Source organism: Anser brachyrhynchus, assembly GCF_964034855.1.
Source record: "Anser brachyrhynchus genome assembly, chromosome: Z".
NCBI lineage: Eukaryota > Metazoa > Chordata > Aves > Anseriformes > Anatidae > Anser > Anser brachyrhynchus.
Genome location: NC_137697.1, coordinates 52,002,312 through 52,073,902, shown reverse-complemented (window position 1 = coordinate 52,073,902; position 71,591 = coordinate 52,002,312). Strand labels below are relative to the sequence as shown.

At 49.0% G+C, this 71,591-nt stretch overlaps 1 long non-coding RNA gene across 1 annotated transcript; it reads left to right on the top strand.

The window, feature by feature from the left end:
• The first annotated feature begins 26,320 nt into the window (after positions 1-26,320).
• Positions 26,321-55,975, top strand: LOC308185594. Its single transcript, XR_013943493.1, has 3 exons — positions 26,321-27,839; positions 39,199-39,417; positions 50,778-55,975. It is a non-coding gene; the product is annotated as an uncharacterized lncRNA (long non-coding RNA).
• The last annotated feature ends 15,616 nt before the right edge of the window (positions 55,976-71,591 follow it).

Here is a 71,591-nt window from a genome sequence, read left to right as displayed (position 1 = left end):
CTGGGGATGTGTCCAGTGAGTCCAGTGAGTGCACTGGCACCACTGGGGATGCCCTGCAGTGAGTCCAGAGAGTGCACTGGCAGCACTGGGGATGCAGTGCAGTGAGTCCAGAGAGTGCACTGGCACCACTGGGGATGCAGTTCGGTGAGTCCAGAGAGTGCACTGGCACCACTGGAGATGCAGTGCTGTGACTCCAGAGAGTGCACTGGCACCACTGGGGATGCAGTGCAGTGAGTCCAGAGAGTGCACTGGCACCACTGGGGATGCAGTACAGTGAGTCCAGAGAGTGCACTGGCACCACTGGGGATGCAGTGCAGTGAGTCCAGAGAGTGCACTGGCACCACTGGGGATGCACTTCAGTGACTCCAGAGAGTGCACTGGCACCACTGGGGATGCAGTACAGTGAGTCCAAACACTTCACTGGCACCACTGGGGATGCAGTGCAGTGAGTCCAGAGAGTGCACTGGCACCACTGGGGATGCAGTGCAGTGAGTCCAGAGAGTGCACTGGCACCACTGGGGATGCAGTGCACTGAGTCCAGAGAGTGCACTGGCACCACTGGGGATGCAGTGCAGTGAGTCCAGAGAGTGCACTGGCACCACTGGGGATGCACTGCAGTGAGTCCAGTGAGTGTACTGGCACCACTGGGGCTGCACTGCAGTGAGCGCAGAGAGTGCACTGGCACCACTGAGAATGCACTTCAGTGAGTCCAGAGAGTGCACTGGCACCACTGGGGATGCAGTGCAGTGAGTCCAGAGAGTTCACTGGCACCACTGGCGATGTACTGCAGTGAGTCCAGAGAGAACACTGGCACCACTGGGGATGCAGTGCACTGAGTCCAGAGAGTGCACTGGCACCACTGGTGATGCACTGCAGTGAGTCCAGAGATTGCACTGGCAGCACTGGGGATGCAGTACAGTGAGTCCACAGAGTGCACTGGCACCACTGGGGATGCAGTACAGTGAGTCCAGAGAGTGCACTGGCACCACTGGGGATGCAGTGCAGTGAGTCCAGAGACTTCACTGGCACCACTGGGAATGCAGTGCAGTGAGTCCAGTGAGTGTACTGGCACCACTGGGGCTGCACTGCAGTGAGCGCAGAGAGTGCACTGGCACCACTGAGAATGCACTTCAGTGAGTCCAGAGAGTGCACTGGCACCACTGGGGATGCAGTGCAGTGAGTCCAGAGAGTTCACTGGCACCACTGGCGATGTACTGCAGTGAGTCCAGAGAGAGCACTGGCACCACTGGGGATGCAGTGCAGTGAGTCCAGAGAGTGCACTGGCACCATTGGTGATGCACTGCAGTGAGTCCAGAGATTGCACTGGCAGCACTGGGGATGCAGTACAGTGAGTCCACAGAGTGCACTGGCACCACTGGGGATGCAGTACAGTGAGTCCAGAGAGTGCACTGGCACCACTGGGGATGCAGTGCAGTGAGTCCAGAGACTTCACTGGCACCACTGGGAATGCAGTGCAGTGAGTCCAGAGAGTGCACTGGCACCACTGGGGATGCAGTGCAGTGAGTCCAGAGAGTGCACTGGCAGCACTGGGTATGCAGTGCAGTGAGTCCAGAGAGTGCACTGGCACCACTGGGGATGCACTGCAGTGAGTCCAGAGAGTACACTGGCACCACTGGGGATGCAGTACAGTGAGTCCAGAGAGTGCACTGGCACCACTGGGGATGCACTGCAGTGAGTCCAGAGAGTGCACTGGCACCACTGGGGATGCAGTACAGTGAGTCCAGAGATTGCACTGGCACCACTGGGGATGCAGTGCAGTGAGTCCAGAGAGTGCACTGGCACCACTGGGGATGCCCTGCAGTGAGTCCAGAGAGTGCACTGGCAGCACTGGCGATGCAGTCCAGTGAGTCCAGTGAATGCACTGGCACCACTGGGGATGCTGTGCAGTGAGTGCAGAGAGTGCACTGGCACCACCTGTGATGCAGTACAGTGTGTCCAGTGAGTGCACTGGCACCACTGGGGATGCAGTGCTGTGACTCCGGAGAGCACACTGGCACCACTGGTGATGCCGTGCAGTTAGTCCAGTGAGTACACTGGCACCACTGGGGATGCAGTGCAGTGAGTCCAGAGAGTGCACTGGCACCACTGGGGATGCAGTGCAGTGAGTCCAGAGAGTGCAATGGAACCACTGGGGATGTGTCCAGTGAGTCCAGTGAGTGCACTGGCACCACTGGGGATGCAGTGCAGTCAGTCCAGTGAGTGCACTGGCACCACTGGGGGTGCAGTACAGTGAGTCCAGAGAGTGCACTGGCACCACTGGGGATGCCCTGCAGTGCGTCCAGAGAGTGCACTGGCACCACTGGGGATGCAGTGCAGTGAGTCCAGAGAGTGCACTGACACCACTGGGGATGTAGTGCAGTGAGTCCAGAGAGTGCACTGGCACCACTGGGGATGCAGTGCTGTGACTCCAGAGAGTGCACTGGCACCACTGGTGATGCACTGCAGTGAGTCCAGAGATTGCACTGGCACCACTGGGGATGCATTGCAGTGAGTCCAGAGAGTGCACTGGCACCACTGGGGATGCAGTACAGTGTGTCCAGAGAGTGCACTGGCACCACTGGGGATGCACTGCAGTGAGTCGAGAGAGTGCACTGGCACCACTGGGGATGCAGTACAGTGAGTCCAGAGAGTGCACTGGCACCACTGGGGATGCAGTGCAGTGAGTCCAGAGAGTGCACTGGCACCACTGGGGATGCACTTCAGTGACTCCAGAGAGTGCACTGGCACCACTGGGGATGCAGTGCAGTGAGTCCAAAGACCTCCATGGCACCACTGGGGATGCAGTGCAGTGAGTCCAGAGAGTGCACTGGCACCACTGGGGATGCAGTGAAGTGAGTGCAGAGAGTGCACTGGCACCACTGGGGATGCAGTGCAGTGAGTCCACAGAGTGCACTGGCACCACTGGGGATGCAGTGCAGTGACTCGAGAGAGTACACTGGCACCACTGGGGATGCAGTGCAGTGAGTCCAGAGAGTGCACTGGCACCTCTGGGGATGCAGTGCAGTGAGTCCAGTGAGTGTACTGGCACCACTGGGGATGCACTGCAGTGAGCCCAGAGAGTGCACTGGCACCACTGAGAATGCACTTCAGTGAGTCCAGAGAGTGCACTGGCACCACTGGGGATGCAGTGCAGTGAGTCCAGAGATTGCACTGGCACCACTGGGGATGCAGTACAGTGAGTCCACAGAGTGCACTGGCACCACTGGGGATGCAGTACAGTGAGTCCAGAGAGTGCACTGGCACCACTGGGGATGCACTGCAGTGAGTCCAGAGATTGCACTGGCACCACTGGGGATGCAGTGCAGTGAGTCCACAGACTTCACTGGCACCACTGGGAATGCAGTGCAGTGAGTCCAGAAGGTGCACTGGCACCACTGGGGATGCAGTGCAGTGAGTCCAGAGAGTGCACTGGCAGCACTGGGGATGCAGTGCAGTGAGTCCAGAGAGTGCACTGGCACCACTGGGGATGCACTGCAGTGAGTCCAGAGAGTACACTGGCACCACTGGGGATGCACTGCAATGAGTCCAGAGAGTGCACTGGCACCACTGGGGATGCACTGCAGTGAGTCCAGAGATTGCACTGGCACCACTGGGGATGCACTACAGTGAGTCCAGAGATTGCACTGGCACCACTGGGGATACAGTGCAGTGAGTCCAGAGAGTGCACTGGCACCACTGGGGATGCAGTGCAGTGAGTCCAGAGAGTGCACTGGCACCACTGGGGATGCAGTGCAGTGAGTCCAGAGAGTGCACTGGCAGCACTGGGGATGCAGTCCAGTGAGTCCAGTGAATGCACTGGCACCACTGGGGATGCTGTGCAGTGAGTGCAGAGTGTGCACTGGCACCACCTGTGATGCAGTACAGTGTGTCCAGTGAGTGCACTGGCACCACTGGGGATGCAGTGCTGTGACTCCGGAGAGCGCACTGGCACCACTGGGGATGCCGTGCAGTCAGTCCAGTGAGTACACTGGCACCACTGGGGATGCAGTGCAGTGAGTAGAGAGAGTGCACTGGCACCACTGGGGATGCAGTACAGTGAGTCCACAGAGTGCACTGGCACCACTGGGGATGCAGTACAGTGAGTCCAGAGAGTGCACTGGCACCACTGGGGATGCACTGCAGTGAGTCCATAGAGTGCACTGGCACGACTGGGGATGCACTACATTGAGTCCAGAGATTGCACTGGCACCACTGGGGATACAGTGCAGTGAGTCCAGAGAGTGCACTGGCACCACTGGGGATGCAGTGCAGTGAGTCCAGAGAGTGCACTGGCACCACTCGGGATGCAGTGCAGTGAGTCCAGAGAGTGCACTGGCACCACTGGGGATACAGTGCAGTGAGTCCAGAGAGTGCACTGGCACCACTGGGGATGCACTGCAGTGAGTCCAGAGAGTGCACTGGCACCACTGTGGATGCAGTGCAGTGAGTCCAGAGAGTGCACTGGCACCACTGGGGATGCAGTGCAGTGAGTGCAGAGAGTGCTCTGGCACCACTGGGGATGCAGTCCAGTGAGTCCAGTGAATGCACTGGCACCACTGGGGATGCAGTGCAGTGAGTGCAGAGAGTGCACTGGCACCACCTGTGATGCAGTACAGTGTGTCCAGTGAATGCACTGGCACCACTGGGGATGCAGTGCTGTGACTCCGGAGAGCGCACTGGCACCACTGGAAATGCAGTACAGTCAGTCCAGTGAGTAAACTGGCACCACTGGGGATGCAGTGCAGTGAGTCCAGAGAGTGCACTGGCACCACTGGGGATGCAGTGCAGTGAGTCCAGAGGGTGCACTGGCACCACTGGGGATGTGTCCAGTGAGTCCAGTGAGTGCACTGGCACCACTGGGGATGCAGTGCAGTCAGTCCAGTGAGTGCACTGTCACCACTGGGGGTGCAGTACAGTGAGTCCAGAGAGTGCACTGGCACCACTGGGGATGCCCTGCAGTGAGTCCAGAGAGTGCACTGGCACCACTGGGGATGCAGTGCAGTGAGTCCAGAGAGTGCACTGGCACCACTGTGGATGCAGTGCAGTGAGTCCAGAGAGTGCACTGGCACCACTGGGGATGCAGTGCAGTGAGTGCAGAGAGTGCTCTGGCACCACCTGTGTTGCAGTACAGTGAGTCCAGTGAGTGCACTGGCACCACTGGGGATGCAGTACAGTGAGTCCAGAGAGTGCACTGGCACCACTGGGGATGCAGTGCAGTGAGTCCAGAGAGTGCACTGGCACCACTGGGGATGCACTTCAGTGACTCCAGAGAGTGCACTGGCACCACTGGGGATGCAGTGCAGTGAGTCCAAAGACTTCACTGGCACCACTGGGGATGCAGTGCAGTGAGTCCAGAGAGTGCACTGGCACTACTGGGGATGCACTGCAGTGAGTCCATAGAGTGCACTGGCACCACTGGGGATGCAGTACAGTGAGTCCAGAGAGTGCACTGGCACCACTGGGGATGCAGTGCAGTGAGTCCAGAGAGTGCACTGGCACCACTGTGGATGCAGTGCAGTGAGTCCAGAGAGTGCACTGGCACCACTGGGGATGCAGTGCAGTTAGTCCAGAGAGTGCACTGGCACCACTGGGGATGCACTTCAGTGAGTCCAGAGAGTGCACTGACACCACTGGGGATGCTGTGCAGTGAGTGCAGAGAGTGCACTGGCACCACATGTGATGCAGTACAGTGTGTCCAGTGAGTGCACTGGCACCACTGGGGATGCAGTGCTGTGACTCCGGAGAGCGCACTGGCACCACTGGGGATGCAGTGCAGTCTGTCCAGTGAGTGCACTGGCACCACTGGGGATGCAGTGCAGTGAGTCCAGAGATTGCACTGGCACCACTGGGGATGCAGTGCTGTGACTCCAGAGAGCGCACTGGCACCACTGGGGATGCAGTGCAGTGAGTGCAGAGAGTGCACTGGCACCACTGGGGATGCAGTGCAGTGAGTGCAGAGAGTGCACTGGCACCACTGGGGATGCAGTACAGTGAGTCCAGAGAGTGCACTGGCACCACTGGGGATGCAGTGCAGTGAGTCCAGAGAGTGCACTGGCACCATTGGGGTTGCAGTACAGTGAGTCCAGAGAGTTCACTGGCACCACTGGCGATGCACTGCAGAGAGTCCAGAGAGTGCACTGGCACCACTGGGGATGCAGTGCAGTGAGTCCAGAGAGTGCACTGGCACCACTGGTGATGCACTGCAGTGAGTCCAGAGATTGCACTGGCACCACTGGTGATGGACTGCAGTGAGTCCAGAGATTGCACTGGCACCACTGGGGATGCAGTACAGTGAGTCCAGAGAGTGCACTGGCACCACTGGGGATGCAGTGCAGTGAGTCCAGAGAGTGCACTGGCACCACTGGGGATGCAGTACAGTGAGTCCAGAGAGTGCACTGGCACCACTGGGGATGCACAGCAGTGAGTCCAGAGAGTGCACTGGCACCACTGGGGATGCACTACAGTGAGTCCAGAGATTGCCCTGGCACCACTGGGGATACAGTGCAGTGAGTACAGAGAGTGCACTGGCACCACTCAGGGTGCAGTGCGGTGAGTCCAGAGAGTGCACTGGCACCACTCGGGATGCAGTGCAGTGAGTCCAGAGAGTGCACTGGCACCACTGGGGATACAGTGCAGTGAGTCCAGAGAGTGCACTGGCACCACTGGGGATGCAGTGCAGTGAGTCCAGAGAGTGCACTGGCACCACTGTGGATGCAGTGCAGTGAGTGCAGAGAGTGCACTGGCACCACTGAGGATGCAGTGCAGTGAGTCCAGAGAGTGCTCTGGCACCACTGGGGATGCAGTCCAGTGAGTCCAGTGAATGCACTGGCACCACTGGGGATGCTGTGCAGTGAGTGCAGAGAGTGCACTGGCACCACCTGTGAAGCAGTACAGTGTGTCCAGTGAGTGCATTGGTACCACTGGGGATGCAGTGCAGTCAGTCCAGTGAGTAAACTGGCACCACTGGGGATGCAGTGCAGTGAGTGCAGAGAGTGCACTGGCACCACTGGGGATGCAGTGCAGTGAGTCCAGAGAGTGCACTGGCACCACTGGTTATGTGTCCAGTGAGTCCAGTGAGTGCACTGGCACCACTGGGGATGCAGTGCAGTCAGTCCAGTGAGTGCACTGGCACCACTGGGGGTGCAGTACAGTGAGTCCAGAGAGTGCACTGGCACCACTGGGGATGCCCTGCAGTGAGTGCAGAGAGTGCACTGGCACCAATGGTGATGCAGTGCAGTGAGTCCAGAGAGTGCACTGGCACCACTGGGGATGCAGTGCTGTGACTCCAGAGAGTGCACTGGCACCACTGGGGATGCACTGCAATGAGTCCAGAGAGTGCACTGGCACCACTGGGGATGCAGTACAGTGAGTCCAGAGAGTGCACTGGCACCACTGGGGATGCAGTTCAGTGAGTCCAGAGAGTGCACTGGCACCACTGGGGATGCACTGCAGTGAGTCCAGAGAGTGCACTGGCACCACTGGGGATGCATTTCAGTGACTCCAGAGAGTGCACTGGCACCACTGGGGTTGCAGTGCAGTGAGTCCAGAGAGTGCACTGGCACCACTGGGGATGCAGTGCAGTGAGTCCAGTGAGTGTACTGGCACCACTGGGGATGCGCTGCAGTGAGCCCAGAGAGTGCACTGGCACCACTGAGAATGCACTTCAGTGAGTCCAGAGAGTGCACTGGCACCACTGGGGATGCACTGCAGTGAGTCCAGAGAGTGCACTGGCACCACTGGTGATGCAGTACAGTGAGTCCAGTGAGTGCACTGGCACCACTGGGCCTGCAGTGCAGTGAGTCCAGAGAGTGCACTGGCACCACTGGGGATGCAGTGTAGTAAGTCCAGAGAGTGCACTGGCACCACTGATGATGCAGTACAGTGAGTCCAGTGAGTGCACTGGAACCACTGGGGATGTAGTGCAGTGACTCGAGAGAGTGCACTGGCACCACTGGGGATGCAGTGCAGTGAGTCCAGAGAGTACACTGGCACCACTGGGGATGCAGTGCAGTGAGTCCAGAGAGTGCACTGGCACCACTGGGGATGCACTACAGTGAGTCCAGAGAGTTCACTGGCAGCAGTGGGGATGCAGTGCAGTGAGTCCAGAGAGTGCACAGGCACCACTGGGGATGCACTGTAGTGAGTCCAGAGAGTGCACTGGCACTACTGGGGATGCAGTGCTGTGAGTCCAGAGAGTGCACTGGCACCACTGGGGATGCAGTGCAGTGAGTCCAGAGAGTGCACTGGCACCACTGGGGATGCAGTGCAGTGAGTCCAGAGAGTGCACTGGCACCACTGGGGATGTACTGCAGTGAGTCCAGAGATTGCACTGGCACCACTGGGGATGCAGTGCAGTGAGTCCACAGAGTGCACTGGCACCACTGGGGATGCAGTGCAGTGAGTCCAGAGATTGCACTGGCACCACTGGGGATGCAGTGCAGTGAGTCCAGAGAGTGCACTGGCACCACTGGGGATGCACTGCAGTGAGTCCAGAGAGTGCACTGGCACCACTGGGGATGCAGTGCAGTGAGTCCAGAGAGTGCACTGGCACCACTGGGGATGCACTGCAGTGAGTCCAGAGAGTGCACTGGCACCACTGGGTATGCACCTCAGTGAGTCCAGAGAGTGCACTGGCACCACTGTGGATGCACTGCAGTGAGTCCAGAGAGTGCACTGGCACCACTGGGGATGCACTACAGTGAGTCCAGAGATTGCACTGGCACCACTGGGGATGCAGTGCAGTGAGTCCAGAGAGTGCACTGGCACCACTGGGGATGCACTTCAGTGAGTCCAGAGAGTGCACTGACACCACTGGGGATGCTGTGCAGTGAGTGCAGAGAGTGCACTGGCACCACATGTGATGCAGTACAGTGTGTCCCGTGAGTGCACTGGCACCACTGGGGATGCAGTGCTGTGACTCCGGAGAGCGCACTGGCACCACTGGGGATGCAGTGTAGTCTGTCCAGTGAGTGCACTGGCACCACTGGGGATGCAGTGCAGTGAGTCCAGAGATTGCACTGGCACCACTGGGGATGCAGTGCTGTGACTTCAGAGAGCGCACTGGCACCACTGGGGATGCAGTGCAGTGAGTGCAGAGAGTGCACTGGCACCACTGGGGATGCAGTGCAGTGAGTCCAGAGAGTGCACTGGCACCACTGGGGATGCACTGCAGTGAGTCCAGAGAGTGCACTGGCACCACTGGGGATGCAGTGCAGTGAGTCCAGAGAGTGCACTGGCACCACTAGGGATGCACTGCAGTGAGTCCAGAGAGTGCACTGGCACCACTGGGGATGCACTGCAGTGAGTCCAGTGAGTGCACTGGCACCACTGGGGTTGCAGTGCAGTGAGTCCAGAGAGAGCACTGGCACCACTGGGGATGCACTACAGTGAGTCCACAGAGTGCACTGGCACCACTGGGGATGCTCTGCAGTGAGTCCAGAGATTGCACTGGCACCACTGGGGATGCAGTGCAGTGAGTCCAGAGAGTGCACTGGCACCACTGGGGATGCAGTGCTGTGACTCCAGAGAGCGCACTGGCACCACTGGGGATGCAGTGCAGTGAGTGCAGAGAGTGCACTGGCACCACTGGGGATGCACTTCAGTGAGTTCAGAGAGTGCACTGGCACCACTGGGGATGGGTTTCAAGCCAACTGCATTAACCGCTCATGCTTCTTTCTTATGAGACGTTAGTAAACCAATTACATAGCCTTGTCAAGACTAAATCACAGGTAAAAATCCTGTACATCTCATGTGGCCAACCACTCCCAACTAGGATTCCAAGAACCAGGAGGTTCGGTGAAAATAGGGCTAGTGCTATTAGAGGGGTGATTATTAGGGTAAGCCCTAAGCTGTCTTTAATGGAGAAGTATGGGTGGAATGGGATTTTGTCGCAGTCTGATACGATTCCTAGTGGGTTATTTGAGCCTGATTCGTGTAGGAAGGTTAGGTGGACTAGGGTGATTCCTGCAATTAGGATGGGCAGTAGGAAGTGGATGGCGAAGAATCGGGTTAAGGTTGGATTGTCTACTGAGAATCCTCCTCAGGCTCATTCTACTAGAGTTTGCCCAATGTACGGGATGGCTGAGAATAGGTTGGTGATTACGGTGGCCCCTCAGAATGACATTTGTCCTCATGGGAGGACATACCCTACGAAGGCAGTTGCTATTAGGGTGAGTAGGAGGATTACTCCTGTGTTTCAGGTTTCTTTGTATAGGTAGGAGCCGTAGTAGAGGCCTCGTCCGATGTGTAAGTAGATGCAGATAAAGAAGAGCGAAGCACCGTTGGCGTGGAGGTTGCGGATGAGCCATCCGTACTGGACGTCTCGGCATGTGTGAGCTACTGAGGAGAAGGCGAGTGAAGTGTCTGCGGTGTAGTGTATGGCTAGTAGCAGGCCTGTTAGGATTTGTGTGGCTAAGCAGATGGCTAGAAGGGAGCCGAAGTTTCATCAGGCAGAGATGTTGGAGGGGGCGGGTAGGTCGATTAGGGAGTTGTTGATTATTTTTAGTAGGGGATGGGATTTGCGGATGTTAGGGGCCATTAGTGAGTCTGTGTGTTATTAGGATTATTACCAGGATGGAGAGGGCGAAGGATCCTAGGTAGGCCTTAATTAGCCCTGTGTGTATTGAGGTTGCGGCTTTGCTTGCGGCTACTTGTAGTTCAGCAAGGCCCTCTGGCCCTATTTTTTTGAGTCAGGAGAGGTCGATCAAGTGTAGGGCAATGTTTTGTCCCTTTTCTAGTAGGTTTTTGGAGAAGAATCGGTGTACTAGGGGGTTGAAGTACCCTAATGCAGAGGAGAAGTTTATGAGGGGGTTTGGTTTGGGGTGAGTGAGGGTGTGTGTTATGTTCGATAGTTCTAGGGCTAGGATGATTCCCAGGATTGTTATGAGGATGGCAGCGGTTTTGGTGATAAGGGGTATGGTTATTGGGGGGGTTTTGGTTGGTGTGATGAAAGAGGTAATGATTATTCCTGCTGTAATGCTGCCTAGGGCGAGTCGGGTTAGGGGGGGCGGTGATTAGTGGGTTGTTTTCGTTTATTGATACTATTGGGGGGATTCGGGTTTGTCCAGCTTGGACTAGGATGGTTATGCGGATGCTGTAGGTTGCGGTGAATGCTGTGGCTATAAGGGTTAGGAGTAGGGCTCAAGTATTTAGGTATGATGTGTTTAAGCTTTCGATGATGAGGTCTTTTGAGTAGAATCCGGCTAGGAATGGGGTTCCTATCAGCGCCAGGTTTCCGATGGTTAGGCAGGAAGTAGTGACTGGGAGTATTTTCTGTAGGCCTCCTATCTTTCGGATATCTTGTTCTCCGTTTAGGTTGTGGATGATAGACCCTGAGCATAGGAATAGTATGGCTTTAAAGAAGGCATGGGTTGAGATGTGTAGGAAGGCTAGTTGTGGGAGGTTTAGTCCGATAGTGACTATTATTAGTCCTAGTTGGCTGGATGTTGAGAAAGCAATGATTTTTTTGATGTCATTTTGGGTTAGGGCGCATGTGGCAGCGAATAGGGTTGATAGAGCACCTAGGCATAGGCAGGCGGTTAGGGCTGTCTGGTTGGTGGCTAGCAGGGGGTGCATGCGGATGAGCAGGAAGATTCCGGCTACTACTATGGTACTGGAGTGCAGTAGGGCTGATACTGGGGTGGGGCCTTCTATTGCTGCGGGCAGTCATGGGTGGAGTCCAAATTGGGCGGATTTTCCTGCGGCTGCGAGGATTAATCCTATGAGGGGGAGGATTGGGGTTTGGTGGGGGTGTACGGCTTGTTGGATCTCTCAGGTGTTGAATGTTGAAGCTAGTCATGCTATGCTCAGGATCAGTCCGATGTCTCCGATTCGGTTGTAGATTACGGCTTGTAGGGCGGCGGTGTTGGCATCTGCTCGGCCTTGTCATCAGCCGATGAGAAGGAAGGACATGATTCCTACTCCTTCCCAGCCTACGAATAGGAGGAATATGTTGTTTGCGGTTGTTAGGAGGAGTATGGCGACTAGGAATGTCAGTAGGTAGGTGAAAAATTTTGTTACGTATGGCTCTGAGGCCATGTATCATATGGCGAATTGTAGGATTGATCATGTTACAAATAGGGCGATTGGAAGAAATGTTATTGAGTATTGGTCTATTTTTAGGCTCAGGGGGATTTTAAAGTTTATAATGAATTTTCACTCCCAGTGGCAGGTGACAGATTCTACTCCCGAGTAGATGAATGCGGTTGTAGGGGCTAGGCTAATTAGGAATGCGGTTTTAACAGCGCGGGTGGTGGCTTGTGGGGTGTTTTTAAAGTTTTTAAATAGAAATGGCAGGATGATTGGGGTTAGGAGGATTGTCAGCGTGAGTAGTGTGAGGGAGTTGATTAGTAGTGTGGGGTTCACTCCTTTTACTTGGATTTGCACCAAGATGGGTGGTTCCTAAGACCAGTGGATTGCTGTTATCCTTTAAAAGTAAGGGGGCTGAGGTTTTAGGCTCAGATGTAAGAGTTAGCAGCTCTTGTTGGTTAAACCCTCCCCTCGGCAGGTAAGAAGGTTTGAACTTCTATTCTTAGAATCACAGTCTAATGTTTGGTTTAAACTATACTTGCATGAGGGGATTCCGGAGATCAGTTCGGGTTTGAGGATTAGGAGGAATATTGGGATAATGTGGAGTGTTATGAGCAGGTGTTCTCGCGTGGTTGAGTTTTGCATAGATGTGATGTGGGAGGGGATTGAGCCTCGTTGGGTCATTAGTAGTATGAATAAGGTGTAGGAGGCGGTTAGTAGTGTTGCGATTCCTGTTAGGATGATCGTGAAGGCAGATCAGTTGAATAAGGTGATTATAATGGTTAGCTCTGCTATGAGGTTTGTTGTTGGGGGTAAGGCTATGTTTGTTAGATTGGCCAGCAATCATCAGGTAGCTATGAGTGGTAGGAGAGGTTGTAGGCCTCGTGTGAGTAGTAGAATTCGGCTGTGCGTACGTTCATAGTTTGTGTTGGCTAGGCAGAATAGTATGGAGGAAGTTAGTCCATGGGAAATTATTAGGATCATTGCCCCTGAGAATGATCAGTGGGTTTGGATTATTCCTGCGGCGATAACTAGGCCTATGTGGCTAACGGATGAATAAGCGATTAGTGATTTTAGGTCTGTCTGTCGTAGGCAGATTGAGCTAGTCATTAGGGCGCCTCATAGGGCCAGGGTTAGGAAGGGGTAGTGCAGGAGGTTGGACAGTGGGCCCATAAATAGAGTGACTCGTATAATTCCGTATCCTCCTAGCTTTAGTAGTAGGGCGGCGAGGAGTATTGAGCCTGCGATGGGTGCTTCTACGTGGGCTTTTGGCAGTCAGAGGTGTAGGCCGTATAGTGGGGCTTTTACTATGAATGCTACGAGCAGTGCTAGACCTGATAGTATTCCTGTCCATGAGGTGGATAGGGTTGGGTGGGTTAGTTGTAGGGTTGGCAGGTGCAGGGTGCCAATTTTCACGTATAGGTGTATGATTGTGATTAGCAGGGGTAGAGAGCTTACTGGCGTGTAGAATAGCAGGTAGATGCCAGCGCTTAGGCGTTCTGGTTGGTTCCCCCATCGGGTGATTAAGATTAGGGTGGGAATGAGGGTTGCTTCAAATGAGATGTAAAATAGTGCTAGTTCTGTGGTGGAAAAGGCTAGTAGGATGAATGGCTGGACTGCGACTAAGGTTGAGATAAAGATTCGTTTGCGTTGTAGGGGTTCTTGTTGCAGGTGGTTTTGGCTTGCTATGATTATGAGTGGGAGTAGTCAGCAGGATAGTACTAGGAGGGGGGATGAGATTTGGTCAATTCCTGTTCAGTTGGATAAAAATTTGTAGGGGTAGTAGGTTGGGATTAATCACTGTAGGCTTAGGGCAGCGATTAGGAGGCTGTATAAGGTGGTGTTAGTCCATAGAAATTTTGGTGGAGACAGCAGGGCTGTTGGAAGAAGTATGATTGTGGGTAGGATGATTTTTAGCATTGCAGGAGGTTTAGGTTGTGTAGATGGTCGGAGCCATGTGTGCGGGTGGAGGCTACTAGGATGGCCAGGCCTGTGCCCGCCTCACACGCTGAGAAGGTTAGCATGAGAATTGGTACCATGGTGAATGAGGAGACTTGGTTTTCGATGGATCATATTGATAGGCCTACGAATATCGATAATATTATGCTTTCAAGGCATAGTAGGGCGGATACTAGGTGGGTTCGGTGGAAGGCTAGTCCTAGTCCGCTGAAAATGAAGGCTGAGTAGAAGCTTAAATGTAGGGGCGACATAAGAAAGTTACAGGGTTGGCTGTAATCTGCTGGGTCGAAACCAGCTATCTTTTTGGTTAGACTAACTTTCTGTTATTCTGCTCATTCTAGGCCCCCTTGAATTCACTCGTAGGCCAGTCCGAGTGTTAGGAGAAGGAGGATCACTACAGTTCAGGTGAGGGTCATTAGGGGGGATTGGAGTTGGACGGCTCATGGCAGGGGGAGTAGGAGGGCGATTTCTAGGTCGAATAGGACGAACAGGATGGCTACTGAGGAAGAATCGGACTGAGAATGGTAATCGAGCAGATCCAAGTGGGTCGAATCCACATTCGTACGGTGAGAGTTTCTCTGAGTCGGGGTTTATTTGGGCGAGTCAGAAGTTTAATGCGGTTAGGGCGGCGCTTAGGATTGATGATAGGGCGAATATGAACATGAGTGCGTTCATTGCTCTCCTCTGGGTTTATACCAGATTCCAGAGATTGGAAGTCAATTGTAATTAATATACTAGAAGAGCAAGATCCTCATCAGTAGATGGTTATGTAGAGGAATAGTCAGATGACGTCTACGAAGTGTCAGTATCAGGCTGCTGCCTCGAATCCGAAGTGGTGGTCTGATGTAAAGTGGAACTTGATCAGTCGGAAGAGGCAGACGGTCAGGAAGGAGGATCCGATGATTACGTGGAGTCCGTGGAATCCAGTGGCAACGAAGAAGGTAGATCCGTAGACGCTATCAGCGATTGAGAATGGGGCTTCGTGGTATTCTATTGCTTGTAGGGCTGTGAAGTAGAATCCCAGGAGGATCGTTAGGGTTAGGGCGTGGATGGCGTGTTTTCGGTTTCCTTCTGTGATGCTGTGATGGGCTCACGTTACGGTAACGTCTGAGGCTAGTAGGATGGCTGTGTTTAGTAGGGGGACTTCTATCGGGTTGAGTGGTTTAATTCCTGTTGGGGGTCATTGGCCTCCTAGTTCTGGGGTTGGGGCCAGGCTCGAGTGGAAGAACGCTCAGAAGAACCCTAAGAAGAAGAATGCTTCGGATGTGATGAAAAGGATTATGCCGTATCGTAGGCCTTTTTGGACTGTGGGAGTGTGATGGCCTTGGAAGGTGCTTTCTCGTACAATGTCTCATCATCATTGGAGTATTACTAGGAGTATTGAGATGAGGCCTAGGGTTAGTAGTATGGATGAGTTGTAGTGGAATCACATGATTAATCCTGAGGTTGTGAGTAGGGCGGCGGCTGCCCCGAAGATTGGTCAAGGGCTTGGGTCAACTATGTGGTATGAGTGTGCTTGGTGTGCCATTAGATGTTTTCTTGTAAGTATAGGCTTAGAAGGAGCACGAAGACGTAGGCCTGGATTATGGCTACTGCTACTTCTAGGATGGTTAGGAGTAGTAGGATGATTATTGTTAGGATGGATACTGCGGGAAGGGTGGGTATTAATGCAATGGAGGCTGTAGAGATGAGTTGGATGAGTAAGTGTCCTGCTGTAAGGTTGGCTGTAAGGCGGACTCCGAGGGCTAGGGGGCGGATTAGTAGGCTGGTTGTTTCGATCAGGATTAGTGCGGGGATTAGGGGTGTAGGGGTACCTTCGGGTAATAGGTGGGCTAAAGAGGCTGATGGTTGGTTTCGTAGGCCTGTTAGTAGTGTGGCGAGCCATAGTGGGAAGGCTAGGGCTATGTTCATAGATAGTTGGGTGGTTGGGGTGAATGTATATGGAAGGAGGCCTAGAAGGTTGATTGTAAGAAGTATGATTATTAGGGATGTAAATATTATGGCTCATTTGTGGCCATTTTTGTTGAGTGGGACTATTAGTTGTTTTGTGATTAGGTGAAGGAGTCATGTTTGGATAGTAGAAAGGCGGTTGTTGATTCATCGGTTGTTTGGGGACGGGAATAGTAGGGCTGGGAAGAGTAGGGATAGTAGGATTAAGGGGATGCCGAATAGATTGGGGCTGGAAAATTGGTCAAAGAAGCTTAGGTTCATGGTCAGGATCATGGTGTGGGTTTGGTAGTGAGGGAGGTCTTATTTGATGGGGGGTTGGTTGTGGTGAAGGCTAGTAGTTTTGGTTGGATGAGGAGTGCTAGGGTTAATCAGGTTATAATTATGATTGAAAATCATGGTGCGGGGTTAAGCTGTGGCATATCATTAAGGAGGGGGAAGTCCCTCTTTGGCTAGCTTAAAAGGCTAGTGCTGTTGCATAGCTTCTTAATGATTAGGATGATGATAGAAGGGACGATCAGGCCTCGAAATGTGGGAGTGGGGTTGATTCTACTACAATGGGTATGTAGCTGTGATTAGCCCCGCAAATTTCTGAGCATTGTCCGTAAAAAATCCCAGGCCGGGTGGTAATGAATGAAGTTTGGTTTAGTCGGCCTGGGATTGCGTCTGTTTTAACTCCGAGCGTTGGGACTGCTCAGGAGTGGAGTACGTCTCCTGCAGTAATGATTACGCGGATGGGGGATTCTATTGGGATAACTACGCGGCGGTCAACTTCTAGCAGTCGGAAGTGGCCGTTGGGTAAGTCTGGGGTGGGCACTATGTAGGAGTCGAATGATAGGTCTTTGAAGTCTGTGTATTCGTAGCTTCAGTATCATTGGTGGCCGATGGCTTTTAGGGTGAGGTCTGGTTCATCGATTTCGTCCATTATGTAGAGGATTTGTAGGGATGGGAGGGCGAGGAGTACCAGGACGATAGCAGGTAGGATTGTCCAGATCAGCTCTACTTCTTGGGCGTCTACAGCATTGGACGAGAGTTTTTCTGTTAGTATGTGGGCTAAAAGGTAGAGAACTAGGCTGCAGATAGCTAGGGCAACGATTAGGGCGTGGTCGTGGAATTCAACGAGTTCTTCTATGATGGGTGATGAGGCGTCTTGGAATCCTAGTTGGGAGTGGTTGGCCACATGAGATGTACAGGATTTTTACCTGTGATTTAGTCTTGACAAGGCTATGTAATTGGTTTACTAACGTCTCATAAGAAAGAAGCATGAGCGGTGAATGCAGTTGGCTTGAAACCAGCATGTGAGGGTTCGATTCCTTCCTTTCTTGTACTTGGACGAAGGCCGGTTCCTCGAAAGTATGGTATGGGGGAGGGCAGCCGTGGATTCATTCAACGTTTGTGGTAGTTAGTTCTGGTTGTAGGACTTTTCGTTTGGCCGAAAAGGCTTCTCAGATGATGAATATTAGTATGATTACGGCTACTATTGAGATTAGGGAGCCGATGGAGGAAATGGTGTTTCATAGTGTGTAGGCGTCGGGATAGTCCGAGTATCGTCGGGGTATTCCTGCTAGGCCTAGGAAGTGCTGGGGGAAGAACGTTAGGTTTACTCCTGTAAATATTACCCCGAAGTGGGCTTTTGCTCATGTTTGGTGTAGGGTAAACCCAGTGAGTAGTGGGAATCAGTGAGTAAATCCTGCTAGAATGGCAAAGACGGCGCCTATGGATAGGACGTAGTGGAAGTGGGCAACTACGTAGTACGTGTCGTGCAGGGCGATGTCTAGGGAAGAGTTTGCAAGAACGATTCCTGTTAATCCTCCGATGGTAAATAGGAAGATAAATCCTAGAGCTCATAGTATTGGGGGGGTCTCATTTGATTGTTCCTCCGTGCAGGGTGGCTAGTCAGCTAAATACTTTGATTCCGGTAGGGATGGCAATGATTATAGTGGCTGATGTAAAGTAGGCTCGGGTATCAACGTCTATTCCTACTGTAAACATGTGGTGAGCTCAGACGATGAATCCTAGGAAGCCGATGGATAGTATGGCTCAGACTATTCCCATGTAGCCGAAGGGCTCCTTTTTGCCTGAGTAGTACGTGACTACGTGTGAGATGATTCCGAAGCCCGGTAGGATCAGAATATAGACTTCTGGGTGTCCGAAGAATCAGAATAGGTGTTGGTACAGGATTGGGTCTCCTCCTCCAGCGGGGTCGAAGAATGTGGTGTTTAGGTTTCGATCAGTTAGTAATATTGTAATACCGGCGGCGAGTACGGGGAGTGATAGAAGGAGTAGGATGGCGGTAATTAGTACGGATCAGACAAATAGTGGGGTTTGGTATTGTGAGAGTGCGGGGGGTTTTATGTTGATGGCTGTGGTGATAAAGTTGATGGCCCCAAGGATGGAGGAGATACCGGCTAAGTGGAGTGAGAAGATAGCCAGGTCTACTGAAGCTCCGGCGCGGGCAAGGTTACCTGCTAGGGGAGGGTAGACAGTTCAGCCTGTGCCGGCGCCAGCTTCTACAGTGGATGGGGCTAGTAGGAGGAGGAATGATGGGGGGAGGAGTCAAAAGCTTATGTTGTTTATTCGCGGGAATGCTATGTCGGGGGCACCGATTATGAGGGGGACTAATCAGTTGCCGAATCCTCCGATCATGATGGGTATGACTATAAAGAAGCTTATTACAAAGGCGTGAGCGGTAACGATTACATTGTAAATTTGGTCGTCGCCTAGGAGAGTTCCTGGTTGTCCTAGTTCTGCGCGGATTAATAGGCTGAGTGCGGTGCCGACTATTCCTGCTCATGCCCCGAAGATGAGGTACAGGGTGCCAATATCCTTATGGTTAGTGGAAAATAGTCATCGGTTGATGAAGGTGACGGGTAAGATGGCTGAGTGTTGAAGCGTTAGGCTGTAGTCCTTTTTACAGAGGTTTAATTCCTCTTCTTATCGGCTCTGTAGTGAAATTCATGTTGAGTTGCAAGCTCATCGATGCGCACTAGGGTGCGTCAGGGTCTTTGTAGGCAGAAGCCAATTGGTTTAGGCATTTAGCTGTTAACTAGAGTTTTGTGGGATCGAAGCCCATCTGTCTAGGGAGGCTTTAGCTTAATTAAAGCGTCTGACTTGCATTCAGAAGATACAGGTTAATATTCTGTAAGTCTTAATGTGCAGAAACTAAGAGGGTTTAACTCTTATTTAAGGCTTTGAAGGCCTTCGGTTTGGGGTGTTATCCTAAGTTTCTAGACAATGGCATGTATTATTGGGGACAGGGGAAGTAAGAGGATTGATAGTGAGGCAAGGACCGCAGTAGGTGTGCTTGGGGCTTTGCTAGTGTATCATTGTTTTATGTGGTTAGAGGAGTTGGGGGGAAGGGTAATTGTTGAGTGGTATGCGAGGCGTAGGTAGAAGAAGAGGCTGAGCAGTGATAGCATGGCAATTGCCATGGCTGCTGGTGTTATTTCCTGTTTAGTTAGTTCTTGGATGATAAGTCACTTTGGTATAAAGCCTGTTAATGGGGGGAGGCCTGCTAGGGATAAAAGTACTAGTATTAGGGTGGCGTTTAGCACTGGGGTTTTTGTTCATGAGGTTGTGATCATGGATAGGTTAAGGGCTTTGATTTTGTTAAGGGCTAGGAATACGGCTGATGTTATGATTGTGTATAGGTAGAAGGTAAGTAAGGCCAATTTGGGGCTGTAAACTAGGATGATGGCGATTCAGCCTAAGTGGGAGATGGACGAGAAGGCTAGGATTTTGCGTGTTTGTGTTTGGTTCAGTCCTATTCAGCCTCCTAGTGCTGTTGAGGCTAGGGCCATGGCGGTGAGTAGAGCTGGGTCGAGGGATTTGGATGTTAGTAGGAGCAGGGTTAGTGGGGGGAATTTTATGAGGGTCGAGAGTAGCAGGGCTGTTATTAGTGGCGATCCTTGTAGTACTTCTGGGAATCAGAAGTGAAATGGCACTAGGCCCAGTTTAATAGCGATTGCTGCTGTCAGTAGTAGACAGGAGGTTGGGTGGTTTATTTGTGTGATGTCTCATTGGCCGGTGACTCAGGCATTGGTTATGCTAGAGAATAGGACCAGGGCGGAAGCAGCTGCTTGGGTTAGGAAGTATTTCGTTGCGGCTTCTACTGCTCGTGGGTGGTGGGATTTGGCAATTAGGGGAATGATGGCTAGTGCGTTGATCTCCAGTCCTGTCCAGGCCAGAACTCAGTGGTTGCTGGAAATTGTGATTGTGGTGCCCAAGATGAGGCTGAAGGTTATGATTGGGGTCGCGTAAGGGTTCATTAGTAGAGGAGGGGGTTAAACCATCATTTTCGGGGTATGGGCCCGATAGCTTGATTAGCTGACTCTACTAGAAAATAATATAAGGGAAGTATGGAGAATTTTGATTTCTCTTGTGTGGGTTCAATTCCTACTTTTCTAAGGTCAACAGGAAATGAGAGGGCTGTTATACCTCTATGTTCACTTTATCATAGTGACCCTTTGTAGTTCAGGCACATTTCCTTATGTAAGGAGGTAGGCCTGCATAGCAGATAGGTATGCTGATGTGTCAGAGGCACAGAGCTAGTGTGAGGGGTAGGAAGTTTTTTCATAGTAGGTGCATTAGTTGGTCATATCGGAATCGTGGGTATGAAGCTCGGACCCATAAGAAACCAGAAGATAGTAGGAGGACTTTTGTGGCTAGGATGACGGGGAATAGTTCTGTGGGTGGCCCTAGGGCGCTTGGGTTTAGGAATATGATGGCTGTAAGTGTATTTATTAGCATAATGTTCGCATATTCAGCTAGGAAGAATAAGGCGAAGGGTCCTGCGGCGTATTCAACGTTAAACCCTGAGACTAGCTCAGATTCACCCTCTGTGAGGTCAAAAGGAGCTCGGTTTGTCTCTGCTAGGGTGGATACGTATCATATTATTGCTAGGGGTCATGAGGAGAAAATGAAGTATAGAGGCTCCTGTGCGACGGCAAAGGAGCTGAGTGTGTAGCTTCCGCTTAGTATGATTATTGATAGCAGGATTATGGACAGTGTCACTTCGTATGAAATGGTCTGTGCTACTGCCCGTAGGGCTCCGATTAGTGCGTATTTTGAGTTCGAGGCTCAGCCTGATCATAGGACTGAGTAGACGGCTAGGCTTGACATGGCTATTAGGAAGAGAACTCCGAGGTTTAGATCTGCTAGGGGAAATGGGAGTGGTAGTGGTGCTCAAGTGGTGAGGGCTAGGACAAGGGCTAGTATTGGTATCAGAATGAATAGAAGTGGGGAAGAGGTAGAGGGTCGGATGGGCTCTTTGGTAAATAGTTTCAGTCCGTCCGCAAATGGTTGAAGTAGGCCAAAAGGCCCTACAACGTTAGGGCCTTTGCGGGATTGTATGTAGCTTAGGATTTTCCGTTCTACTAGGGTTAGGAAGGCTACGGCAATCAGGATTGGGATGATGTATAGGAGGGATATAACGAGGCAGCTTAGTGTTGTTATTTGAATCATGGGTGAAGCTAGGGAGAGGATTTGAACCTCTGGGGAAAGGGCTTAAGCCTTCTGCACTTGCCGGGCTCTGCCACTCTAGCTGGTCCTTTTCTAGGATTGAAAGTGGTGGGGGAAGGCCCTCTTCACGGTTTAGTTGGTTTCACTGCTTAGAGGGGGGGGGGGGGGCGTGCTTGTGGTATTGGCCCCACTTTCCCGGTCCTTTCGTACTGGGGAGAGTGTGTCATAGATAGAAACCAACCTGGATTGCTCCGGTCTGAACTCAGATCACGTAGGACTGTTAATCGTTGAACAAACGAACCCTTAATAGCGGCTGCACCATTAGGATGTCCTGATCCAACATCGAGGTCGTAAACCCCCCTGTCGATATGGGCTCTTGAGGGGGATTGCGCTGTTATCCCTGGGGTAGCTTGGTCCATTAATCAATTATATTGGGTCTGGTCACTGTTAGCACTTTGAGGGGTAGCTCTAGGTAAAGAGGTATGGTCTTGTTTTTGGAGGATTTGTTCTCCTCCAAGGTCGCCCCAACCGAAAAATATCGACCAGGCTCTGCGATGGTAGTGGCCCCAGTGGGGTTGATTGAGGATTCGCGGTGGTCGTTGATTTTTAAGTTCCACAGGGTCTTCTCGTCTTATGTTCACATCCCCGCTTTTGCACGGGGAGATCAGTTTCACTGATTATCTGTGAGAGACAGTTGAGACCTCGTTTAGCCATTCATACAAGTCTCGATTTATGGGACAATTGATTGCGCTACCTTTGCACGGTTAGGATACCGCGGCCGTTAAACCTAAGTCACCGGGCAGGCATCACCTTCAATACTTGTTTAATTTGCTGAAGGCTATGTTTTTGGTAAACAGTCGGGCCTTATTAATTTGCCGAGTTCCTTTCACAGATTTTAATCGCTCTTATAGGCGCTCCTGAGTCGGGTTAACAGGGTTAGTTAATACGTGGTCTTGTAGGGGTTTTTGTATCTGTCTAGGTCTGTTAATAATGTTTCTATGTAAGCTTGCGCCGTTAGAGGGGTGTGGCCCTGTACATGAGGGGCCTAGGGTGATTCCTAGGATTGTTATGAGGATGGCAGCGGTTTTGGTGATAAGGGGTATGGTTACTGGGGGGGTTTTGGTTGGTGTGATGAAAGAGGTAATGATTAATCCTGCTGTAATGCTGCCTAGGGCGAGTCGGGTTAGGGGGGCGGTGATTAGTGGGTTGTTTTCGTTTATTGATACTATTGGGGGGATTCGGGTTTGTCCAGCTTGGACTAGGATGGTTATGCGGATGCTGTAGGTTGCGGTGAATGCTGTGGCTATAAGGGTTAGGAGTAGGGCTCAAGTATTTAGGTATGATGTGTTTAAGCTTTCGATGATGAGGTCTTTTGAGTAGAATCCGGCTAGGAATGGGGTTCCTATCAGCGCCAGGTTTCCGATGGTTAGGCAGGAAGTAGTGACTGGGAGTATTTTCTGTAGGCCTCCTATCTTTCGGATATCTTGTTCTCCGTTTAGGTTGTGGATGATAGACCCTGAGCATAGGAATAGTATGGCTTTAAAGAAGGCATGGGTTGAGATGTGTAGGAAGGCTAGTTGTGGGAGGTTTAGTCCGATAGTGACTATTATTAGTCCTAGTTGGCTGGATGTTGAGAAAGCAATGATTTTTTTGATGTCATTTTGGGTTAGGGCGCATGTGGCAGCGAATAGGGTTGATAGAGCACCTAGGCATAGGCAGGCGGTTAGGGCTGTCTGGTTGGTGGCTAGCAGGGGGTGCATGCGGATGAGCAGGAAGATTCCGGCTACTACTATGGTACTGGAGTGCAGTAGGGCTGATACTGGGGTGGGGCCTTCTATTGCTGCGGGCAGTCATGGGTGGAGTCCAAATTGGGCGGATTTTCCTGCGGCTGCGAGGATTAATCCTATGAGGGGGAGGATTGGGGTTTGGTGGGGGTGTACGGCTTGTTGGATCTCTCAGGTGTTGAATGTTGAAGCTAGTCATGCTATGCTCAGGATCAGTCCGATGTCTCCGATTCGGTTGTAGATTACGGCTTGTAGGGCGGCGGTGTTGGCATCTGCTCGGCCTTGTCATCAGCCGATGAGAAGGAAGGACATGATTCCTACTCCTTCCCAGCCTACGAATAGGAGGAATATGTTGTTTGCGGTTGTTAGGAGGAGTATGGCGACTAGGAATGTCAGTAGGTAGGTGAAAAATTTTGTTACGTATGGCTCTGAGGCCATGTATCATATGGCGAATTGTAGGATTGATCATGTTACAAATAGGGCGATTGGAAGAAATGTTATTGAGTATTGGTCTATTTTTAGGCTCAGGGGGATTTTAAAGTTTATAATGAATTTTCACTCCCAGTGGCAGGTGACAGATTCTACTCCCGAGTAGATGAATGCAGTTGTAGGGGCTAGGCTAATTAGGAATGCGGTTTTAACAGCGCGGGTGGTGGCTTGTGGGGTGTTTTTAAAGTTTTTAAATAGAAATGGCAGGATGATTGGGGTTAGGAGGATTGTCAGCGTGAGTAGTGTGAGGGAGTTGATTAGTAGTGTGGGGTTCACTCCTTTTACTTGGATTTGCACCAAGATGGGTGGTTCCTAAGACCAGTGGATTGCTGTTATCCTTTAAAAGTAAGGGGGCTGAGGTTTTAGGCTCAGATGTAAGAGTTAGCAGCTCTTGTTGGTTAAACCCTCCCCTCGGCAGGTAAGAAGGTTTGAACTTCTATTCTTAGAATCACAGTCTAATGTTTGGTTTAAACTATACTTGCATGAGGGGATTCCGGAGATCAGTTCGGGTTTGAGGATTAGGAGGAATATTGGGATAATGTGGAGTGTTATGAGCAGGTGTTCTCGCGTGGTTGAGTTTTGCATAGATGTGATGTGGGAGGGGATTGAGCCTCGTTGGGTCATTAGTAGTATGAATAAGGTGTAGGAGGCGGTTAGTAGTGTTGCGATTCCTGTTAGGATGATCGTGAAGGCAGATCAGTTGAATAAGGTGATTATAATGGTTAGCTCTGCTATGAGGTTTGTTGTTGGGGGTAAGGCTATGTTTGTTAGATTGGCCAGCAATCATCAGGTAGCTATGAGTGGTAGGAGAGGTTGTAGGCCTCGTGTGAGTAGTAGAATTCGGCTGTGCGTACGTTCATAGTTTGTGTTGGCTAGGCAGAATAGTATGGAGGAAGTTAGTCCATGGGAAATTATTAGGATCATTGCCCCTGAGAATGATCAGTGGGTTTGGATTATTCCTGCGGTGATAACTAGGCCTATGTGGCTAACGGATGAATAAGCGATTAGTGATTTTAGGTCTGTCTGTCGTAGGCAGATTGAGCTAGTCATTAGGGCGCCTCATAGGGCCAGGGTTAGGAAGGGGTAGTGCAGGAGGTTGGACAGTGGGCCCATAAATAGAGTGACTCGTATAATTCCGTATCCTCCTAGCTTTAGTAGTAGGGCGGCGAGGAGTATTGAGCCTGCGATGGGTGCTTCTACGTGGGCTTTTGGCAGTCAGAGGTGTAGGCCGTATAGTGGGGCTTTTACTATGAATGCTACGAGCAGTGCTAGACCTGATAGTATTCCTGTCCATGAGGTGGATAGGGTTGGGTGGGTTAGTTGTAGGGTTGGCAGGTGCAGGGTGCCAATTTTCACGTATAGGTGTATGATTGTGATTAGCAGGGGTAGAGAGCTTACTGGCGTGTAGAATAGCAGGTAGATGCCAGCGCTTAGGCGTTCTGGTTGGTTCCCCCATCGGGTGATTAAGATTAGGGTGGGAATGAGGGTTGCTTCAAATGAGATGTAAAATAGTGCTAGTTCTGTGGTGGAAAAGGCTAGTAGGATGAATGGCTGGACTGCGACTAAGGTTGAGATAAAGATTCGTTTGCGTTGTAGGGGTTCTTGTTGCAGGTGGTTTTGGCTTGCTATGATTATGAGTGGGAGTAGTCAGCAGGATAGTACTAGGAGGGGGGATGAGATTTGGTCAATTCCTGTTCAGTTGGATAAAAATTTGTAGGGGTAGTAGGTTGGGATTAATCACTGTAGGCTTAGGGCAGCGATTAGGAGGCTGTATAAGGTGGTGTTAGTCCATAGAAATTTTGGTGGAGACAGCAGGGCTGTTGGAAGAAGTATGATTGTGGGTAGGATGATTTTTAGCATTGCAGGAGGTTTAGGTTGTGTAGATGGTCGGAGCCATGTGTGCGGGTGGAGGCTACTAGGATGGCCAGGCCTGTGCCCGCCTCACACGCTGAGAAGGTTAGCATGAGAATTGGTACCATGGTGAATGAGGAGACTTGGTTTTCGATGGATCATATTGATAGGCCTACGAATATCGATAATATTATGCTTTCAAGGCATAGTAGGGCGGATACTAGGTGGGTTCGGTGGAAGGCTAGTCCTAGTCCGCTGAAAATGAAGGCTGAGTAGAAGCTTAAATGTAGGGGCGACATAAGAAAGTTACAGGGTTGGCTGTAATCTGCTGGGTCGAAACCAGCTATCTTTTTGGTTAGACTAACTTTCTGTTATTCTGCTCATTCTAGGCCCCCTTGAATTCACTCGTAGGCCAGTCCGAGTGTTAGGAGAAGGAGGATCACTACAGTTCAGGTGAGGGTCATTAGGGGGGATTGGAGTTGGACGGCTCATGGCAGGGGGAGTAGGAGGGCGATTTCTAGGTCGAATAGGACGAACAGGATGGCTACTGAGGAAGAATCGGACTGAGAATGGTAATCGAGCAGATCCAAGTGGGTCGAATCCACATTCGTACGGTGAGAGTTTCTCTGAGTCGGGGTTTATTTGGGCGAGTCAGAAGTTTAATGCGGTTAGGGCGGCGCTTAGGATTGATGATAGGGCGAATATGAACATGAGTGCGTTCATTGCTCTCCTCTGGGTTTATACCAGATTCCAGAGATTGGAAGTCAATTGTAATTAATATACTAGAAGAGCAAGATCCTCATCAGTAGATGGTTATGTAGAGGAATAGTCAGATGACGTCTACGAAGTGTCAGTATCAGGCTGCTGCCTCGAATCCGAAGTGGTGGTCTGATGTAAAGTGGAACTTGATCAGTCGGAAGAGGCAGACGGTCAGGAAGGAGGATCCGATGATTACGTGGAGTCCGTGGAATCCAGTGGCAACGAAGAAGGTAGATCCGTAGACGCTATCGGCGATTGAGAATGGGGCTTCGTGGTATTCTATTGCTTGTAGGGCTGTGAAGTAGAATCCCAGGAGGATCGTTAGGGTTAGGGCGTGGATGGCGTGTTTTCGGTTTCCTTCTGTGATGCTGTGATGGGCTCACGTTACGGTAACGCCTGAGGCTAGTAGGATGGCTGTGTTTAGTAGGGGGACTTCTATCGGGTTGAGTGGTTTAATTCCTGTTGGGGGTCATTGGCCTCCTAGTTCTGGGGTTGGGGCCAGGCTCGAGTGGAAGAACGCTCAGAAGAACCCTAAGAAGAAGAATGCTTCGGATGTGATGAAAAGGATTATGCCGTATCGTAGGCCTTTTTGGACTGTGGGAGTGTGATGGCCTTGGAAGGTGCTTTCTCGTACAATGTCTCGTCATCATTGGAGTATTACTAGGAGTATTGAGATGAGGCCTAGGGTTAGTAGTATGGATGAGTTGTAGTGGAATCACATGATTAATCCTGAGGTTGTGAGTAGGGCGGCGGCTGCCCCGAAGATTGGTCAAGGGCTTGGGTCAACTATGTGGTATGAGTGTGCTTGGTGTGCCATTAGATGTTTTCTTGTAAGTATAGGCTTAGAAGGAGCACGAAGACGTAGGCCTGGATTATGGCTACTGCTACTTCTAGGATGGTTAGGAGTAGTAGGATGATTATTGTTAGGATGGATACTGCGGGAAGGGTGGGTATTAATGCAATGGAGGCTGTAGAGATGAGTTGGATGAGTAAGTGTCCTGCTGTAAGGTTGGCTGTAAGGCGGACTCCGAGGGCTAGGGGGCGGATTAGTAGGCTGGTTGTTTCGATCAGGATTAGTGCGGGGATTAGGGGTGTAGGGGTACCTTCGGGTAATAGGTGGGCTAAAGAGGCTGATGGTTGGTTTCGTAGGCCTGTTAGTAGTGTGGCGAGCCATAGTGGGAAGGCTAGGGCTATGTTCATAGATAGTTGGGTGGTTGGGGTGAATGTATATGGAAGGAGGCCTAGAAGGTTGATTGTAAGAAGTATGATTATTAGGGATGTAAATATTATGGCTCATTTGTGGCCATTTTTGTTGAGTGGGACTATTAGTTGTTTTGTGATTAGGTGAAGGAGTCATGTTTGGATAGTAGAAAGGCGGTTGTTGATTCATCGGTTGTTTGGGGACGGGAATAGTAGGGCTGGGAAGAGTAGGGATAGTAGGATTAAGGGGATGCCGAATAGATTGGGGCTGGAAAATTGGTCAAAGAAGCTTAGGTTCATGGTCAGGATCATGGTGTGGGTTTGGTAGTGAGGGAGGTCTTATTTGATGGGGGGTTGGTTGTGGTGAAGGCTAGTAGTTTTGGTTGGATGAGGAGTGCTAGGGTTAATCAGGTTATAATTATGATTGAAAATCATGGTGCGGGGTTAAGCTGTGGCATATCATTAAGGAGGGGGAAGTCCCTCTTTGGCTAGCTTAAAAGGCTAGTGCTGTTGCATAGCTTCTTAATGATTAGGATGATGATAGAAGGGACGATCAGGCCTCGAAATGTGGGAGTGGGGTTGATTCTACTACAATGGGTATGTAGCTGTGATTAGCCCCGCAAATTTCTGAGCATTGTCCGTAAAAAATCCCAGGCCGGGTGGTAATGAATGAAGTTTGGTTTAGTCGGCCTGGGATTGCGTCTGTTTTAACTCCGAGCGTTGGGACTGCTCAGGAGTGGAGTACGTCTCCTGCAGTAATGATTACGCGGATGGGGGATTCTATTGGGATAACTACGCGGTGGTCAACTTCTAGCAGTCGGAAGTGGCCGTTGGGTAAGTCTGGGGTGGGCACTATGTAGGAGTCGAATGATAGGTCTTTGAAGTCTGTGTATTCATAGCTTCAGTATCATTGGTGGCCGATGGCTTTTAGGGTGAGGTCTGGTTCATCGATTTCGTCCATTATGTAGAGGATTTGTAGGGATGGGAGGGCGAGGAGTACCAGGACGATAGCAGGTAGGATTGTCCAGATCAGCTCTACTTCTTGGGCGTCTACAGCATTGGACGAGATTTTTTCTGTTAGTATGTGGGCTAAAAGGTAGAGAACTAGGCTGCAGATAGCTAGGGCAACGATTAGGGCGTGGTCGTGGAATTCAACGAGTTCTTCTATGATGGGTGATGAGGCGTCTTGGAATCCTAGTTGGGAGTGGTTGGCCACATGAGATGTACAGGATTTTTACCTGTGATTTAGTCTTGACAAGGCTATGTAATTGGTTTACTAACGTCTCATAAGAAAGAAGCATGAGCGGTGAATGCAGTTGGCTTGAAACCAGCATGTGAGGGTTCGATTCCTTCCTTTCTTGTACTTGGACGAAGGCCGGTTCCTCGAAAGTATGGTATGGGGGAGGGCAGCCGTGGATTCATTCAACGTTTGTGGTAGTTAGTTCTGGTTGTAGGACTTTTCGTTTGGCCGAAAAGGCTTCTCAGATGATGAATATTAGTATGATTACGGCTACTATTGAGATTAGGGAGCCGATGGAGGAAATGGTGTTTCATAGTGTGTAGGCGTCGGGATAGTCCGAGTATCGTCGGGGTATTCCTGCTAGGCCTAGGAAGTGCTGGGGGAAGAACGTTAGGTTTACTCCTGTAAATATTACCCCGAAGTGGGCTTTTGCTCATGTTTGGTGTAGGGTAAACCCAGTGAGTAGTGGGAATCAGTGAGTAAATCCTGCTAGAATGGCAAAGACGGCGCCTATGGATAGGACGTAGTGGAAGTGGGCAACTACGTAGTACGTGTCGTGCAGGGCGATGTCTAGGGAAGAGTTTGCAAGAACGATTCCTGTTAATCCTCCGATGGTAAATAGGAAGATAAATCCTAGAGCTCATAGTATTGGGGGGGTCTCATTTGATTGTTCCTCCGTGCAGGGTGGCTAGTCAGCTAAATACTTTGATTCCGGTAGGGATGGCAATGATTATAGTGGCTGATGTAAAGTAGGCTCGGGTATCAACGTCTATTCCTACTGTAAACATGTGGTGAGCTCAGACGATGAATCCTAGGAAGCCGATGGATAGTATGGCTCAGACTATTCCCATGTAGCCGAAGGGCTCCTTTTTGCCTGAGTAGTACGTGACTACGTGTGAGATGATTCCGAAGCCCGGTAGGATCAGAATATAGACTTCTGGGTGTCCGAAGAATCAGAATAGGTGTTGGTACAGGATTGGGTCTCCTCCTCCAGCGGGGTCGAAGAATGTGGTGTTTAGGTTTCGATCAGTTAGTAATATTGTAATACCGGCGGCGAGTACGGGGAGTGATAGAAGGAGTAGGATGGCGGTAATTAGTACGGATCAGACAAATAGTGGGGTTTGGTATTGTGAGAGTGCGGGGGGTTTTATGTTGATGGCTGTGGTGATAAAGTTGATGGCCCCAAGGATGGAGGAGATACCGGCTAAGTGGAGTGAGAAGATAGCCAGGTCTACTGAAGCTCCGGCGCGGGCAAGGTTACCTGCTAGGGGAGGGTAGACAGTTCAGCCTGTGCCGGCGCCAGCTTCTACAGTGGATGGGGCTAGTAGGAGGAGGAATGATGGGGGGAGGAGTCAAAAGCTTATGTTGTTTATTCGCGGGAATGCTATGTCGGGGGCACCGATTATGAGGGGGACTAATCAGTTGCCGAATCCTCCGATCATGATGGGTATGACTATAAAGAAGCTTATTACAAAGGCGTGAGCGGTAACGATTACATTGTAAATTTGGTCGTCGCCTAGGAGAGTTCCTGGTTGTCCTAGTTCTGCGCGGATTAATAGGCTGAGTGCGGTGCCGACTATTCCTGCTCATGCCCCGAAGATGAGGTACAGGGTGCCAATATCCTTATGGTTAGTGGAAAATAGTCATCGGTTGATGAAGGTGACGGGTAAGATGGCTGAGTGTTGAAGCGTTAGGCTGTAGTCCTTTTTACAGAGGTTTAATTCCTCTTCTTATCGGCTCTGTAGTGAAATTCATGTTGAGTTGCAAGCTCATCGATGCGCACTAGGGTGCGTCAGGGTCTTTGTAGGCAGAAGCCAATTGGTTTAGGCATTTAGCTGTTAACTAGAGTTTTGTGGGATCGAAGCCCATCTGTCTAGGGAGGCTTTAGCTTAATTAAAGCGTCTGACTTGCATTCAGAAGATACAGGTTAATATTCTGTAAGTCTTAATGTGCAGAAACTAAGAGGGTTTAACTCTTATTTAAGGCTTTGAAGGCCTTCGGTTTGGGGTGTTATCCTAAGTTTCTAGACAATGGCATGTATTATTGGGGACAGGGGAAGTAAGAGGATTGATAGTGAGGCAAGGACCGCAGTAGGTGTGCTTGGGGCTTTGCTAGTGTATCATTGTTTTATGTGGTTAGAGGAGTTGGGGGGAAGGGTAATTGTTGAGTGGTATGCGAGGCGTAGGTAGAAGAAGAGGCTGAGCAGTGATAGCATGGCAATTGCCATGGCTGCTGGTGTTATTTCCTGTTTAGTTAGTTCTTGGATGATAAGTCACTTTGGTATAAAGCCTGTTAATGGGGGGAGGCCTGCTAGGGATAAAAGTACTAGTATTAGGGTGGCGTTTAGCACTGGGGTTTTTGTTCATGAGGTTGTGATCATGGATAGGTTAAGGGCTTTGATTTTGTTAAGGGCTAGGAATACGGCTGATGTTATGATTGTGTATAGGTAGAAGGTAAGTAAGGCCAATTTGGGGCTGTAAACTAGGATGATGGCGATTCAGCCTAAGTGGGAGATGGACGAGAAGGCTAGGATTTTGCGTGTTTGTGTTTGGTTCAGTCCTATTCAGCCTCCTAGTGCTGTTGAGGCTAGGGCCATGGCGGTGAGTAGAGCTGGGTCGAGGGATTTGGATGTTAGTAGGAGCAGGGTTAGTGGGGGGAATTTTATGAGGGTCGAGAGTAGCAGGGCTGTTATTAGTGGCGATCCTTGTAGTACTTCTGGGAATCAGAAGTGAAATGGCACTAGGCCCAGTTTAATAGCGATTGCTGCTGTCAGTAGTAGACAGGAGGTTGGGTGGTTTATTTGTGTGATGTCTCATTGGCCGGTGACTCAGGCATTGGTTATGCTAGAGAATAGGACCAGGGCGGAAGCAGCTGCTTGGGTTAGGAAGTATTTCGTTGCGGCTTCTACTGCTCGTGGGTGGTGGGATTTGGCAATTAGGGGAATGATGGCTAGTGCGTTGATCTCCAGTCCTGTCCAGGCCAGAACTCAGTGGTTGCTGGAAATTGTGATTGTGGTGCCCAAGATGAGGCTGAAGGTTATGATTGGGGTCGCGTAAGGGTTCATTAGTAGAGGAGGGGGTTAAACCATCATTTTCGGGGTATGGGCCCGATAGCTTGATTAGCTGACTCTACTAGAAAATAATATAAGGGAAGTATGGAGAATTTTGATTTCTCTTGTGTGGGTTCAATTCCTACTTTTCTAAGGTCAACAGGAAATGAGAGGGCTGTTATACCTCTATGTTCACTTTATCATAGTGACCCTTTGTAGTTCAGGCACATTTCCTTATGTAAGGAGGTAGGCCTGCATAGCAGATAGGTATGCTGATGTGTCAGAGGCACAGAGCTAGTGTGAGGGGTAGGAAGTTTTTTCATAGTAGGTGCATTAGTTGGTCATATCGGAATCGTGGGTATGAAGCTCGGACCCATAAGAAACCAGAAGATAGTAGGAGGACTTTTGTGGCTAGGATGACGGGGAATAGTTCTGTGGGTGGCCCTAGGGCGCTTGGGTTTAGGAATATGATGGCTGTAAGTGTATTTATTAGCATAATGTTCGCATATTCAGCTAGGAAGAATAAGGCGAAGGGTCCTGCGGCGTATTCAACGTTAAACCCTGAGACTAGCTCAGATTCACCCTCTGTGAGGTCAAAAGGAGCTCGGTTTGTCTCTGCTAGGGTGGATACGTATCATATTATTGCTAGGGGTCATGAGGAGAAAATGAAGTATAGAGGCTCCTGTGCGACGGCAAAGGAGCTGAGTGTGTAGCTTCCGCTTAGTATGATTATTGATAGCAGGATTATGGCCAGTGTCACTTCGTATGAAATGGTCTGTGCTACTGCCCGTAGGGCTCCGATTAGTGCGTATTTTGAGTTCGAGGCTCAGCCTGATCATAGGACTGAGTAGACGGCTAGGCTTGACATGGCTATTAGGAAGAGAACTCCGAGGTTTAGATCTGCTAGGGGAAATGGGAGTGGTAGTGGTGCTCAAGTGGTGAGGGCTAGGACAAGGGCTAGTATTGGTATCAGAATGAATAGAAGTGGGGAAGAGGTAGAGGGTCGGATGGGCTCTTTGGTAAATAGTTTCAGTCCGTCCGCAAATGGTTGAAGTAGGCCAAAAGGCCCTACAACGTTAGGGCCTTTGCGGGATTGTATGTAGCTTAGGATTTTCCGTTCTACTAGGGTTAGGAAGGCTACGGCAATCAGGATTGGGATGATGTATAGGAGGGATATAACGAGGCAGCTTAGTGTTGTTATTTGAATCATGGGTGAAGCTAGGGAGAGGATTTGAACCTCTGGGGAAAGGGCTTAAGCCTTCTGCACTTGCCGGGCTCTGCCACTCTAGCTGGTCCTTTTCTAGGATTGAAAGTGGTGGGGGAAGGCCCTCTTCACGGTTTAGTTGGTTTCACTGCTTAGAGGGGGGGGGGGGGCGTGCTTGTGGTATTGGCCCCACTTTCCCGGTCCTTTCGTACTGGGGAGAGTGTGTCATAGATAGAAACCAACCTGGATTGCTCCGGTCTGAACTCAGATCACGTAGGACTGTTAATCGTTGAACAAACGAACCCTTAATAGCGGCTGCACCATTAGGATGTCCTGATCCAACATCGAGGTCGTAAACCCCCCTGTCGATATGGGCTCTTGAGGGGGATTGCGCTGTTATCCCTGGGGTAGCTTGGTCCATTAATCAATTATATTGGGTCTGGTCACTGTTAGCACTTTGAGGGGTAGCTCTAGGTAAAGAGGTATGGTCTTGTTTTTGGAGGATTTGTTCTCCTCCAAGGTCGCCCCAACCGAAAAATATCGACCAGGCTCTGCGATGGTAGTGGCCCCAGTGGGGTTGATTGAGGATTCGCGGTGGTCGTTGATTTTTAAGTTCCACAGGGTCTTCTCGTCTTATGTTCACATCCCCGCTTTTGCACGGGGAGATCAATTTCACTGATTATCTGTGAGAGACAGTTGAGACCTCGTTTAGCCATTCATACAAGTCTCGATTTATGGGACAATTGATTGCGCTACCTTTGCACGGTTAGGATACCGCGGCCGTTAAACCTAAGTCACCGGGCAGGCATCACCTTCAATACTTGTTTAATTTGCTGAAGGCTATGTTTTTGGTAAACAGTCGGGCCTTATTAATTTGCCGAGTTCCTTTCACAGATTTTAATCGCTCTTATAGGCGCTCCTGAGTCGGGTTAACAGGGTTAGTTAATACGTGGTCTTGTAGGGGTTTTTGTATCTGTCTAGGTCTGTTAATAATGTTTCTATGTAAGCTTGCGCCGTTAGAGGGGTGTGGCCCTGTACATGAGGGGCCTAGGGTGATTCCTAGGATTGTTATGAGGATGGCAGCGGTTTTGGTGATAAGGGGTATGGTTATTGGGGGGGTTTTGGTTGGTGTGATGAAAGAGGTAATGATTAATCCTGCTGTAATGCTGCCTAGGGCGAGTCGGGTTAGGGGGGCGGTGATTAGTGGGTTGTTTTCGTTTATTGATACTATTGGGGGGATTCGGGTTTGTCCAGCTTGGACTAGGATGGTTATGCGGATGCTGTAGGTTGCGGTGAATGCTGTGGCTATAAGGGTTAGGAGTAGGGCTCAAGTATTTAGGTATGATGTGTTTAAGCTTTCGATGATGAGGTCTTTTGAGTAGAATCCGGCTAGGAATGGGGTTCCTATCAGCGCCAGGTTTCCGATGGTTAGGCAGGAAGTAGTGACTGGGAGTATTTTCTGTAGGCCTCCTATCTTTCGGATATCTTGTTCTCCGTTTAGGTTGTGGATGATAGACCCTGAGCATAGGAATAGTATGGCTTTAAAGAAGGCATGGGTTGAGATGTGTAGGAAGGCTAGTTGTGGGAGGTTTAGTCCGATAGTGACTATTATTAGTCCTAGTTGGCTGGATGTTGAGAAAGCAATGATTTTTTTGATGTCATTTTGGGTTAGGGCGCATGTGGCAGCGAATAGGGTTGATAGAGCACCTAGGCATAGGCAGGCGGTTAGGGCTGTCTGGTTGGTGGCTAGCAGGGGGTGCATGCGGATGAGCAGGAAGATTCCGGCTACTACTATGGTACTGGAGTGCAGTAGGGCTGATACTGGGGTGGGGCCTTCTATTGCTGCGGGCAGTCATGGGTGGAGTCCAAATTGGGCGGATTTTCCTGCGGCTGCGAGGATTAATCCTATGAGGGGGAGGATTGGGGTTTGGTGGGGGTGTACGGCTTGTTGGATCTCTCAGGTGTTGAATGTTGAAGCTAGTCATGCTATGCTCAGGATCAGTCCGATGTCTCCGATTCGGTTGTAGATTACGGCTTGTAGGGCGGCGGTGTTGGCATCTGCTCGGCCTTGTCATCAGCCGATGAGAAGGAAGGACATGATTCGTACTCCTTCCCAGCCTACGAATAGGAGGAATATGTTGTTTGCGGTTGTTAGGAGGAGTATGGCGACTAGGAATGTCAGTAGGTAGGTGAAAAATTTTGTTACGTATGGCTCTGAGGCCATGTATCATATGGCGAATTGTAGGATTGATCATGTTACAAATAGGGCGATTGGAAGAAATGTTATTGAGTATTGGTCTATTTTTAGGCTCAGGGGGATTTTAAAGTTTATAATGAATTTTCACTCCCAGTGGCAGGTGACAGATTCTACTCCCGAGTAGATGAATGCGGTTGTAGGGGCTAGGCTAATTAGGAATGCGGTTTTAACAGCGCGGGTGGTGGCTTGTGGGGTGTTTTTAAAGTTTTTAAATAGAAATGGCAGGATGATTGGGGTTAGGAGGATTGTCAGCGTGAGTAGTGTGAGGGAGTTGATTAGTAGTGTGGGGTTCACTCCTTTTACTTGGATTTGCACCAAGATGGGTGGTTCCTAAGACCAGTGGATTGCTGTTATCCTTTAAAAGTAAGGGGGCTGAGGTTTTAGGCTCAGATGTAAGAGTTAGCAGCTCTTGTTGGTTAAACCCTCCCCTCGGCAGGTAAGAAGGTTTGAACTTCTATTCTTAGAATCACAGTCTAATGTTTGGTTTAAACTATACTTGCATGAGGGGATTCCGGAGATCAGTTCGGGTTTGAGGATTAGGAGGAATATTGGGATAATGTGGAGTGTTATGAGCAGGTGTTCTCGCGTGGTTGAGTTTTGCATAGATGTGATGTGGGAGGGGATTGAGCCTCGTTGGGTCATTAGTAGTATGAATAAGGTGTAGGAGGCGGTTAGTAGTGTTGCGATTCCTGTTAGGATGATCGTGAAGGCAGATCAGTTGAATAAGGTGATTATAATGGTTAGCTCTGCTATGAGGTTTGTTGTTGGGGGTAAGGCTATGTTTGTTAGATTGGCCAGCAATCATCAGGTAGCTATGAGTGGTAGGAGAGGTTGTAGGCCTCGTGTGAGTAGTAGAATTTGGCTGTGCGTACGTTCATAGTTTGTGTTGGCTAGGCAGAATAGTATGGAGGAAGTTAGTCCATGGGAAATTATTAGGATCATTGCCCCTGAGAATGATCAGTGGGTTTGGATTATTCCTGCGGCGATAACTAGGCCTATGTGGCTAACGGATGAATAAGCGATTAGTGATTTTAGGTCTGTCTGTCGTAGGCAGATTGAGCTAGTCATTAGGGCGCCTCATAGGGCCAGGGTTAGGAAGGGGTAGTGCAGGAGGTTGGACAGTGGGCCCATAAATAGAGTGACTCGTATAATTCCGTATCCTCCTAGCTTTAGTAGTAGGGCGGCGAGGAGTATTGAGCCTGCGATGGGTGCTTCTACGTGGGCTTTTGGCAGTCAGAGGTGTAGGCCGTATAGTGGGGCTTTTACTATGAATGCTACGAGCAGTGCTAGACCTGATAGTATTCCTGTCCATGAGGTGGATAGGGTTGGGTGGGTTAGTTGTAGGGTTGGCAGGTGCAGGGTGCCAATTTTCACGTATAGGTGTATGATTGTGATTAGCAGGGGTAGAGAGCTTACTGGCGTGTAGAATAGCAGGTAGATGCCAGCGCTTAGGCGTTCTGGTTGGTTCCCCCATCGGGTGATTAAGATTAGGGTGGGAATGAGGGTTGCTTCAAATGAGATGTAAAATAGTGCTAGTTCTGTGGTGGAAAAGGCTAGTAGGATGAATGGCTGGACTGCGACTAAGGTTGAGATAAAGATTCGTTTGCGTTGTAGGGGTTCTTGTTGCAGGTGGTTTTGGCTTGCTATGATTATGAGTGGGAGTAGTCAGCAGGATAGTACTAGGAGGGGGGATGAGATTTGGTCAATTCCTGTTCAGTTGGATAAAAATTTGTAGGGGTAGTAGGTTGGGATTAATCACTGTAGGCTTAGGGCAGCGATTAGGAGGCTGTATAAGGTGGTGTTAGTCCATAGAAATTTTGGTGGAGACAGCAGGGCTGTTGGAAGAAGTATGATTGTGGGTAGGATGATTTTTAGCATTGCAGGAGGTTTAGGTTGTGTAGATGGTCGGAGCCATGTGTGCGGGTGGAGGCTACTAGGATGGCCAGGCCTGTGCCCGCCTCACACGCTGAGAAGGTTAGCATGAGAATTGGTACCATGGTGAATGAGGAGACTTGGTTTTCGATGGATCATATTGATAGGCCTACGAATATCGATAATATTATGCTTTCAAGGCATAGTAGGGCGGATACTAGGTGGGTTCGGTGGAAGGCTAGTCCTAGTCCGCTGAAAATGAAGGCTGAGTAGAAGCTTAAATGTAGGGGCGACATAAGAAAGTTACAGGGTTGGCTGTAATCTGCTGGGTCGAAACCAGCTATCTTTTTGGTTAGACTAACTTTCTGTTATTCTGCTCATTCTAGGCCCCCTTGAATTCACTCGTAGGCCAGTCCGAGTGTTAGGAGAAGGAGGATCACTACAGTTCAGGTGAGGGTCATTAGGGGGGATTGGAGTTGGACGGCTCATGGCAGGGGGAGTAGGAGGGCGATTTCTAGGTCGAATAGGACGAACAGGATGGCTACTGAGGAAGAATCGGACTGAGAATGGTAATCGAGCAGATCCAAGTGGGTCGAATCCACATTCGTACGGTGAGAGTTTCTCTGAGTCGGGGTTTATTTGGGCGAGTCAGAAGTTTAATGCGGTTAGGGCGGCGCTTAGGATTGATGATAGGGCGAATATGAACATGAGTGCGTTCATTGCTCTCCTCTGGGTTTATACCAGATTCCAGAGATTGGAAGTCAATTGTAATTAATATACTAGAAGAGCAAGATCCTCATCAGTAGATGGTTATGTAGAGGAATAGTCAGATGACGTCTACGAAGTGTCAGTATCAGGCTGCTGCCTCGAATCCGAAGTGGTGGTCTGATGTAAAGTGGAACTTGATCAGTCGGAAGAGGCAGACGGTCAGGAAGGAGGATCCGATGATTACGTGGAGTCCGTGGAATCCAGTGGCAACGAAGAAGGTAGATCCGTAGACGCTATCGGCGATTGAGAATGGGGCTTCGTGGTATTCTATTGCTTGTAGGGCTGTGAAGTAGAATCCCAGGAGGATCGTTAGGGTTAGGGCGTGGATGGCGTGTTTTCGGTTTCCTTCTGTGATGCTGTGATGGGCTCACGTTACGGTAACGCCTGAGGCTAGTAGGATGGCTGTGTTTAGTAGGGGGACTTCTATCGGGTTGAGTGGTTTAATTCCTGTTGGGGGTCATTGGCCTCCTAGTTCTGGGGTTGGGGCCAGGCTCGAGTGGAAGAACGCTCAGAAGAACCCTAAGAAGAAGAATGCTTCGGATGTGATGAAAAGGATTATGCCGTATCGTAGGCCTTTTTGGACTGTGGGAGTGTGATGGCCTTGGAAGGTGCTTTCTCGTACAATGTCTCATCATCATTGGAGTATTACTAGGAGTATTGAGATGAGGCCTAGGGTTAGTAGTATGGATGAGTTGTAGTGGAATCACATGATTAATCCTGAGGTTGTGAGTAGGGCGGCGGCTGCCCCGAAGATTGGTCAAGGGCTTGGGTCAACTATGTGGTATGAGTGTGCTTGGTGTGCCATTAGATGTTTTCTTGTAAGTATAGGCTTAGAAGGAGCACGAAGACGTAGGCCTGGATTATGGCTACTGCTACTTCTAGGATGGTTAGGAGTAGTAGGATGATTATTGTTAGGATGGATACTGCGGGAAGGGTGGGTATTAATGCAATGGAGGCTGTAGAGATGAGTTGGATGAGTAAGTGTCCTGCTGTAAGGTTGGCTGTAAGGCGGACTCCGAGGGCTAGGGGGCGGATTAGTAGGCTGGTTGTTTCGATCAGGATTAGTGCGGGGATTAGGGGTGTAGGGGTACCTTCGGGTAATAGGTGGGCTAAAGAGGCTGATGGTTGGTTTCGTAGGCCTGTTAGTAGTGTGGCGAGCCATAGTGGGAAGGCTAGGGCTATGTTCATAGATAGTTGGGTGGTTGGGGTGAATGTATATGGAAGGAGGCCTAGAAGGTTGATTGTAAGAAGTATGATTATTAGGGATGTAAATATTATGGCTCATTTGTGGCCATTTTTGTTGAGTGGGACTATTAGTTGTTTTGTGATTAGGTGAAGGAGTCATGTTTGGATAGTAGAAAGGCGGTTGTTGATTCATCGGTTGTTTGGGGACGGGAATAGTAGGGCTGGGAAGAGTAGGGATAGTAGGATTAAGGGGATGCCGAATAGATTGGGGCTGGAAAATTGGTCAAAGAAGCTTAGGTTCATGGTCAGGATCATGGTGTGGGTTTGGTAGTGAGGGAGGTCTTATTTGATGGGGGGTTGGTTGTGGTGAAGGCTAGTAGTTTTGGTTGGATGAGGAGTGCTAGGGTTAATCAGGTTATAATTATGATTGAAAATCATGGTGCGGGGTTAAGCTGTGGCATATCATTAAGGAGGGGGAAGTCCCTCTTTGGCTAGCTTAAAAGGCTAGTGCTGTTGCATAGCTTCTTAATGATTAGGATGATGATAGAAGGGACGATCAGGCCTCGAAATGTGGGAGTGGGGTTGATTCTACTACAATGGGTATGTAGCTGTGATTAGCCCCGCAAATTTCTGAGCATTGTCCGTAAAAAATCCCAGGCCGGGTGGTAATGAATGAAGTTTGGTTTAGTCGGCCTGGGATTGCGTCTGTTTTAACTCCGAGCGTTGGGACTGCTCAGGAGTGGAGTACGTCTCCTGCAGTAATGATTACGCGGATGGGGGATTCTATTGGGATAACTACGCGGTGGTCAACTTCTAGCAGTCGGAAGTGGCCGTTGGGTAAGTCTGGGGTGGGCACTATGTAGGAGTCGAATGATAGGTCTTTGAAGTCTGTGTATTCGTAGCTTCAGTATCATTGGTGGCCGATGGCTTTTAGGGTGAGGTCTGGTTCATCGATTTCGTCCATTATGTAGAGGATTTGTAGGGATGGGAGGGCGAGGAGTACCAGGACGATAGCAGGTAGGATTGTCCAGATCAGCTCTACTTCTTGGGCGTCTACAGCATTGGACGAGAGTTTTTCTGTTAGTATGTGGGCTAAAAGGTAGAGAACTAGGCTGCAGATAGCTAGGGCAATGATTAGGGCGTGGTCGTGGAATTCAACGAGTTCTTCTATGATGGGTGATGAGGCGTCTTGGAATCCTAGTTGGGAGTGGTTGGCCACATGAGATGTACAGGATTTTTACCTGTGATTTAGTCTTGACAAGGCTATGTAATTGGTTTACTAACGTCTCATAAGAAAGAAGCATGAGCGGTGAATGCAGTTGGCTTGAAACCAGCATGTGAGGGTTCGATTCCTTCCTTTCTTGTACTTGGACGAAGGCCGGTTCCTCGAAAGTATGGTATGGGGGAGGGCAGCCGTGGATTCATTCAACGTTTGTGGTAGTTAGTTCTGGTTGTAGGACTTTTCGTTTGGCCGAAAAGGCTTCTCAGATGATGAATATTAGTATGATTACGGCTACTATTGAGATTAGGGAGCCGATGGAGGAAATGGTGTTTCATAGTGTGTAGGCGTCGGGATAGTCCGAGTATCGTCGGGGTATTCCTGCTAGGCCTAGGAAGTGCTGGGGGAAGAACGTTAGGTTTACTCCTGTAAATATTACCCCGAAGTGGGCTTTTGCTCATGTTTGGTGTAGGGTAAACCCAGTGAGTAGTGGGAATCAGTGAGTAAATCCTGCTAGAATGGCAAAGACGGCGCCTATGGATAGGACGTAGTGGAAGTGGGCAACTACGTAGTACGTGTCGTGCAGGGCGATGTCTAGGGAAGAGTTTGCAAGAACGATTCCTGTTAATCCTCCGATGGTAAATAGGAAGATAAATCCTAGAGCTCATAGTATTGGGGGGGTCTCATTTGATTGTTCCTCCGTGCAGGGTGGCTAGTCAGCTAAATACTTTGATTCCGGTAGGGATGGCAATGATTATAGTGGCTGATGTAAAGTAGGCTCGGGTATCAACGTCTATTCCTACTGTAAACATGTGGTGAGCTCAGATGATGAATCCTAGGAAGCCGATGGATAGTATGGCTCAGACTATTCCCATGTAGCCGAAGGGCTCCTTTTTGCCTGAGTAGTACGTGACTACGTGTGAGATGATTCCGAAGCCCGGTAGGATCAGAATATAGACTTCTGGGTGTCCGAAGAATCAGAATAGGTGTTGGTACAGGATTGGGTCTCCTCCTCCAGCGGGGTCGAAGAATGTGGTGTTTAGGTTTCGATCAGTTAGTAATATTGTAATACCGGCGGCGAGTACGGGGAGTGATAGAAGGAGTAGGATGGCGGTAATTAGTACGGATCAGACAAATAGTGGGGTTTGGTATTGTGAGAGTGCGGGGGGTTTTATGTTGATGGCTGTGGTGATAAAGTTGATGGCCCCAAGGATGGAGGAGATACCGGCTAAGTGGAGTGAGAAGATAGCCAGGTCTACTGAAGCTCCGGCGCGGGCAAGGTTACCTGCTAGGGGAGGGTAGACAGTTCAGCCTGTGCCGGCGCCAGCTTCTACAGTGGATGGGGCTAGTAGGAGGAGGAATGATGGGGGGAGGAGTCAAAAGCTTATGTTGTTTATTCGCGGGAATGCTATGTCGGGGGCACCGATTATGAGGGGGACTAATCAGTTGCCGAATCCTCCGATCATGATGGGTATGACTATAAAGAAGCTTATTACAAAGGCGTGAGCGGTAACGATTACATTGTAAATTTGGTCGTCGCCTAGGAGAGTTCCTGGTTGTCCTAGTTCTGCGCGGATTAATAGGCTGAGTGCGGTGCCGACTATTCCTGCTCATGCCCCGAAGATGAGGTACAGGGTGCCAATATCCTTATGGTTAGTGGAAAATAGTCATCGGTTGATGAAGGTGACGGGTAAGATGGCTGAGTGTTGAAGCGTTAGGCTGTAGTCCTTTTTACAGAGGTTTAATTCCTCTTCTTATCGGCTCTGTAGTGAAATTCATGTTGAGTTGCAAGCTCATCGATGCGCACTAGGGTGCGTCAGGGTCTTTGTAGGCAGAAGCCAATTGGTTTAGGCATTTAGCTGTTAACTAGAGTTTTGTGGGATCGAAGCCCATCTGTCTAGGGAGGCTTTAGCTTAATTAAAGCGTCTGACTTGCATTCAGAAGATACAGGTTAATATTCTGTAAGTCTTAATGTGCAGAAACTAAGAGGGTTTAACTCTTATTTAAGGCTTTGAAGGCCTTCGGTTTGGGGTGTTATCCTAAGTTTCTAGACAATGGCATGTATTACTGGGGACAGGGGAAGTAAGAGGATTGATAGTGAGGCAAGGACCGCAGTAGGTGTGCTTGGGGCTTTGCTAGTGTATCATTGTTTTATGTGGTTAGAGGAGTTGGGGGGAAGGGTAATTGTTGAGTGGTATGCGAGGCGTAGGTAGAAGAAGAGGCTGAGCAGTGATAGCATGGCAATTGCCATGGCTGCTGGTGTTATTTCCTGTTTAGTTAGTTCTTGGATGATAAGTCACTTTGGTATAAAGCCTGTTAATGGGGGGAGGCCTGCTAGGGATAAAAGTACTAGTATTAGGGTGGCGTTTAGCACTGGGGTTTTTGTTCATGAGGTTGTGATCATGGATAGGTTAAGGGCTTTGATTTTGTTAAGGGCTAGGAATACGGCTGATGTTATGATTGTGTATAGGTAGAAGGTAAGTAAGGCCAATTTGGGGCTGTAAACTAGGATGATGGTGATTCAGCCTAAGTGGGAGATGGACGAGAAGGCTAGGATTTTGCGTGTTTGTGTTTGGTTCAGTCCTATTCAGCCTCCTAGTGCTGTTGAGGCTAGGGCCATGGCGGTGAGTAGAGCTGGGTCGAGGGATTTGGATGTTAGTAGGAGCAGGGTTAGTGGGGGGAATTTTATGAGGGTCGAGAGTAGCAGGGCTGTTATTAGTGGCGATCCTTGTAGTACTTCTGGGAATCAGAAGTGAAATGGCACTAGGCCCAGTTTAATAGCGATTGCTGCTGTCAGTAGTAGACAGGAGGTTGGGTGGTTTCTTTGTGTGATGTCTCATTGGCCGGTGACTCAGGCATTGGTTATGCTAGAGAATAGGACCAGGGCGGAAGCAGCTGCTTGGGTTAGGAAGTATTTCGTTGCGGCTTCTACTGCTCGTGGGTGGTGGGATTTGGCAATTAGGGGAATGATGGCTAGTGCGTTGATCTCCAGTCCTGTCCAGGCCAGAACTCAGTGGTTGCTGGAAATTGTGATTGTGGTGCCCAAGATGAGGCTGAAGGTTATGATTGGGGTCGCGTAAGGGTTCATTAGTAGAGGAGGGGGTTAAACCATCATTTTCGGGGTATGGGCCCGATAGCTTGATTAGCTGACTCTACTAGAAAATAATATAAGGGAAGTATGGAGAATTTTGATTTCTCTTGTGTGGGTTCAATTCCTACTTTTCTAAGGTCAACAGGAAATGAGAGGGCTGTTATACCTCTATGTTCACTTTATCATAGTGACCCTTTGTAGTTCAGGCACATTTCCTTATGTAAGGAGGTAGGCCTGCATAGCAGATAGGTATGCTGATGTGTCAGAGGCACAGAGCTAGTGTGAGGGGTAGGAAGTTTTTTCATAGTAGGTGCATTAGTTGGTCATATCGGAATCGTGGGTATGAAGCTCGGACCCATAAGAAACCAGAAGATAGTAGGAGGACTTTTGTGGCTAGGATGACGGGGAATAGTTCTGTGGGTGGCCCTAGGGCGCTTGGGTTTAGGAATATGATGGCTGTAAGTGTATTTATTAGCATAATGTTCGCATATTCAGCTAGGAAGAATAAGGCGAAGGGTCCTGCGGCGTATTCAACGTTAAACCCTGAGACTAGCTCAGATTCACCCTCTGTGAGGTCAAAAGGAGCTCGGTTTGTCTCTGCTAGGGTGGATACGTATCATATTATTGCTAGGGGTCATGAGGAGAAAATGAAGTATAGAGGCTCCTGTGCGACGGCAAAGGAGCTGAGTGTGTAGCTTCCGCTTAGTATGATTATTGATAGCAGGATTATGGACAGTGTCACTTCGTATGAAATGGTCTGTGCTACTGCCCGTAGGGCTCCGATTAGTGCGTATTTTGAGTTCGAGGCTCAGCCTGATCATAGGACTGAGTAGACGGCTAGGCTTGACATGGCTATTAGGAAGAGAACTCCGAGGTTTAGATCTGCTAGGGGAAATGGGAGTGGTAGTGGTGCTCAAGTGGTGAGGGCTAGGACAAGGGCTAGTATTGGTATCAGAATGAATAGAAGTGGGGAAGAGGTAGAGGGTCGGATGGGCTCTTTGGTAAATAGTTTCAGTCCGTCCGCAAATGGTTGAAGTAGGCCAAAAGGCCCTACAACGTTAGGGCCTTTGCGGGATTGTATGTAGCTTAGGATTTTCCGTTCTACTAGGGTTAGGAAGGCTACGGCAATCAGGATTGGGATGATGTATAGGAGGGATATAACGAGGCAGCTTAGTGTTGTTATTTGAATCATGGGTGAAGCTAGGGAGAGGATTTGAACCTCTGGGGAAAGGGCTTAAGCCTTCTGCACTTGCCGGGCTCTGCCACTCTAGCTGGTCCTTTTCTAGGATTGAAAGTGGTGGGGGAAGGCCCTCTTCACGGTTTAGTTGGTTTCACTGCTTAGAGGGGGGGGGGGGGGCGTGCTTGTGGTATTGGCCCCACTTTCCCGGTCCTTTCGTACTGGGGAGAGTGTGTCATAGATAGAAACCGACCTGGATTGCTCCGGTCTGAACTCAGATCACGTAGGACTGTTAATCGTTGAACAAACGAACCCTTAATAGCGGCTGCACCATTAGGATGTCCTGATCCAACATCGAGGTCGTAAACCCCCCTGTCGATATGGGCTCTTGAGGGGGATTGCGCTGTTATCCCTGGGGTAGCTTGGTCCATTAATCAATTATATTGGGTCTGGTCACTGTTAGCACTTTGAGGGGTAGCTCTAGGTAAAGAGGTATGGTCTTGTTTTTGGAGGATTTGTTCTCCTCCAAGGTCGCCCCAACCGAAAAATATCGACCAGGCTCTGCGATGGTAGTGGCCCCAGTGGGGTTGATTGAGGATTCGCGGTGGTCGTTGATTTTTAAGTTCCACAGGGTCTTCTCGTCTTATGTTCACATCCCCGCTTTTGCACGGGGAGATCAATTTCACTGATTATCTGTGAGAGACAGTTGAGACCTCGTTTAGCCATTCATACAAGTCTCGATTTATGGGACAATTGATTGCGCTACCTTTGCACGGTTAGGATACCGCGGCCGTTAAACCTAAGTCACCGGGCAGGCATCACCTTCAATACTTGTTTAATTTGCTGAAGGCTATGTTTTTGGTAAACAGTCGGGCCTTATTAATTTGCCGAGTTCCTTTCACAGATTTTAATCGCTCTTATAGGCGCTCCTGAGTCGGGTTAACAGGGTTAGTTAATACGTGGTCTTGTAGGGGTTTTTGTATCTGTCTAGGTCTGTTAATAATGTTTCTATGTAAGCTTGCGCCGTTAGAGGGGTGTGGCCCTGTACATGAGGGGCCTAGGGTGATTCCTAGGATTGTTATGAGGATGGCAGCGGTTTTGGTGATAAGGGGTATGGTTATTGGGGGGGTTTTGGTTGGTGTGATGAAAGAGGTAATGATTAATCCTGCTGTAATGCTGCCTAGGGCGAGTCGGGTTAGGGGGGCGGTGATTAGTGGGTTGTTTTCGTTTATTGATACTATTGGGGGGATTCGGGTTTGTCCAGCTTGGACTAGGATGGTTATGCGGATGCTGTAGGTTGCGGTGAATGCTGTGGCTATAAGGGTTAGGAGTAGGGCTCAAGTATTTAGGTATGATGTGTTTAAGCTTTCGATGATGAGGTCTTTTGAGTAGAATCCGGCTAGGAATGGGGTTCCTATCAGCGCCAGGTTTCCGATGGTTAGGCAGGAAGTAGTGACTGGGAGTATTTTCTGTAGGCCTCCTATCTTTCGGATATCTTGTTCTCCGTTTAGGTTGTGGATGATAGACCCTGAGCATAGGAATAGTATGGCTTTAAAGAAGGCATGGGTTGAGATGTGTAGGAAGGCTAGTTGTGGGAGGTTTAGTCCGATAGTGACTATTATTAGTCCTAGTTGGCTGGATGTTGAGAAAGCAATGATTTTTTTGATGTCATTTTGGGTTAGGGCGCATGTGGCAGCGAATAGGGTTGATAGAGCACCTAGGCATAGGCAGGCGGTTAGGGCTGTCTGGTTGGTGGCTAGCAGGGGGTGCATGCGGATGAGCAGGAAGATTCCGGCTACTACTATGGTACTGGAGTGCAGTAGGCCTGATACTGGGGTGGGGCCTTCTATTGCTGCGGGCAGTCATGGGTGGAGTCCAAATTGGGCGGATTTTCCTGCGGCTGCGAGGATTAATCCTATGAGGGGGAGGATTGGGGTTTGGTGGGGGTGTACGGCTTGTTGGATCTCTCAGGTGTTGAATGTTGAAGCTAGTCATGCTATGCTCAGGATCAGTCCGATGTCTCCGATTCGGTTGTAGATTACGGCTTGTAGGGCGGCGGTGTTGGCATCTGCTCGGCCTTGTCATCAGCCGATGAGAAGGAAGGACATGATTCGTACTCCTTCCCAGCCTACGAATAGGAGGAATATGTTGTTTGCGGTTGTTAGGAGGAGTATGGCGACTAGGAATGTCAGTAGGTAGGTGAAAAATTTTGTTACGTATGGCTCTGAGGCCATGTATCATATGGCGAATTGTAGGATTGATCATGTTACAAATAGGGCGATTGGAAGAAATGTTATTGAGTATTGGTCTATTTTTAGGCTCAGGGGGATTTTAAAGTTTATAATGAATTTTCACTCCCAGTGGCAGGTGACAGATTCTACTCCCGAGTAGATGAATGCGGTTGTAGGGGCTAGGCTAATTAGGAATGCGGTTTTAACAGCGCGGGTGGTGGCTTGTGGGGTGTTTTTAAAGTTTTTAAATAGAAATGGCAGGATGATTGGGGTTAGGAGGATTGTCAGCGTGAGTAGTGTGAGGGAGTTGATTAGTAGTGTGGGGTTCACTCCTTTTACTTGGATTTGCACCAAGATGGGTGGTTCCTAAGACCAGTGGATTGCTGTTATCCTTTAAAAGTAAGGGGGCTGAGGTTTTAGGCTCAGATGTAAGAGTTAGCAGCTCTTGTTGGTTAAACCCTCCCCTCGGCAGGTAAGAAGGTTTGAACTTCTATTCTTAGAATCACAGTCTAATGTTTGGTTTAAACTATACTTGCATGAGGGGATTCCGGAGATCAGTTCGGGTTTGAGGATTAGGAGGAATATTGGGATAATGTGGAGTGTTATGAGCAGGTGTTCTCGCGTGGTTGAGTTTTGCATAGATGTGATGTGGGAGGGGATTGAGCCTCGTTGGGTCATTAGTAGTATGAATAAGGTGTAGGAGGCGGTTAGTAGGGTTGCGATTCCTGTTAGGATGATTGTGAAGGCAGATCAGTTGAATAAGGTGATTATAATGGTTAGCTCTGCTATGAGGTTTGTTGTTGGGGGTAAGGCTATGTTTGTTAGATTGGCCAGCAATCATCAGGTAGCTATGAGTGGTAGGAGAGGTTGTAGGCCTCGTGTGAGTAGTAGAATTCGGCTGTGCGTACGTTCATAGTTTGTGTTGGCTAGGCAGAATAGTATGGAGGAAGTTAGTCCATGGGAAATTATTAGGATCATTGCCCCTGAGAATGATCAGTGGGTTTGGATTATTCCTGCGGCGATAACTAGGCCTATGTGGCTAACGGATGAATAAGCGATTAGTGATTTTAGGTCTGTCTGTCGTAGGCAGATTGAGCTAGTCATTAGGGCGCCTCATAGGGCCAGGGTTAGGAAGGGGTAGTGCAGGAGGTTGGACAGTGGGCCCATAAATAGAGTGACTCGTATAATTCCGTATCCTCCTAGCTTTAGTAGTAGGGCGGCGAGGAGTATTGAGCCTGCGATGGGTGCTTCTACGTGGGCTTTTGGCAGTCAGAGGTGTAGGCCGTATAGTGGGGCTTTTACTATGAATGCTACGAGCAGTGCTAGACCTGATAGTATTCCTGTCCATGAGGTGGATAGGGTTGGGTGGGTTAGTTGTAGGGTTGGCAGGTGCAGGGTGCCAATTTTCACGTATAGGTGTATGATTGTGATTAGCAGGGGTAGAGAGCTTACTGGCGTGTAGAATAGCAGGTAGATGCCAGCGCTTAGGCGTTCTGGTTGGTTCCCCCATCGGGTGATTAAGATTAGGGTGGGAATGAGGGTTGCTTCAAATGAGATGTAAAATAGTGCTAGTTCTGTGGTGGAAAAGGCTAGTAGGATGAATGGCTGGACTGCGACTAAGGTTGAGATAAAGATTCGTTTGCGTTGTAGGGGTTCTTGTTGCAGGTGGTTTTGGCTTGCTATGATTATGAGTGGGAGTAGTCAGCAGGATAGTACTAGGAGGGGGGATGAGATTTGGTCAATTCCTGTTCAGTTGGATAAAAATTTGTAGGGGTAGTAGGTTGGGATTAATCACTGTAGGCTTAGGGCAGCGATTAGGAGGCTGTATAAGGTGGTGTTAGTCCATAGAAATTTTGGTGGAGACAGCAGGGCTGTTGGAAGAAGTATGATTGTGGGTAGGATGATTTTTAGCATTGCAGGAGGTTTAGGTTGTGTAGATGGTCGGAGCCATGTGTGCGGGTGGAGGCTACTAGGATGGCCAGGCCTGTGCCCGCCTCACACGCTGAGAAGGTTAGCATGAGAATTGGTACCATGGTGAATGAGGAGACTTGGTTTTCGATGGATCATATTGATAGGCCTACGAATATCGATAATATTATGCTTTCAAGGCATAGTAGGGCGGATACTAGGTGGGTTCGGTGGAAGGCTAGTCCTAGTCCGCTGAAAATGAAGGCTGAGTAGAAGCTTAAATGTAGGGGCGACATAAGAAAGTTACAGGGTTGGCTGTAATCTGCTGGGTCGAAACCAGCTATCTTTTTGGTTAGACTAACTTTCTGTTATTCTGCTCATTCTAGGCCCCCTTGAATTCACTCGTAGGCCAGTCCGAGTGTTAGGAGAAGGAGGATCACTACAGTTCAGGTGAGGGTCATTAGGGGGGATTGGAGTTGGACGGCTCATGGCAGGGGGAGTAGGAGGGCGATTTCTAGGTCGAATAGGACGAACAGGATGGCTACTGAGGAAGAATCGGACTGAGAATGGTAATCGAGCAGATCCAAGTGGGTCGAATCCACATTCGTACGGTGAGAGTTTCTCTGAGTCGGGGTTTATTTGGGCGAGTCAGAAGTTTAATGCGGTTAGGGCGGCGCTTAGGATTGATGATAGGGCGAATATGAACATGAGTGCGTTCATTGCTCTCCTCTGGGTTTATACCAGATTCCAGAGATTGGAAGTCAATTGTAATTAATATACTAGAAGAGCAAGATCCTCATCAGTAGATGGTTATGTAGAGGAATAGTCAGATGACGTCTACGAAGTGTCAGTATCAGGCTGCTGCCTCGAATCCGAAGTGGTGGTCTGATGTAAAGTGGAACTTGATCAGTCGGAAGAGGCAGACGGTCAGGAAGGAGGATCCGATGATTACGTGGAGTCCGTGGAATCCAGTGGCAACGAAGAAGGTAGATCCGTAGACGCTATCGGCGATTGAGAATGGGGCTTCGTGGTATTCTATTGCTTGTAGGGCTGTGAAGTAGAATCCCAGGAGGATCGTTAGGGTTAGGGCGTGGATGGCGTGTTTTCGGTTTCCTTCTGTGATGCTGTGATGGGCTCACGTTACGGTAACGCCTGAGGCTAGTAGGATGGCTGTGTTTAGTAGGGGGACTTCTATCGGGTTGAGTGGTTTAATTCCTGTTGGGGGTCATTGGCCTCCTAGTTCTGGGGTTGGGGCCAGGCTCGAGTGGAAGAACGCTCAGAAGAACCCTAAGAAGAAGAATGCTTCGGATGTGATGAAAAGGATTATGCCGTATCGTAGGCCTTTTTGGACTGTGGGAGTGTGATGGCCTTGGAAGGTGCTTTCTCGTACAATGTCTCGTCATCATTGGAGTATTACTAGGAGTATTGAGATGAGGCCTAGGGTTAGTAGTATGGATGAGTTGTAGTGGAATCACATGATTAATCCTGAGGTTGTGAGTAGGGCGGCGGCTGCCCCGAAGATTGGTCAAGGGCTTGGGTCAACTATGTGGTATGAGTGTGCTTGGTGTGCCATTAGATGTTTTCTTGTAAGTATAGGCTTAGAAGGAGCACGAAGACGTAGGCCTGGATTATGGCTACTGCTACTTCTAGGATGGTTAGGAGTAGTAGGATGATTATTGTTAGGATGGATACTGCGGGAAGGGTGGGTATTAATGCAATGGAGGCTGTAGAGATGAGTTGGATGAGTAAGTGTCCTGCTGTAAGGTTGGCTGTAAGGCGGACTCCGAGGGCTAGGGGGCGGATTAGTAGGCTGGTTGTTTCGATCAGGATTAGTGCGGGGATTAGGGGTGTAGGGGTACCTTCGGGTAATAGGTGGGCTAAAGAGGCTGATGGTTGGTTTCGTAGGCCTGTTAGTAGTGTGGCGAGCCATAGTGGGAAGGCTAGGGCTATGTTCATAGATAGTTGGGTGGTTGGGGTGAATGTATATGGAAGGAGGCCTAGAAGGTTGATTGTAAGAAGTATGATTATTAGGGATGTAAATATTATGGCTCATTTGTGGCCATTTTTGTTGAGTGGGACTATTAGTTGTTTTGTGATTAGGTGAAGGAGTCATGTTTGGATAGTAGAAAGGCGGTTGTTGATTCATCGGTTGTTTGGGGACGGGAATAGTAGGGCTGGGAAGAGTAGGGATAGTAGGATTAAGGGGATGCCGAATAGATTGGGGCTGGAAAATTGGTCAAAGAAGCTTAGGTTCATGGTCAGGATCATGGTGTGGGTTTGGTAGTGAGGGAGGTCTTATTTGATGGGGGGTTGGTTGTGGTGAAGGCTAGTAGTTTTGGTTGGATGAGGAGTGCTAGGGTTAATCAGGTTATAATTATGATTGAAAATCATGGTGCGGGGTTAAGCTGTGGCATATCATTAAGGAGGGGGAAGTCCCTCTTTGGCTAGCTTAAAAGGCTAGTGCTGTTGCATAGCTTCTTAATGATTAGGATGATGATAGAAGGGACGATCAGGCCTCGAAATGTGGGAGTGGGGTTGATTCTACTACAATGGGTATGTAGCTGTGATTAGCCCCGCAAATTTCTGAGCATTGTCCGTAAAAAATCCCAGGCCGGGTGGTAATGAATGAAGTTTGGTTTAGTCGGCCTGGGATTGCGTCTGTTTTAACTCCGAGCGTTGGGACTGCTCAGGAGTGGAGTACGTCTCCTGCAGTAATGATTACGCGGATGGGGGATTCTATTGGGATAACTACGCGGTGGTCAACTTCTAGCAGTCGGAAGTGGCCGTTGGGTAAGTCTGGGGTGGGCACTATGTAGGAGTCGAATGATAGGTCTTTGAAGTCTGTGTATTCATAGCTTCAGTATCATTGGTGGCCGATGGCTTTTAGGGTGAGGTCTGGTTCATCGATTTCGTCCATTATGTAGAGGATTTGTAGGGATGGGAGGGCGAGGAGTACCAGGACGATAGCAGGTAGGATTGTCCAGATCAGCTCTACTTCTTGGGCGTCTACAGCATTGGACGAGAGTTTTTCTGTTAGTATGTGGGCTAAAAGGTAGAGAACTAGGCTGCAGATAGCTAGGGCAACGATTAGGGCGTGGTCGTGGAATTCAACGAGTTCTTCTATGATGGGTGATGAGGCGTCTTGGAATCCTAGTTGGGAGTGGTTGGCCACATGAGATGTACAGGATTTTTACCTGTGATTTAGTCTTGACAAGGCTATGTAATTGGTTTACTAACGTCTCATAAGAAAGAAGCATGAGCGGTGAATGCAGTTGGCTTGAAACCAGCATGTGAGGGTTCGATTCCTTCCTTTCTTGTACTTGGACGAAGGCCGGTTCCTCGAAAGTATGGTATGGGGGAGGGCAGCCGTGGATTCATTCAACGTTTGTGGTAGTTAGTTCTGGTTGTAGGACTTTTCGTTTGGCCGAAAAGGCTTCTCAGATGATGAATATTAGTATGATTACGGCTACTATTGAGATTAGGGAGCCGATGGAGGAAATGGTGTTTCATAGTGTGTAGGCGTCGGGATAGTCCGAGTATCGTCGGGGTATTCCTGCTAGGCCTAGGAAGTGCTGGGGGAAGAACGTTAGGTTTACTCCTGTAAATATTACCCCGAAGTGGGCTTTTGCTCATGTTTGGTGTAGGGTAAACCCAGTGAGTAGTGGGAATCAGTGAGTAAATCCTGCTAGAATGGCAAAGACGGCGCCTATGGATAGGACGTAGTGGAAGTGGGCAACTACGTAGTACGTGTCGTGCAGGGCGATGTCTAGGGAAGAGTTTGCAAGAACGATTCCTGTTAATCCTCCGATGGTAAATAGGAAGATAAATCCTAGAGCTCATAGTATTGGGGGGGTCTCATTTGATTGTTCCTCCGTGCAGGGTGGCTAGTCAGCTAAATACTTTGATTCCGGTAGGGATGGCAATGATTATAGTGGCTGATGTAAAGTAGGCTCGGGTATCAACGTCTATTCCTACTGTAAACATGTGGTGAGCTCAGATGATGAATCCTAGGAAGCCGATGGATAGTATGGCTCAGACTATTCCCATGTAGCCGAAGGGCTCCTTTTTGCCTGAGTAGTACGTGACTACGTGTGAGATGATTCCGAAGCCCGGTAGGATCAGAATATAGACTTCTGGGTGTCCGAAGAATCAGAATAGGTGTTGGTACAGGATTGGGTCTCCTCCTCCAGCGGGGTCGAAGAATGTGGTGTTTAGGTTTCGATCAGTTAGTAATATTGTAATACCGGCGGCGAGTACGGGGAGTGATAGAAGGAGTAGGATGGCGGTAATTAGTACGGATCAGACAAATAGTGGGGTTTGGTATTGTGAGAGTGCGGGGGGTTTTATGTTGATGGCTGTGGTGATAAAGTTGATGGCCCCAAGGATGGAGGAGATACCGGCTAAGTGGAGTGAGAAGATAGCCAGGTCTACTGAAGCTCCGGCGCGGGCAAGGTTACCTGCTAGGGGAGGGTAGACAGTTCAGCCTGTGCCGGCGCCAGCTTCTACAGTGGATGGGGCTAGTAGGAGGAGGAATGATGGGGGGAGGAGTCAAAAGCTTATGTTGTTTATTCGCGGGAATGCTATGTCGGGGGCACCGATTATGAGGGGGACTAATCAGTTGCCGAATCCTCCGATCATGATGGGTATGACTATAAAGAAGCTTATTACAAAGGCGTGAGCGGTAACGATTACATTGTAAATTTGGTCGTCGCCTAGGAGAGTTCCTGGTTGTCCTAGTTCTGCGCGGATTAATAGGCTGAGTGCGGTGCCGACTATTCCTGCTCATGCCCCGAAGATGAGGTACAGGGTGCCAATATCCTTATGGTTAGTGGAAAATAGTCATCGGTTGATGAAGGTGACGGGTAAGATGGCTGAGTGTTGAAGCGTTAGGCTGTAGTCCTTTTTACAGAGGTTTAATTCCTCTTCTTATCGGCTCTGTAGTGAAATTCATGTTGAGTTGCAAGCTCATCGATGCGCACTAGGGTGCGTCAGGGTCTTTGTAGGCAGAAGCCAATTGGTTTAGGCATTTAGCTGTTAACTAGAGTTTTGTGGGATCGAAGCCCATCTGTCTAGGGAGGCTTTAGCTTAATTAAAGCGTCTGACTTGCATTCAGAAGATACAGGTTAATATTCTGTAAGTCTTAATGTGCAGAAACTAAGAGGGTTTAACTCTTATTTAAGGCTTTGAAGGCCTTCGGTTTGGGGTGTTATCCTAAGTTTCTAGACAATGGCATGTATTATTGGGGACAGGGGAAGTAAGAGGATTGATAGTGAGGCAAGGACCGCAGTAGGTGTGCTTGGGGCTTTGCTAGTGTATCATTGTTTTATGTGGTTAGAGGAGTTGGGGGGAAGGGTAATTGTTGAGTGGTATGCGAGGCGTAGGTAGAAGAAGAGGCTGAGCAGTGATAGCATGGCAATTGCCATGGCTGCTGGTGTTATTTCCTGTTTAGTTAGTTCTTGGATGATAAGTCACTTTGGTATAAAGCCTGTTAATGGGGGGAGGCCTGCTAGGGATAAAAGTACTAGTATTAGGGTGGCGTTTAGCACTGGGGTTTTTGTTCATGAGGTTGTGATCATGGATAGGTTAAGGGCTTTGATTTTGTTAAGGGCTAGGAATACGGCTGATGTTATGATTGTGTATAGGTAGAAGGTAAGTAAGGCCAATTTGGGGCTGTAAACTAGGATGATGGCGATTCAGCCTAAGTGGGAGATGGACGAGAAGGCTAGGATTTTGCGTGTTTGTGTTTGGTTCAGTCCTATTCAGCCTCCTAGTGCTGTTGAGGCTAGGGCCATGGCGGTGAGTAGAGCTGGGTCGAGGGATTTGGATGTTAGTAGGAGCAGGGTTAGTGGGGGGAATTTTATGAGGGTCGAGAGTAGCAGGGCTGTTATTAGTGGCGATCCTTGTAGTACTTCTGGGAATCAGAAGTGAAATGGCACTAGGCCCAGTTTAATAGCGATTGCTGCTGTCAGTAGTAGACAGGAGGTTGGGTGGTTTATTTGTGTGATGTCTCATTGGCCGGTGACTCAGGCATTGGTTATGCTAGAGAATAGGACCAGGGCGGAAGCAGCTGCTTGGGTTAGGAAGTATTTCGTTGCGGCTTCTACTGCTCGTGGGTGGTGGGATTTGGCAATTAGGGGAATGATGGCTAGTGCGTTGATCTCCAGTCCTGTCCAGGCCAGAACTCAGTGGTTGCTGGAAATTGTGATTGTGGTGCCCAAGATGAGGCTGAAGGTTATGATTGGGGTCGCGTAAGGGTTCATTAGTAGAGGAGGGGGTTAAACCATCATTTTCGGGGTATGGGCCCGATAGCTTGATTAGCTGACTCTACTAGAAAATAATATAAGGGAAGTATGGAGAATTTTGATTTCTCTTGTGTGGGTTCAATTCCTACTTTTCTAAGGTCAACAGGAAATGAGAGGGCTGTTATACCTCTATGTTCACTTTATCATAGTGACCCTTTGTAGTTCAGGCACATTTCCTTATGTAAGGAGGTAGGCCTGCATAGCAGATAGGTATGCTGATGTGTCAGAGGCACAGAGCTAGTGTGAGGGGTAGGAAGTTTTTTCATAGTAGGTGCATTAGTTGGTCATATCGGAATCGTGGGTATGAAGCTCGGACCCATAAGAAACCAGAAGATAGTAGGAGGACTTTTGTGGCTAGGATGACGGGGAATAGTTCTGTGGGTGGCCCTAGGGCGCTTGGGTTTAGGAATATGATGGCTGTAAGTGTATTTATTAGCATAATGTTCGCATATTCAGCTAGGAAGAATAAGGCGAAGGGTCCTGCGGCGTATTCAACGTTAAACCCTGAGACTAGCTCAGATTCACCCTCTGTGAGGTCAAAAGGAGCTCGGTTTGTCTCTGCTAGGGTGGATACGTATCATATTATTGCTAGGGGTCATGAGGAGAAAATGAAGTATAGAGGCTCCTGTGCGACGGCAAAGGAGCTGAGTGTGTAGCTTCCGCTTAGTATGATTATTGATAGCAGGATTATGGCCAGTGTCACTTCGTATGAAATGGTCTGTGCTACTGCCCGTAGGGCTCCGATTAGTGCGTATTTTGAGTTCGAGGCTCAGCCTGATCATAGGACTGAGTAGACGGCTAGGCTTGACATGGCTATTAGGAAGAGAACTCCGAGGTTTAGATCTGCTAGGGGAAATGGGAGTGGTAGTGGTGCTCAAGTGGTGAGGGCTAGGACAAGGGCTAGTATTGGTATCAGAATGAATAGAAGTGGGGAAGAGGTAGAGGGTCGGATGGGCTCTTTGGTAAATAGTTTCAGTCCGTCCGCAAATGGTTGAAGTAGGCCAAAAGGCCCTACAACGTTAGGGCCTTTGCGGGATTGTATGTAGCTTAGGATTTTCCGTTCTACTAGGGTTAGGAAGGCTACGGCAATCAGGATTGGGATGATGTATAGGAGGGATATAACGAGGCAGCTTAGTGTTGTTATTTGAATCATGGGTGAAGCTAGGGAGAGGATTTGAACCTCTGGGGAAAGGGCTTAAGCCTTCTGCACTTGCCGGGCTCTGCCACTCTAGCTGGTCCTTTTCTAGGATTGAAAGTGGTGGGGGAAGGCCCTCTTCACGGTTTAGTTGGTTTCACTGCTTAGAGGGGGGGGGGGGGGGGCGTGCTTGTGGTATTGGCCCCACTTTCCCGGTCCTTTCGTACTGGGGAGAGTGTGTCATAGATAGAAACCGACCTGGATTGCTCCGGTCTGAACTCAGATCACGTAGGACTGTTAATCGTTGAACAAACGAACCCTTAATAGCGGCTGCACCATTAGGATGTCCTGATCCAACATCGAGGTCGTAAACCCCCCTGTCGATATGGGCTCTTGAGGGGGATTGCGCTGTTATCCCTGGGGTAGCTTGGTCCATTAATCAATTATATTGGGTCTGGTCACTGTTAGCACTTTGAGGGGTAGCTCTAGGTAAAGAGGTATGGTCTTGTTTTTGGAGGATTTGTTCTCCTCCAAGGTCGCCCCAACCGAAAAATATCGACCAGGCTCTGCGATGGTAGTGGCCCCAGTGGGGTTGATTGAGGATTCGCGGTGGTCGTTGATTTTTAAGTTCCACAGGGTCTTCTCGTCTTATGTTCACATCCCCGCTTTTGCACAGGGAGATCAATTTCACTGATTATCTGTGAGAGACAGTTAAGACCTCGTTTAGCCATTCATACAAGTCTCGATTTATGGGACAATTGATTGCGCTACCTTTGCACGGTTAGGATACCGCGGCCGTTAAACCTAAGTCACCGGGCAGGCATCACCTTCAATACTTGTTTAATTTGCTGAAGGCTATGTTTTAGGTAAACAGTCGGGCCTTATTAATTTGCCGAGTTCCTTTCACAGATTTTAATCGCTCTTATAGGCGCTCCTGAGTCGGGTTAACAGGGTTAGTTAATACGTGGTCTTGTAGGGGTTTTTGTATCTGTCTAGGTCTGTTAATAATGTTTCTATGTAAGCTTGCGCCGTTAGAGGGGTGTGGCCCTGTACATGAGGGGCCTAGGATGATTCCCAGGATTGTTATGAGGATGGCAGCGGTTTTGGTGATAAGGGGTATGGTTATTGGGGGGGTTTTGGTTGGTGTGATGAAAGAGGTAATGATTATTCCTGCTGTAATGCTGCCTAGGGCGAGTCGGGTTAGGGGGGCGGTGATTAGTGGGTTGTTTTCGTTTATTGATACTATTGGGGGGATTCGGGTTTGTCCAGCTTGGACTAGGATGGTTATGCGGATGCTGTAGGTTGCGGTGAATGCTGTGGCTATAAGGGTTAGGAGTAGGGCTCAAGTATTTAGGTATGATGTGTTTAAGCTTTCGATGATGAGGTCTTTTGAGTAGAATCCGGCTAGGAATGGGGTTCCTATCAGCGCCAGGTTTCCGATGGTTAGGCAGGAAGTAGTGACTGGGAGTATTTTCTGTAGGCCTCCTATCTTTCGGATATCTTGTTCTCCGTTTAGGTTGTGGATGATAGACCCTGAGCATAGGAATAGTATGGCTTTAAAGAAGGCATGGGTTGAGATGTGTAGGAAGGCTAGTTGTGGGAGGTTTAGTCCGATAGTGACTATTATTAGTCCTAGTTGGCTGGATGTTGAGAAAGCAATGATTTTTTTGATGTCATTTTGGGTTAGGGCGCATGTGGCAGCGAATAGGGTTGATAGAGCACCTAGGCATAGGCAGGCAGTTAGGGCTGTCTGGTTGGTGGCTAGCAGGGGGTGCATGCGGATGAGCAGGAAGATTCCGGCTACTACTATGGTACTGGAGTGCAGTAGGGCTGATACTGGGGTGGGGCCTTCTATTGCTGCGGGCAGTCATGGGTGGAGTCCAAATTGGGCGGATTTTCCTGCGGCTGCGAGGATTAATCCTATGAGGGGGAGGATTGGGGTTTGGTGGGGGTGTACGGCTTGTTGGATCTCTCAGGTGTTGAATGTTGAAGCTAGTCATGCTATGCTCAGGATCAGTCCGATGTCTCCGATTCGGTTGTAGATTACGGCTTGTAGGGCGGCGGTGTTGGCATCTGCTCGGCCTTGTCATCAGCCGATGAGAAGGAAGGACATGATTCGTACTCCTTCCCAGCCTACGAATAGGAGGAATATGTTGTTTGCGGTTGTTAGGAGGAGTATGGCGACTAGGAATGTCAGTAGGTAGGTGAAAAATTTTGTTACGTATGGCTCTGAGGCCATGTATCATATGGCGAATTGTAGGATTGATCATGTTACAAATAGGGCGATTGGAAGAAATGTTATTGAGTATTGGTCTATTTTTAGGCTCAGGGGGATTTTAAAGTTTATAATGAATTTTCACTCCCAGTGGCAGGTGACAGATTCTACTCCCGAGTAGATGAATGCGGTTGTAGGGGCTAGGCTAATTAGGAATGCGGTTTTAACAGCGCGGGTGGTGGCTTGTGGGGTGTTTTTAAAGTTTTTAAATAGAAATGGCAGGATGATTGGGGTTAGGAGGATTGTCAGCGTGAGTAGTGTGAGGGAGTTGATTAGTAGTGTGGGGTTCACTACTTTTACTTGGATTTGCACCAAGATGGGTGGTTCCTAAGACCAGTGGATTGCTGTTATCCTTTAAAAGTAAGGGGGCTGAGGTTTTAGGCTCAGATGTAAGAGTTAGCAGCTCTTGTTGGTTAAACCCTCCCCTCGGCAGGTAAGAAGGTTTGAACTTCTATTCTTAGAATCACAGTCTAATGTTTGGTTTAAACTATACTTGCATGAGGGGATTCCGGAGATCAGTTCGGGTTTGAGGATTAGGAGGAATATTGGGATAATGTGGAGTGTTATGAGCAGGTGTTCTCGCGTGGTTGAGTTTTGCATAGATGTGATGTGGAAGGGGATTGAGCCTCGTTGGGTCATTAGTAGTATGAATAAGGTGTAGGAGGCGGTTAGTAGGGTTGCGATTCCTGTTAGGATGATCGTGAAGGCAGATCAGTTGAATAAGGTGATTATAATGGTTAGCTCTGCTATGAGGTTTGTTGTTGGGGGTAAGGCTATGTTTGTTAGATTGGCCAGCAATCATCAGGTAGCTATGAGTGGTAGGAGAGGTTGTAGGCCTCGTGTGAGTAGTAGAATTCGGCTGTGCGTACGTTCATAGTTTGTGTTGGCTAGGCAGAATAGTATGGAGGAAGTTAGTCCATGGGAAATTATTAGGATCATTGCCCCTGAGAATGATCAGTGGGTTTGGATTATTCCTGCGGCGATAACTAGGCCTATGTGGCTAACGGATGAATAAGCGATTAGTGATTTTAGGTCTGTCTGTCGTAGGCAGATTGAGCTAGTCATTAGGGCGCCTCATAGGGCCAGGGTTAGGAAGGGGTAGTGCAGGAGGTTGGACAGTGGGCCCATAAATAGAGTGACTCGTATAATTCCGTATCCTCCTAGCTTTAGTAGTAGGGCGGCGAGGAGTATTGAGCCTGCGATGGGTGCTTCTACGTGGGCTTTTGGCAGTCAGAGGTGTAGGCCGTATAGTGGGGCTTTTACTATGAATGCTACGAGCAGTGCTAGACCTGATAGTATTCCTGTCCATGAGGTGGATAGGGTTGGGTGGGTTAGTTGTAGGGTTGGCAGGTGCAGGGTGCCAATTTTCACGTATAGGTGTATGATTGTGATTAGCAGGGGTAGAGAGCTTACTGGCGTGTAGAATAGCAGGTAGATGCCAGCGCTTAGGCGTTCTGGTTGGTTCCCCCATCGGGTGATTAAGATTAGGGTGGGAATGAGGGTTGCTTCAAATGAGATGTAAAATAGTGCTAGTTCTGTGGTGGAAAAGGCTAGTAGGATGAATGGCTGGACTGCGACTAAGGTTGAGATAAAGATTCGTTTGCGTTGTAGGGGTTCTTGTTGCAGGTGGTTTTGGCTTGCTATGATTATGAGTGGGAGTAGTCAGCAGGATAGTACTAGGAGGGGGGATGAGATTTGGTCAATTCCTGTTCAGTTGGATAAAAATTTGTAGGGGTAGTAGGTTGGGATTAATCACTGTAGGCTTAGGGCAGTGATTAGGAGGCTGTATAAGGTGGTGTTAGTCCACAGAAATTTTGGTGGAGACAGCAGGGCTGTTGGAAGAAGTATGATTGTGGGTAGGATGATTTTTAGCATTGCAGGAGGTTTAGGTTGTGTAGATGGTCGGAGCCATGTGTGCGGGTGGAGGCTACTAGGATGGCCAGGCCTGTGCCCGCCTCACACGCTGAGAAGGTTAGCATGAGAATTGGTACCATGGTGAATGAGGAGACTTGGTTTTCGATGGATCATATTGATAGGCCTACGAATATCCATAATATTATGCTTTCAAGGCATAGTAGGGCGGATACTAGGTGGGTTCGGTGGAAGGCTAGTCCTAGTCCGCTGAAAATGAAGGCTGAGTAGAAGCTTAAATGTAGGGGCGACATAAGAAAGTTACAGGGTTGGCTGTAATCTGCTGGGTCGAAACCAGCTATCTTTTTGGTTAGACTAACTTTCTGTTATTCTGCTCATTCTAGGCCCCCTTGAATTCACTCGTAGGCCAGTCCGAGTGTTAGGAGAAGGAGGATCACTACAGTTCAGGTGAGGGTCATTAGGGGGGATTGGAGTTGGACGGCTCATGGCAGGGGGAGTAGGAGGGCGATTTCTAGGTCGAATAGGACGAACAGGATGGCTACTGAGGAAGAATCGGACTGAGAATGGTAATCGAGCAGATCCAAGTGGGTCGAATCCACATTCGTACGGTGAGAGTTTCTCTGAGTCGGGGTTTATTTGGGCGAGTCAGAAGTTTAATGCGGTTAGGGCGGCGCTTAGGATTGATGATAGGGCGAATATGAACATGAGTGCGTTCATTGCTCTCCTCTGGGTTTATACCAGATTCCAGAGATTGGAAGTCAATTGTAATTAATATACTAGAAGAGCAAGATCCTCATCAGTAGATGGTTATGTAGAGGAATAGTCAGATGACGTCTACGAAGTGTCAGTATCAGGCTGCTGCCTCGAATCCGAAGTGGTGGTCTGATGTAAAGTGGAACTTGATCAGTCGGAAGAGGCAGACGGTCAGGAAGGAGGATCCGATGATTACGTGGAGTCCGTGGAATCCAGTGGCAACGAAGAAGGTAGATCCGTAGACGCTATCGGCGATTGAGAATGGGGCTTCGTGGTATTCTATTGCTTGTAGGGCTGTGAAGTAGAATCCCAGGAGGATCGTTAGGGTTAGGGCGTGGATGGCGTGTTTTCGGTTTCCTTCTGTGATGCTGTGATGGGCTCACGTTACGGTAACGTCTGAGGCTAGTAGGATGGCTGTGTTTAGTAGGGGGACTTCTATCGGGTTGAGTGGTTTAATTCCTGTTGGGGGTCATTGGCCTCCTAGTTCTGGGGTTGGGGCCAGGCTCGAGTGGAAGAACGCTCAGAAGAACCCTAAGAAGAAGAATGCTTCGGATGTGATGAAAAGGATTATGCCGTATCGTAGGCCTTTTTGGACTGTGGGAGTGTGATGGCCTTGGAAGGTGCTTTCTCGTACAATGTCTCGTCATCATTGGAGTATTACTAGGAGTATTGAGATGAGGCCTAGGGTTAGTAGTATGGATGAGTTGTAGTGGAATCACATGATTAATCCTGAGGTTGTGAGTAGGGCGGCGGCTGCCCCGAAGATTGGTCAAGGGCTTGGGTCAACTATGTGGTATGAGTGTGCTTGGTGTGCCATTAGATGTTTTCTTGTAAGTATAGGCTTAGAAGGAGCACGAAGATGTAGGCCTGGATTATGGCTACTGCTACTTCTAGGATGGTTAGGAGTAGTAGGATGATTATTGTTAGGATGGATACTGCGGGAAGGGTGGGTATTAATGCAATGGAGGCTGTAGAGATGAGTTGGATGAGTAAGTGTCCTGCTGTAAGGTTGGCTGTAAGGCGGACTCCGAGGGCTAGGGGGCGGATTAGTAGGCTGGTTGTTTCGATCAGGATTAGTGCGGGGATTAGGGGTGTAGGGGTACCTTCGGGTAATAGGTGGGCTAAAGAGGCTGATGGTTGGTTTCGTAGGCCTGTTAGTAGTGTGGCGAGCCATAGTGGGAAGGCTAGGGCTATGTTCATAGATAGTTGGGTGGTTGGGGTGAATGTATATGGAAGGAGGCCTAGAAGGTTGATTGTAAGAAGTATGATTATTAGGGATGTAAATATTATGGCTCATTTGTGGCCATTTTTGTTGAGTGGGACTATTAGTTGTTTTGTGATTAGGTGAAGGAGTCATGTTTGGATAGTAGAAAGGCGGTTGTTGATTCATCGGTTGTTTGGGGACGGGAATAGTAGGGCTGGGAAGAGTAGGGATAGTAGGATTAAGGGGATGCCGAATAGATTGGGGCTGGAAAATTGGTCAAAGAAGCTTAGGTTCATGGTCAGGATCATGGTGTGGGTTTGGTAGTGAGGGAGGTCTTATTTGATGGGGGGTTGGTTGTGGTGAAGGCTAGTAGTTTTGGTTGGATGAGGAGTGCTAGGGTTAATCAGGTTATAATTATGATTGAAAATCATGGTGCGGGGTTAAGCTGTGGCATATCATTAAGGAGGGGGAAGTCCCTCTTTGGCTAGCTTAAAAGGCTAGTGCTGTTGCATAGCTTCTTAATGATTAGGATGATGATAGAAGGGACGATCAGGCCTCGAAATGTGGGAGTGGGGTTGATTCTACTACAATGGGTATGTAGCTGTGATTAGCCCCGCAAATTTCTGAGCATTAGAAATGCCCTATGAGGCGCCCTAATGACTAGCTCAATCTGCCTACGACAGACAGACCTAAAATCACTAATCGCTTATTCATCCGTTAGCCACATAGGCCTAGTTATCGCCGCAGGAATAATCCAAACCCACTGATCATTCTCAGGGGCAATGATCCTAATAATTTCCCATGGACTAACTTCCTCCATACTATTCTGCCTAGCCAACACAAACTATGAACGTACGCACAGCCGAATTCTACTACTCACACGAGGCCTACAACCTCTCCTACCACTCATAGCTACCTGATGATTGCTGGCCAATCTAACAAACATAGCCTTACCCCCAACAACAAACCTCATAGCAGAGCTAACCATTATAATCACCTTATTCAACTGATCTGCCTTCACGATCATCCTAACAGGAATCGCAACCCTACTAACCGCCTCCTACACCTTATTCATACTACTAATGACCCAACGAGGCTCAATCCCCTCCCACATCACATCTATGCAAAACTCAACCACGCGAGAACACCTGCTCATAACACTCCACATTATCCCAATATTCCTCCTAATCCTCAAACCCGAACTGATCTCCGGAATCCCCTCATGCAAGTATAGTTTAAACCAAACATTAGACTGTGATTCTAAGAATAGAAGTTCAAACCTTCTTACCTGCCGAGGGGAGGGTTTAACCAACAAGAGCTGCTAACTCTTACATCTGAGCCTAAAACCTCAGCCCCCTTACTTTTAAAGGATAACAGCAATCCACTGGTCTTAGGAACCACCCATCTTGGTGCAAATCCAAGTAAAAGGAGTGAACCCCACACTACTAATCAACTCCCTCACACTACTCACGCTGACAATCCTCCTAACCCCAATCATCCTGCCATTTCTATTTAAAAACTTTAAAAACACCCCACAAGCCACCACCCGCGCTGTTAAAACCGCATTCCTAATTAGCCTAGCCCCTACAACCGCATTCATCTACTCGGGAGTAGAATCTGTCACCTGCCACTGGGAGTGAAAATTCATTATAAACTTTAAAATCCCCCTGAGCCTAAAAATAGACCAATACTCAATAACATTTCTTCCAATCGCCCTATTTGTAACATGATCAATCCTACAATTCGCCATATGATACATGGCCTCAGAGCCATACGTAACAAAATTTTTCACCTACCTACTGACATTCCTAGTCGCCATACTCCTCCTAACAACCGCAAACAACATATTCCTCCTATTCGTAGGCTGGGAAGGAGTACGAATCATGTCCTTCCTTCTCATCGGCTGATGACAAGGCCGAGCAGATGCCAACACCGCCGCCCTACAAGCCGTAATCTACAACCGAATCGGAGACATCGGACTGATCCTGAGCATAGCATGACTAGCTTCAACATTCAACACCTGAGAGATCCAACAAGCCGTACACCCCCACCAAACCCCAATCCTCCCCCTCATAGGATTAATCCTCGCAGCCGCAGGAAAATCCGCCCAATTTGGACTCCACCCATGACTGCCCGCAGCAATAGAAGGCCCCACCCCAGTATCAGCCCTACTGCACTCCAGTACCATAGTAGTAGCCGGAATCTTCCTGCTCATCCGCATGCACCCCCTGCTAGCCACCAAAAACACAGCCCTAACTGCCTGCCTATGCCTAGGTGCTCTATCAACCCTATTCGCTGCCACATGCGCCCTAACCCAAAATGACATCAAAAAAATCATTGCTTTCTCAACATCCAGCCAACTAGGACTAATAATAGTCACTATCGGACTAAACCTCCCACAACTAGCCTTCCTACACATCTCAACCCATGCCTTCTTTAAAGCCATACTATTCCTATGCTCAGGGTCTATCATCCACAACCTAAACGGAGAACAAGATATCCGAAAGATAGGAGGCCTACAGAAAATACTCCCAGTCACTACTTCCTGCCTAACCATCGGAAACCTGGCGCTGATAGGAACCCCATTCCTAGCCGGATTCTACTCAAAAGACCTCATCATCGAAAGCTTAAACACATCATACCTAAATACTTGAGCCCTACTCCTAACCCTTATAGCCACAGCATTCACCGCAACCTACAGCATCCGCATAACCATCCTAGTCCAAGCTGGACAAACCCGAATCCCCCCAATAGTATCAATAAACGAAAACAACCCACTAATCACCGTCCCCCTAACCCGACTCGCCCTAGGCAGCATTACAGCAGGATTAATCATTACCTCTTTCATCACACCAACCAAAACCCCCCCAATAACCATACCCCTTATCACCAAAACCGCTGCCATCCTCATAACAATCCTAGGAAACATCCTAGGCCCCTCATGTACAGGGCCACACCCCTCTAACGGCGCAAGCTTACATAGAAACATTATTAACAGACCTAGACAGATACAAAAACCCCTACAAGACCACGTATTAACTAACCCTGTTAACCCGACTCAGGAGCGCCTATAAGAGCGATTAAAATCTGTGAAAGGAACTCGGCAAATTAATAAGGCCCGACTGTTTACCTAAAACATAGCCTTCAGCAAATTAAACAAGTATTGAAGGTGATGCCTGCCCGGTGACTTAGGTTTAACGGCCGCGGTATCCTAACCGTGCAAAGGTAGCGCAATCAATTGTCCCATAAATCGAGACTTGTATGAATGGCTAAACGAGGTCTCAACTGTCTCTCACAGATAATCAGTGAAATTGATCTCCCCGTGCAAAAGCGGGGATGTGAACATAAGACGAGAAGACCCTGTGGAACTTAAAAATCAACGACCACCGCGAATCCTCAATCAACCCCACTGGGGCCACTACCATCGCAGAGCCTGGTCGATATTTTTCGGTTGGGGCGACCTTGGAGGAGAACAAATCCTCCAAAAACAAGACCATACCTCTTTACCTAGAGCTACCCCTCAAAGTGCTAACAGTGACCAGACCCAATATAATTGATTAATGGACCAAGCTACCCCAGGGATAACAGCGCAATCCCCCTCAAGAGCCCATATCGACAGGGGGGTTTACGACCTCGATGTTGGATCAGGACATCCTAATGGTGCAGCCGCTATTAAGGGTTCGTTTGTTCAACGATTAACAGTCCTACGTGATCTGAGTTCAGACCGGAGCAATCCAGGTCGGTTTCTATCTATGACACACTCTCCCCAGTACGAAAGGACCGGGAAAGTGGGGCCAATACCAAAAGCACGCCCCCCCCCCCCCCCTCTAAGCAGTGAAACCAACTAAACCGTGAAGAGGGCCTTCCCCCACCACTTTCAATCCTAGAAAAGGACCAGCTAGAGTGGCAGAGCCCGGCAAGTGCAGAAGGCTTAAGCCCTTTCCCCAGAGGTTCAAATCCTCTCCCTAGCTTCACCCATGATTCAAATAACAACACTAAGCTGCCTCGTTATATCCCTCCTATACATCATCCCAATCCTGATTGCCGTAGCCTTCCTAACCCTAGTAGAACGGAAAATCCTAAGCTACATACAATCCCGCAAAGGCCCTAACGTTGTAGGGCCTTTTGGCCTACTTCAACCATTTGCGGACGGACTGAAACTATTTACCAAAGAGCCCATCCGACCCTCTACCTCTTCCCCACTTCTATTCATTCTGATACCAATACTAGCCCTTGTCCTAGCCCTCACCACTTGAGCACCACTACCACTCCCATTTCCCCTAGCAGATCTAAACCTCGGAGTTCTCTTCCTAATAGCCATGTCAAGCCTAGCCGTCTACTCAGTCCTATGATCAGGCTGAGCCTCGAACTCAAAATACGCACTAATCGGAGCCCTACGGGCAGTAGCACAGACCATTTCATACGAAGTGACACTGTCCATAATCCTGCTATCAATAATCATACTAAGCGGAAGCTACACACTCAGCTCCTTTGCCGTCGCACAGGAGCCTCTATACTTCATTTTCTCCTCATGACCCCTAGCAATAATATGATACGTATCCACCCTAGCAGAGACAAACCGAGCTCCTTTTGACCTCACAGAGGGTGAATCTGAGCTAGTCTCAGGGTTTAACGTTGAATACGCCGCAGGACCCTTCGCCTTATTCTTCCTAGCTGAATATGCGAACATTATGCTAATAAATACACTTACAGCCATCATATTCCTAAACCCAAGCGCCCTAGGGCCACCCACAGAACTATTCCCCGTCATCCTAGCCACAAAAGTCCTCCTACTATCTTCTGGTTTCTTATGGGTCCGAGCTTCATACCCACGATTCCGATATGACCAACTAATGCACCTACTATGAAAAAACTTCCTACCCCTCACACTAGCTCTGTGCCTCTGACACATCAGCATACCTATCTGCTATGCAGGCCTACCTCCTTACATAAGGAAATGTGCCTGAACTACAAAGGGTCACTATGATAAAGTGAACATAGAGGTATAACAGCCCTCTCATTTCCTGTTGACCTTAGAAAAGTAGGAATTGAACCCACACAAGAGAAATCAAAATTCTCCATACTTCCCTTATATTATTTTCTAGTAGAGTCAGCTAATCAAGCTATCGGGCCCATACCCCGAAAATGATGGTTTAACCCCCTCCTCTACTAATGAACCCTTACGCGACCCCAATCATAACCTTCAGCCTCATCTTGGGCACCACAATCACAATTTCCAGCAACCACTGAGTTCTGGCCTGGACAGGACTGGAGATCAACGCACTAGCCATCATTCCCCTAATTGCCAAATCCCACCACCCACGAGCAGTAGAAGCCGCAACGAAATACTTCCTAACCCAAGCAGCTGCTTCCGCCCTGGTCCTATTCTCTAGCATAACCAATGCCTGAGTCACCGGCCAATGAGACATCACACAAATAAACCACCCAACCTCCTGTCTACTACTGACAGCAGCAATCGCTATTAAACTGGGCCTAGTGCCATTTCACTTCTGATTCCCAGAAGTACTACAAGGATCGCCACTAATAACAGCCCTGCTACTCTCGACCCTCATAAAATTCCCCCCACTAACCCTGCTCCTACTAACATCCAAATCCCTCGACCCAGCTCTACTCACCGCCATGGCCCTAGCCTCAACAGCACTAGGAGGCTGAATAGGACTGAACCAAACACAAACACGCAAAATCCTAGCCTTCTCGTCCATCTCCCACTTAGGCTGAATCGCCATCATCCTAGTTTACAGCCCCAAATTGGCCTTACTTACCTTCTACCTATACACAATCATAACATCAGCCGTATTCCTAGCCCTTAACAAAATCAAAGCCCTTAACCTATCCATGATCACAACCTCATGAACAAAAACCCCAGTGCTAAACGCCACCCTAATACTAGTACTTTTATCCCTAGCAGGCCTCCCCCCATTAACAGGCTTTATACCAAAGTGACTTATCATCCAAGAACTAACTAAACAGGAAATAACACCAGCAGCCATGGCAATTGCCATGCTATCACTGCTCAGCCTCTTCTTCTACCTACGCCTCGCATACCACTCAACAATTACCCTTCCCCCCAACTCCTCTAACCACATAAAACAATGATACACTAGCAAAGCCCCAAGCACACCTACTGCGGTCCTTGCCTCACTATCAATCCTCTTACTTCCCCTGTCCCCAGTAATACATGCCATTGTCTAGAAACTTAGGATAACACCCCAAACCGAAGGCCTTCAAAGCCTTAAATAAGAGTTAAACCCTCTTAGTTTCTGCACATTAAGACTTACAGAATATTAACCTGTATCTTCTGAATGCAAGTCAGACGCTTTAATTAAGCTAAAGCCTCCCTAGACAGATGGGCTTCGATCCCACAAAACTCTAGTTAACAGCTAAATGCCTAAACCAATTGGCTTCTGCCTACAAAGACCCTGACGCACCCTAGTGCGCATCGATGAGCTTGCAACTCAACATGAATTTCACTACAGAGCCGATAAGAAGAGGAATTAAACCTCTGTAAAAAGGACTACAGCCTAACGCTTCAACACTCAGCCATCTTACCCGTCACCTTCATCAACCGATGACTATTTTCCACTAACCATAAGGATATTGGCACCCTGTACCTCATCTTCGGGGCATGAGCAGGAATAGTCGGCACCGCACTCAGCCTATTAATCCGCGCAGAACTAGGACAACCAGGAACTCTCCTAGGCGACGACCAAATTTACAATGTAATCGTTACCGCTCACGCCTTTGTAATAAGCTTCTTTATAGTCATACCCATCATGATCGGAGGATTCGGCAACTGATTAGTCCCCCTCATAATCGGTGCCCCCGACATAGCATTCCCGCGAATAAACAACATAAGCTTTTGACTCCTCCCCCCATCATTCCTCCTCCTACTAGCCCCATCCACTGTAGAAGCTGGCGCCGGCACAGGCTGAACTGTCTACCCTCCCCTAGCAGGTAACCTTGCCCGCGCCGGAGCTTCAGTAGACCTGGCTATCTTCTCACTCCACTTAGCCGGTATCTCCTCCATCCTTGGGGCCATCAACTTTATCACCACAGCCATCAACATAAAACCCCCCGCACTCTCACAATACCAAACCCCACTATTTGTCTGATCCGTACTAATTACCGCCATCCTACTCCTTCTATCACTCCCCGTACTCGCCGCCGGTATTACAATATTACTAACTGATCGAAACCTAAACACCACATTCTTCGACCCCGCTGGAGGAGGAGACCCAATCCTGTACCAACACCTATTCTGATTCTTCGGACACCCAGAAGTCTATATTCTGATCCTACCGGGCTTCGGAATCATCTCACACGTAGTCACGTACTACTCAGGCAAAAAGGAGCCCTTCGGCTACATGGGAATAGTCTGAGCCATACTATCCATCGGCTTCCTAGGATTCATCGTCTGAGCTCACCACATGTTTACAGTAGGAATAGACGTTGATACCCGAGCCTACTTTACATCAGCCACTATAATCATTGCCATCCCTACCGGAATCAAAGTATTTAGCTGACTAGCCACCCTGCACGGAGGAACAATCAAATGAGACCCCCCCAATACTATGAGCTCTAGGATTTATCTTCCTATTTACCATCGGAGGATTAACAGGAATCGTTCTTGCAAACTCTTCCCTAGACATCGCCCTGCACGACACGTACTACGTAGTTGCCCACTTCCACTACGTCCTATCCATAGGCGCCGTCTTTGCCATTCTAGCAGGATTTACTCACTGATTCCCACTACTCACTGGGTTTACCCTACACCAAACATGAGCAAAAGCCCACTTCGGGGTAATATTTACAGGAGTAAACCTAACGTTCTTCCCCCAGCACTTCCTAGGCCTAGCAGGAATACCCCGACGATACTCGGACTATCCCGACGCCTACACACTATGAAACACCATTTCCTCCATCGGCTCCCTAATCTCAATAGTAGCCGTAATCATACTAATATTCATCATCTGAGAAGCCTTTTCGGCCAAACGAAAAGTCCTACAACCAGAACTAACTACCACAAACGTTGAATGAATCCACGGCTGCCCTCCCCCATACCATACTTTCGAGGAACCGGCCTTCGTCCAAGTACAAGAAAGGAAGGAATCGAACCCTCACATGCTGGTTTCAAGCCAACTGCATTCACCGCTCATGCTTCTTTCTTATGAGACGTTAGTAAACCAATTACATAGCCTTGTCAAGACTAAATCACAGGTAAAAATCCTGTACATCTCATGTGGCCAACCACTCCCAACTAGGATTCCAAGACGCCTCATCACCCATCATAGAAGAACTCGTTGAATTCCACGACCACGCCCTAATCGTTGCCCTAGCTATCTGCAGCCTAGTTCTCTACCTTTTAGCCCACATACTAACAGAAAAACTCTCGTCCAATGCTGTAGACGCCCAAGAAGTAGAGCTGATCTGGACAATCCTACCTGCTATCGTCCTGGTACTCCTCGCCCTCCCATCCCTACAAATCCTCTACATAATGGACGAAATCGATGAACCAGACCTCACCCTAAAAGCCATCGGCCACCAATGATACTGAAGCTACGAATACACAGACTTCAAAGACCTATCATTCGACTCCTACATAGTGCCCACCCCAGACTTACCCAACGGCCACTTCCGACTGCTAGAAGTTGACCACCGCGTAGTTATCCCAATAGAATCCCCCATCCACGTAATCATTACTGCAGGAGACGTACTCCACTCCTGAGCAGTCCCAACGCTCGGAGTTAAAACAGACGCAATCCCAGGCCGACTAAACCAAACTTCATTCATTACCACCCGGCCTGGGATTTTTTACGGACAATGCTCAGAAATTTGCGGGGCTAATCACAGCTACATACCCATTGTAGTAGAATCAACCCCACTCCCACATTTCGAGGCCTGATCGTCCCTTCTATCATCATCCTAATCATTAAGAAGCTATGCAACAGCACTAGCCTTTTAAGCTAGCCAAAGAGGGACTTCCCCCTCCTTAATGATATGCCACAGCTTAACCCCGCACCATGATTTTCAATCATAATTATATCCTGATTAACCCTAGCACTCCTCATCCAACCAAAACTACTAGCCTTCACCACAACCAACCCCCCATCAAATAAGACCTCCCTCACTACCAAACCCACACCATGATCCTGACCATGAACCTAAGCTTCTTTGACCAATTTTCCAGCCCCAATCTATTCGGCATCCCCTTAATCCTACTATCCCTACTCTTCCCAGCCCTACTATTCCCGTCCCCAAACAACCGATGAATCAACAACCGCCTTTCTACTATCCAAACATGACTCCTTCACCTAATCACAAAACAACTAATAGTCCCACTCAACAAAAATGG